This window comes from Chiloscyllium plagiosum, unplaced genomic scaffold (genome assembly GCF_037043375.1).
Source record: "Chiloscyllium plagiosum isolate Xiang-an unplaced genomic scaffold, Cpla_swu_hap1 HiC_scaffold_12, whole genome shotgun sequence".
Lineage (NCBI taxonomy): Eukaryota > Metazoa > Chordata > Chondrichthyes > Orectolobiformes > Hemiscylliidae > Chiloscyllium > Chiloscyllium plagiosum.
In genome coordinates this window covers 48444037-48516125 of record NW_028270150.1, presented here as the reverse complement: position 1 = coordinate 48516125, position 72089 = coordinate 48444037, and the positions used below count along the sequence as shown (strand labels likewise).

Genomic DNA, 72089 nt, shown 5'->3' with positions numbered 1-72089 from the left:
TTTGATATATTCCTTCACTTAACTTGAGCTCAGCTATTATAAAGTATTATCAGTTAAATGAATCAGTTGTGAACATGCTGCATTAGGAACACAAAGATAGCGTAAGGTTTAGGATTCACTTCATTTGTAAGGTGTAAATCAATTGCAATCATATGTGTACGCTAAGTAACCTGTTCAAATATTTTATTACACACCTCGGAAGCAAGTGGGACTCAAACTCATACCTCCTGATTCAGAGGGAGAGACACCACCACTGCACCGTTAGAGTCCTTAATCACAATTAAAGGCTGAGTCAACAGAGTAATTTAAAAGGTTAACTAATCTTGCTTACTTACAAGATCAATTCAGACACATTTTTCTTAAGTTTCACAGAATTTGTTAAGCTTATCAAGACATAGATAAAAGTAACGTTACTCAACAAAAGCAGCATTGTCAATCAATTGCTTACTGCCTGTGATCTGTCTCCTTTGGTTCAAGCTCTTACCTCAAAGCATTTTCACATTTGTTATGCTGCATTTAAATAAGCTTGGACCCTTAAACAACAACAAAAACCAGAAAGCATTGATCTTACCTTGACTGGGACATAGGAATATTCTTATGTTTTGCAAAAGTATTTTTACAGATAGCCATATCAAATAGAATATAATTTCATTCCTGACTTAGAGTCATAGAATCATAGAGATGTACAGCATGGAAACAGATCCTTTGGTTCAAATCGTCCATGCCGACCAGATATCTGAACTTAATCCAGTCCCATTTGCTAGCACTTGGTACATATCTGTCTAAACCCTTGCTATTTATATTCCCACACAGATACCTTTTAAATGTTGCAATTGCACCAGCCTCCTCTGGCAGTTTGTTCCATACATACAATACCCTTTGCCCCTTCAGTCCCTTTTAAATCTATGCCCTCTAGTTCTGGACTCCCGCACCCCACGGAGAAGACGTTGTCTCTTTAGCCTGTCCATGCTCCTCATGAGTTTATAAACCTCTATAAGATCAGCCCTCAGTCTCCAGCGCTCCAGGGAAAACAGCACAAAACCATGTTGACTATCCCTAATCAGTCCTTGCCTTTCCAAATACATGTACTTCCTGTCCCTCAGGATTCCCTCCAACAACTTGTCCACCACTGATGTCATGCTCACTGGTCTATAACTCCCTGGGGTTTCTTAACACCTTTCTTAAAAAATGGCACCATGTTAGCCCATCTCCAGTCTTCCGGCACCTCACCTGTGACTATTGATGATATAAATATATCAGCAATGGGTCCAGTAATCACCTCCCTAGCTTTCCACAGAGTTCGAGGGTACACCTGATCTGGTCCTAGGGATTTATCCACCTTTATGCCATCCAGCACCTCCTCTTCTGTAATATAGACACTTTTCAAGATGTCACCATCTATTTCCCCACATTCTATATCTTCCACGTCCTTCTCCACAGTGAACACTGATGCAAACTACTTGTTTATTATCTCTCCCATCTCCTGTGGTTCCACAAATAGGCCACCTTGCTGGTCTTTGAAGGGTCTTATTCTCTCCCTAGATTCCTTCTTATCCTTAATGTATTTATAAAACCCCTTTGGATTCTCTTAACCAATGTGGGCGGCACGGTGGCACAGTGGTTAGCACTGCTGCCTCACAGCGCCTGAGACCCGGGTTCAATTCCCGCCTCAGGCGACTGACTGTGTGGAGTTTGCACGTTCTCCCCGTGTCTGCGTGGGTTTCCTCCGGGTGCTCCGGTTTCCTCCCACAGTCCAAAGATGTGCAGGGTCAGGTGAATTGGCCATGCTAAATTGCCCGTAGTGTTAGGTAAGGGGTAAATGTAGGGGCATGGGTGGGTTTCGCTTCGGCGGGTCGGTGTGGACTTGTTGGGCCGAAGGGCCTGTTTCCACACTGTAATGTAATCTAATAATCTAATCTAACCCTATTTGCCAAAGTTATCTCCACTTTTTGCCCTCCTGATTTCCCTCTTAAGTATACTCCTGCTGCCTTTATATTCTTCTAAGGATTCACACGATCTCTCCTGCCTATACCTAATATATGCTTCCTTCTTTTTCTGAACCAAAACATCTATTTTTCTAGTCATCCAGCATTCCCTACACCTACCAGCCTTTCCTTTCACCCTAACAGGAATATATTTTCTCTGGACTCTCGTTATCTCATTTTCGAAGGCTTCCCATTTTCCAGCCGTCCCTTTACCTGCGAACATCTGCCCCCAATCAACTTTTAAAAGTTCTTGCCTAATGCTGTCAAAATTAGCCTTCCTCCAATTTAGAACTTTAACTTTTAGATCTGGTCTATCCTTTTCCATCACTATTTTAAAACTAATAGAATTATGGGTCGCTGGCCCCAAAGTGCTCCCCCACTGTCACCTCAGTCACCTGCCCTGCCTTATTTCCCAAAAGTAGGTCAAGTTTTGCACCTTCTCTAGCTGATATATCCACATACTGAATCAGAAATTTTCTTGTACATACCTAACAAATTCCTCTCCATCTAAACCTTTAACACTGTGGCAGTCCCAGTCTATGTATGGAAAGTTAAAATCCCTGCCATAACCACCCTAATATTCTTATAGATAACTGAGATTTACAAATTTGTTTTTCAATTTTCTGTTGATTATTGGGGGGGGGGTCTATAATACAATCCAAATAGGGTGATCATCCCATTCTTATTTCTCAGTTCCACCCAAATAATCTTCCTGGACGTTTGCTAGGAATATCCTCCCTAAGTACAGCCACAACCCTCATCAAAAATGCCATTCACTCATATCTCTCGCCACACCTTCTATTCTTCCTATAGCATTTGTCTTCTGGAACATTAAGCTACCAGTCCTGTTCATCCCGGAGCCACGTCTCTGTAATTGCTATGGTATTCCAGTCCCATTTTCCTAACCATGCCCCGAGTTCATCTGCTTTCCTCTGTTAGGCTTCTTGCATTGAAATAAATGCAGATTAATTTATCAGTCCTACCTTGTTAGATTAGATTTTTAGATTAGATTACCGACTTTTAGATTACCGACAGTGTGGAAACAGGCCCTTCGGCCCAACAAGTCCACACTGACCCTCCGAAGAGCAACCCACCCAGACCCATTTCCCTAAATGATGCACCTAACACTATGGGCAATTTAGTATGGCCAATTCACCTAACCTGCACATCTTTGGACTGTGGGAGGAAACCGCAGCACCCGGAGAATATGCAAACTCCACACAGACAGTTACCCAAGGCAGGAATTGAACCCAGGTCCCTGGCGATGTGAGGCAGCAGTGCTAACCATTGAGCCACTGTGCTGCCTCATGTTCTCTGCTTTGTCTCTGCCTACCGACTGTTTGACTCGCTCCTTTTCCCAACTGTACCTGTCTCAGACTGATCTCTTTCCTCACTATTTCTCTGGGTCCCACACCCCCCACCTTACTAGTTTAATTCCTTCCAAGCAGCTCTTGCAAATCTCCCTGTCAGTATGTTAGTCCACTTCCAATTCAGGTGCAATCTGTCCTTCTTATACAAGTCACTTCTACCCTAGAAGAGATTCCAATGATTCAAAAATGTGAACCTTTCTCCCCTGCACCAGCTCCTCAGGCACACATTGATCTGCTCTATCCTTCTATTCCTACCCACACTGGCTTGTACCACCATGAATAATTCAGATATTACTATCCTTGAGGACCTTTTTAAATTCCTGCCTAACTTCTTATATTCAGAATCTCACCCTTTGTCCTTCCTATGTCATTAGTTCCAATGTATACAACGACCTCCTGCTGGTCCCTCTCCCCTTTGAGTATATTCTGCACTCTGTCCAAGATAGCCTTGATCCTGGCACCAGGGAGACAACACACCGTTCTGATTTCTCGCTATCGGTTGCAGAAACATCTGTCTGTGCCTCTGACTAAAGAGTCCCCCATCACAGTTGATCTCGTGAAAGCTGACGTACCCCTAATTACATTAGAGCCAGTCTTGGTACCAGAAACATGGCTGTTCGTGCTACATTCCCCAAAGAGTCCATCACTCCACATGTTTTCCAAAACAGCGTATCTGTTTGAGAAGCTGATAACAGCAGGAGACTCCTGCATGACCTGCCTCCCTCTCCTACCTTTCCTGGAGGTAACCCATTTACCTGACTGTATCTGCAGTTTTTCTCCCTTCCTATAAGCCACATCCATCACACCCCCTAGCTCCTGTAAATTCCTCATTGCCTCTAACTGCCAGTCCAACTGATCCATGTAATCTGACAGGATTCACAAACAAAGATATAATAATCATACATACATAAGAATCAGTAATATGGAAATTTTCCCTAATCTCCCACATCCAACAGGAAGAGCACATCATTCTACTAAAGGCCATCTTTTTACCTTAACAATCGACAGACCCAGAAAATAGCACAGACTTACTGCTCTAAAAAACACTGCTCCAAGATAACTCAGTATAAATGTTTTATATTTTCAAATATTAATCAAGAGACAGAGCTCAATAAAATAAATAATCAAAAAGGAGCCACTTCACTCACTATTGCAGATTTACAAAAAAAAGACAGCTTGCTTACATTTACCATGCACTTAGCTGCTCCTATGCTGTGAGCTCTCCCACACAGATTCCTCTAAGGTTAGCTGTGATTTTGCTATTAGTTAATTTTACTTTGATTCACTCCGACGTCCAGAGATACTTGAACTCAAACAGCAAAGGCAGTAGCTGTGCAGTTCACTGCTGTGTCAGACAGCAGTGTAGGTTTCTTTCTTTCTCACATTTTCACTGACCTTGCGGTCTCTACCTTTGTCTGTCTTCCTCCTTTTTCAAGTGCTGTTGTGTTGATCTTTGTTTTCCCAAATTTCCAAAACAATGCAACAGCTTATAAAACAGTATCAAACCATAAATTGAAATGTCCTCATTTTTAATTCATCTTGTGCTCTTATTTCTGTTTCTTGTTCCTATGTTGCAGGATAATATTTCTCTGAGCAGTGAAACTCTTCATTATGCATCTGTTCATGTCAAAACTCTTCCAAAGAGGAAACAAAAACAGCAATTGAAAAGACCAGAGCAGGACCAGGCAACAGAATATGCCGTTCTAAAGGTCAAAGATAAAAATAATCAATTCTACAGAGATGACTCAGTTGCCAGCATTTGCCCCACATCAAACATAACGCAAACTGCTAACTACATAGGAACCACATATGCTTCTCTTAAGAAATGAACATTTCATATCATTTCAGATCATTCATTTTCTCAAGGGCAATTAAGGATGCCAACAAATTGCTTAGCTTGTCAGCAACTCTAATGTCTTCCAAAGTGTGATTTGGGTGGGGAATGGTTTTGCAATTGCAAATGCATAAACAAATGTATTTTTAAAGTGGTTCCTGTGCCTCAAGTTGGACGTTGACATTCATTCTTCCTTTAGACTGAAATTAAATCAACTATTAATCACTTAAATGGTTTGGGTATATCGTAAACAGTATGTCACAGAGTTCATAGAGATCAAACTTAAGATGACTGCTGTAATGCCTTTTGATGGTTAATTATTCCACAAACCTGTCAATTATGCTGCAATTCCCTGTATGGGTCCTTCCATTCTCCTGTTTGTATCATAAAAATTTTGGAACTTCAGACCCTTAAGGGCCCATTGTTTTATCAAAGGGTTAATTCAATGTTAAATTCCCCCCCTTGTAATTGGTGTTGAGGTAGCATACCAGCCTTTCTACTTGTTGGCTGCCAGTGAATTAAAAGGCAAGCCATCTGATGTCTGGGAGCTATTGTGTGAATTTCTGTGTCAATTTTAAATAAAAGGTCAGATTAGCCTTATTAAAGAAGTAAATAAATTTATAATTGCTTGGTCATGGTAACTTGTGAGAAAAAGATTAATGTTCCTCCATGGTTCATGGTTTCCTCTTTATCTTTGGATGATTCAGCCTTTCTGCAGAGGCTGCATACCTGTGCCAACTCCCAGTGATGGCCCCCGCAGCCCAGGCATTGCCTCAACTGGTCCCTCAGTTACAAGGAAAGTGGCCACAATCTTCACAGAAAGGAAGCCAGAGATACAAATCAGTTGTGACCCCTTCCTCTGGGGTAAGAAGATGCGCACAATGTAGGTCTGTCTGAAAACAGAGCTGACTGGATTGGGTCAATCAATAAGTGGGTCACTGTGGTCTGTTATATTGCATGTGGGTATTAGGTTTGACTCAAAATAAATGAATTCACTCTTTGTTTCAAAGGTATGCATGACTTCTAAAACATTATGCAAAACACTTTAAGTTTGTAAACCAACCAGTGGCTCTGACTGGTGACAGTGGAGGCTGCAGCCAGCAATCCAGCTATATGATGATACGATTACATAAGTTTGACTGCACAATTGTCTCTCCAATGCCAGTAACTGTGTGAGATATCAATTGCCTCAACACCCATCTCTCCACTTGATGACTTCTTTTTCAATGCAAGCAATGAGACTTTTCAGCCAGTTCAAGCAATTCAAATAAAATCCCAGCCTGTTGAATCTTATTTATTCATCATGCCACACTCATTAGAGATGATTACTGAAGGTTTCGGATACCCAGGCACATCCCACAAAATTACATTGTGTCTAAAGTTGGGCCTTTTAACAGGGAAAAAAAACAGAAGTTTTTGGAAAGCTAAGCAGTCTGACAGCATCTGTCGAGAGAAATCAGAGTTAACATTTCTTTTGCAGCTCTTTGGGTTTTTATTTCGCCTTTTACTAGGATATCAATGAGCAGGATTGCTGAATGAGTAGATGTGTGTCTGGTTTACCAGCTGTGTCCTTTGCTGTGTTTTACGATATAGCAGAGGGCAAAAATGGAAGAAGGCTTTTCAGCTGTGCCATTCGGCAGTTATTTTGTTTGCTCACCCACCTTAGTTACATCCTGTTTCAGGATGGGAAAATGCCAGCCTTGTTCTCTACTTTACCCTTTATATCTTAACCATCCAATATCAGCTCTGGTCTCCTTCCCAACCTTCAATCCATCATCATCCAGAACCAACTTGACTCTGGTATGGATCTGCCTAAATTTATAGGCCACAGATCATATATTATTGTGTTAAAAAATAAAAGCTTGCATGACTTGGAGGAAATGAGAGGCCAAATTAATTTAGAACTATCTGTGGTCAGATTTTGATCATGCATTTCAGCAGAGCCATACTAACCGCGCAAGATAAACTTTCCATTCAGACTATGACTAAGGTCATATCATGGTAAAAGCTCATGTCAAGGAATGAATTAATCATGAGCAAGATTGATTACAGCAAAAACATATCCTCTGAGTAATGCTGACCCTTCACAGAGCAAACTAAAAAAAAAGTGACAAACTGCTCAATACACACAACAATTCTTTTTAGCTTTTGGTATGTTTAACAGCCAGTTATCTTGATGGTGAAAGATAGACTAGGAGAAAGTGAGGACTGCAGATGCTGGACATCAGAAAAATGTGTTGCTGGAAAAGTGCAGCAGGTCAGGCAGCATCCAAGGAGCAAGAGAATCGACATTTTGGGCATGAGCCCTTCTTCAGGAAGGTGTGCCAAGCAGGCTAAGATAAAAGGTAGGGAGGAGGGACTTGGGAGAGGGATGTTGGGAATGCGATAGGTGGAAGGAGGTTAAGGTGAGGGTGATAGGCCGGAGAAGGGGTGGGGGCAGAGAGGTCAGGAAGAAGATTGCAGGTCAAGAAGATGGTGCTGAGTCCGAGGGTTGGGACTGAGATAAGGTGGGGGGAGGGGAAATGAGGAAGGTGGAGAAATCTGCATTCATCCCTTGTGGTCGGAGGGGTCCTAGGCGGAAGATGAGGCGCTCCTCCTTCAGTCGTTATGTTGCCATGGTCCTTGGCTGAGTGGGAGTGGGAGTTAAAATGTTCAGCCATGGCACCCGCATGTGCCCCAGCTATGCCTGCCTCTTCGTCAGATATGTGGAACAGTCCACCTTCCGCAGCTACACTGGCACCACCTCCCACCTTTTCCTCTGCTACATCGATGACTATATCGGCACTACCTCGTGCTCCCACGAGGAGGTTGAACAGTTCATGCACTTTACTAACACCTTCCACCCCGACCTCAAATTTACCTGGACTGTCTCAGACTGCTTCCTCCTCTTCCTAGAACTCGCCATTTCTATCACGGGCGACCGACTCAACACAGACATTTACTATAAACCGACCGACGCGCACAGCTACCTAGATTACACCTCCTCCCACCCTGCCCCCTGTAAAAACGCCATCTCATATTCCCAATTCCTTCGGCTCCGCCGCATCTGCTCCCAGGAGGACCAATTCCAATACCGAACAACCCAGATGGCCTCCTTCTTCAAAGACTGCAATTTCCCCCCAGACGTGGTTCACAATGCTCTCCACTGCATCTCCTCCATTTCCCGCTCCTCTGCCCTTGAATCCCACCCCTCCAATCGCCACCAGGACAGAACTCCACTGGTCCTCACCTACCACCCCACCAACCTCCAGATACATCATATCATCCTTTGTCATTTCCGCCACCTCCAAACAGACCCCACCACCAAGGATATATTTCCCTCCCCTCCCCATCAGTGTTCCGGAAAGACCATTCCCTCCGTGACTCCCTCATCAGGTCCACACCGCCCACCAATCCAACCTCCATTCCCGGCACCTTCCCCTGCAACCGCAAGAAATGCAAAACTTGCGCCCACTCACTTCCCTCCAAGGCCCCAAGGGATCCTTCCATATCTGTCACAAATTCACCTGCACCTCCATACACATCATTTACTGCATCCGCTGCACCCGCTGTGGCCTCCTCTATATTGGGAAGACAGGCCCCCTACTTTTGGAACATTTCAGGGAACACCTCTGGAACACCCGCACCAACCAACCCAACCACCCCGTGGCTGAACACTTTAACTTCCCCCTCCCACTCCGCCAAGGACATGCATGTCCTTGGCCTCCTCCATCGCCAGACCATGGCAACACGACGCCTGGAGGAAGAGCGCCTCAGCTTCCGCCTAGGAACCCTCCAACCACAAGGGATGAATGCAGATTTCTCCAGCTTCCTCATTTCCCCATCCCCCACCTTTTCTCAGTCCCAACCCTCAGAGTCAGCACCACCCTCTTGACCTGCAATCTTCTTCCCGACCTCTCCGCCCCCCCACCCTCTCTCCGGCCTATCACCCTCACCTTAAACTCCTTCCACCTTTCGCATTCCCAACGCCCCTCCCCCAAGTCCCTCCTCCCTACCTTTTATCTTAGCCTGCTTAGCGCACCTTTCTCATTCCTGAAGAAGGGCTTATGCCCGAAACGTCGATTTTCCTGCTCCTTGGATGCTGCCTGACCTGCTGCGCTTTTCCAGCAACACACTTTTCAGTGAAAGAGAGACTACAAACATCTTAAATGTTTAAACTTATACAATTTATTCTGTAGAATCTATATAAGAGGTCTATAGTTAGATACAAATTTCAATTTATTGCTAAACAATGAGTGCAGTTTTCTTTTCTTTTTGAATCTAAGTGTGGAAGTGGCTGAAACAGGAGGGACTTCTGCTAGGGGATGGGTTGGGATTTTGCACTTGGTTACTTAGTTGTCAAATGATTACATCAGGCGTTGGTGCTACACCACATTTTATGGGCTAAAATGTTCTAAAGCCCATTGCGACCTTACAGGCTCCAACATCCAGATGCCATGTTTAACAGGGACCCAGAAAACATTTCACTCTCTGCAACCCAAGAGCATTGATCAATCTCTGCTCATCATTCCCCACTCACCCCTGGTGATGTCAGAGACCAGGCCAAAAGGAGTACCTGGTTTAAACAATGCATCCCTAGAAGTTCTCCTGAAGGCCGATCATAGATGTTATTTTCCGTACAGGTGACAACAAGAGGCTGCTGCAGACGCCCGCATGTGGGAGGGTTAAGTGAAACTGGCCCCAGTGCCACAGGAGGGCAGGTACCTCTGGCCACTCAACTCTTCATGCTCCCATGAGTGTGAATTAACATTGTAAGGTTGTCACTGAAGCATAATGTTACACAGAAGCTTGGGCGCCAGGTCTCTATCAAATGTGCAATCAGTGTTTGCCATGTGTCATTGCAGCTACCCAGTGTCACAGTACTGAAATGACAGGGGCATCGCCTCTCACGTATCTGCTAGAGTTCACACTTAAAACATGAAAGGAACTGTAACACCCAGCAACTCATAGCAATGACCTTACACCACTTTGAGGAGAATTTGCACATCTCATAACTTTTCACCAAAGGCTCGCATGGGACAGTGACACAACCACAAAAGATTTTTTTTTCCCAAAAATATACTTTATTCATAAATAATTTGATGGTCTGTACAATTGGTCATGCCATACGTATGTAAACATTTACATACAGAGATCAAAACTTATCATTTTTTCACAGGTCTGTACATTCTTTGATCATATGCCCATATAATTAGCTGAGGCGTCAGCAGAGCCCAAATGACTGCATGGGCCCCCTGTTCTTCATTAGGCAGGCAGACTTTACACAGTGGTCTTTCCCCACTGCGCCTTGGCGGCAGCTGCCCCAGGCTTCAGCACGTCCCACAACACGTAGTCCTGGACCATGGAATGCGCCAGTCTGCAACACTCAGTCGGGGTCAACTCCTTCAGCTGGAAGATCAGCAGCTTTCGGACCACCCAGAGAGCGTCCTTCACTGCGTTGATGATCCTCCAGGCACAGTTGATGTTCATCTCGGTGTGCGTCCCGGGGAACAGACCGTAGAGCACGGAGTCCTGCGTCACGGCGCTGATCGGGACGAACCTCGACAAACACCACTGCATTCCTCTCCAGATTTCCTCTGCATAGGCACATTCCAGAAGGCGGTGTGTGACAGTCTCGTCCCCCCTGCAGCCGCTTTGAGGGCAGCGTGCAGTGCGGCTGAGAGTCCGGGCCTGCATAAAGGATCTCACAGGCAGAGTCCTTCTCACCACCAGCCAAGCCATGTCTTGGTGCTTGTTGGAAAGTTCTGGCGATGAGGCATTCTGCCAAATGGCTTTGACAGTCTGCTCAGGGAACCGCTCGATAGGATCCGCCCTCTCCTTTTCCCGAAGGGTCTCAAGGACACTACGTGCTGACCACTTCCTGATGGACTTGTGGTCAAAGGTGTTTTTCTTTATAACTTTCTCCACGAAGGACAGGTGATATGGAACGGTCCAACTACTCGGAGCGTTCCGCGGCAGCGAGGCCAGGCCCATCCTTCGCAACACCGGGGACAGGTAGAACCTCAGTACGTGGTGACACTTGGTGTTTGCGTACCGGGGATCCACGCACATCTTGATGCAGCCACACACAAAGGTGGCCATCAGGGTGAGGGTGGCATTGGGTGTGTTTTTTCCTCCGTTGCCCAGATCTTTATACAGTGAGTCCCTTCGGACCCGGTCCATCTTTGACCTCCATATAAACTGGAAGATGGCCCGGGTGACTGCAGCAGCACAGGTTCTGGGAATAGGCCAGACCTGTGCCACGTATAATAGCAATGACAGTGCCTCACACCTGATGACCAGGTTTTTTCCCGCGATGGAGAGCGATCGTAGCTTCCATCTGCCCAGTTTCTGCCTCACTTTGCTGATACGCTCCTCCCAACACTTGGCGCACGCCCCAGCCCCTCTGAACCAAATACCCAGCACCTTCAGGTGGTCGGTCCTGACAGTGAAGGGGATCGAGGACTGGTCGGCCCAGTTCCCGAAGAGCATGGCCTCGCTCTTGCCTCGGTTTACCTTGGCCCCCGAGGCCCGTTCGAACTGGTCACAAATGCACATGAGTCTGCGCACGGACAGCGGATCCGAGCAGAAAACGGCGACGTCATCCATGTACAGGGAGGCCTTAACCTGCATGCCCCCGCTGCCAGGAATAGTCACCCCTCTCAGGCTCGCATCCTTCCTGATGGACTCGGCAAATGGCTCTATGCAGCACACAAACAAGGCAGGAGAGAGGGGGCAGCCCTGCCTGACTCCAGATCTGACTGGGAAGCTATCTGATTCCCACCCATTGATTGAGACTGCACTGACAATGTTGGTGTAGAGCAGTCTGATCCAATTGCAGATTCCCTCCCCAAAGCCCATTTTGGAGAGAACATCTCTCATATACCTGTGTGATATCCTGTCAAAGGCTTTCTCCTGGTCCAGGCTGATCAGGCAGGTGTCCAACCCTCTGTCCTCCATGTAGACGATCGTATCCCTGAGGAGTGCGAGACTCTCAGCGATCTTCCTGCCCGGCACAGCACAGGTTTGGTCAGGGTGAATCACCGACCCCAAAGCAGACCTGACCCGGTTGGCGATTACCTTTGACAGAATTTTGTAATCTGCATTCAACAGTGAGATTGGCCTCTAATTTTTGAGTTCCTCCCTCTCCCCCTTCCGCTTGTAGACGAGGGTGATGATGCCTTTCTATATGGATTCACTCATGGTACCTGCCCGAAGCATACTGACATACACCTCCAGCAGGTCCTGGCCAATCAAGTCCCACAGAGCGGAATAGAGCTCGACCGGTAAGCCGTCGCTTCCGGGAGTTTTATTCTTTTCGAAGGATTCGAGGGCCTTGGTCAGCTCGTCCAGAGATAGCGGCTGGTCCAGCCTCTCCCGTGTTCTGACGTCTAAGAGCTCCGTGATAGAGGACAGGAACAACTGGGAGGCCGCGCTGTAGGTCGGCTTCGCGTCATACAGACTGGCGTAGAAGGATTTACTGATCCTCATGACGTCAGCCTGAGATGACGTTAGCGAGCCATCTTCTTCCTTCAGGCTGCTGAGCACAGAGCTCTCTTTGTGCACCTTCTGGAAGAAGAAACGTGAGCATGTCTCGTCCTGCTCCACCGAGCGGACCCTGGACCGGAAGATTATCTTGGAAGCCTCCGAAGCAAAAAGCGAGGCTTGCTGACCCTTCACCTCCTTGAGGTCCTCCGTGACATCCACCCCCATCGTCTGCAGCAGGAGCAGGTTCTGCATACTTTCCTGGAGCTGGGACAGTTTTCCCTGCCTCTCTCTCGCCTCCTGAACACCTTTGAGGATGAAGAATCTCTTGATGTTCACTTTTACTGTTTCCCACCAGTCCGCTGGGGACTCAAAGAGGGGCTTCACGGTTCTCCAACTTGCGTAGTCTCTCTTGAGCTCCTCAATGTTTCCCGGGGTCAACAGCTTGGTGTTCAGCTTCCACGTTCCCTTACCAGCCCGCTGCTCGTCCTATAGGTGACAGTCGGCCAGCAGGAGGCAGTGGTCGGAGAAGAACACCGGCTTGACGTCGGTGGATCTGACTGAGAGCGTTCGGGACACAAACAGGTAATCTATCCTTGAGCGGATAGACCCGTCTGCCCGTGACCAGGTGTATCTACGCTGCGCTCCGTCTGCAGGGGCGCTGAAGACGTCGTGCAGCTTGGCATCTTTTACCGTGTCCATCAGGGCTCTGGACATGGTGTCCAGTTTACTGTCCCCCCCGCAGGATCGTCCATCTGCATCAATGATACAGTTGAAGTCTCCGGCCAGAATGACCAGCCTGGACGTAGCCAGCAACAGTGGAAGCTGCTGCAGGACGGCCAACCGTTCACTCTTAACCAAAATTTTTTTTTATTTCAAAAATATACTTTATTGATAAAATAATTTGATGGTCTGTACAGTTGGTCATGCCATACATATGTAAACATGTACATACAGAGATCAAAACTTATCATTTCTATACAGGTCTGTACATTCTTTGATCATATGCCCATATAATTAGCTGAGGCGTCAGCAGAGCCCAAATGACTGCATGGGCCCCCTGTTCTTCATTAGGCAGGCAGACTTTACACAGTGGTCTTTCCCCACCGCGCCTTGGCGGCAGCTGCCCCAGGCTTCAGCGCGTCCCTCAACACGTAGTCCTGGACCATGGAATGTGCCAGTCTGCAACACTCAGTCGGGGTCAACTCCTTCAGCTGGAAGATCAGCAGGTTTCGGAGCACCCAGAGAGCGTCCTTCACTGAGTTGATGATCCTCCAGGCACAGTTGATGTCCGTCTTGGTGGGCGTCTCGGGGAACAGACCGTAGAGCACGGAGTCCCGCGTCACGGCGCTGCTCGGGACGAACCTCGACAAACACTACTGCATTCCTCTCCAGACTTCCTCTGCATAGGCACATTCCAGAAGGAGGTGTGTGACAGTCACGTCCCCCCCGCAGCCGCTTCGAGGGCAGCGTGCGGTGCGGCAGAGAGTCCGGGCCTGCATAAAGGATCTCACAGGCAGAGTCCTTCTCACCACCAGCCAAGGCATGTCTTGGTGCTTGTTGGAAAGTTCTGGCGATGAGGCATTCTGCCAAATGGCTTTGACAGTCTGCTCAGGGAACCGCTCGATAGGATCCGCCTTCTCCTTTTCCCGAAGGGTCTCAAGGACACTACGTGCTGACCACTTCCTGATGGACTTGTGGTCAAAGGTGTTTTTCTTTATAACTTTCTCCACGAAGGACAGGTGATACGGAACGGTTCAACTACTCGGAGTGTTCCGCAGCAGTGAGGCCAGGCCCATCCTTCGCAACACCGGGGACAGGTAGAACCTCAGTACGTAGTGACACTTGGTGTTTGCCTACCGGGGATCCACGCACAGCTTGATGCAGCCACACACAAAGGTGGCCATCAGGGTGAGGGTGGCATTGGGTGTGTTTTTTCCTCCGTTGCCCAGATCTTTATACAGTGAGTCCCTTCGGACCCGGTCCATCTTTGACTCCATATAAACTGGAAGATGGCCCGGGTGACTGCAGCGGCACAGGTTCTGGGAATAGGCCAGACCTATGCCACGTATAATAGCAATGACAGTGCCTCACACCTGATGACCAGGTTTTTTCCCGCGATGGAGAGCGACCGTAGCTTCCATCTGCCCAGTTTCTGCCTCACTTTGCTGATACGCTCCTCCCAACACTTGGCGCACGCCCCAGCCCCTCCGAACCAAATAACCAGCACCTTCAGGTGGTCGGTCCTGACGGTGAAGGGGATCGAGGATTGGTCGGCCCAGTTCCCGAAGAGCATGGCCTCGCTCTTGCCTCGGTTTACCTTGGCCCCCGAGGCCCGTTCGAACTGGTCACAAATGCACATGAGTCTGCGCACGGACAGCGGATCCGAGCAGAAAACGGCGACGTCATCCATGTACAGGGAGGCCTTAACCTGCAGGCCCCCGCTGCCAGGAATAGTCACCCCTCTCAGGCTCGCATCCTTCCTGATGGACTTGGCAAATGGCTCTATGCAGCACACAAACAAGGCAGGAGAGAAGGGGCAGCCCTGCCTGACTCCAGATCTGACTGGGAAGCTATCTGATTCCCACCCGTTGATTGAGACTGCACTCACAATGTTGGTGTAGAGCAGTCTGATCCAATTGCAGATTCCCTCCCCAAAGCCCATTTTGGAGAGAACATCTCTCATATACCTGTGTGATATCCTGTCAAAGGCTTTCTCCTGGTCCAGGCTGATCAGGCAGATGTCCAACCCTCTGTCCTGCACGTAGGCGATCGTATCCCTGAGGAGTGCGAGACTCTCAGTGATCTTCCTGCCCGGCACAGCACAGGTTTGGTCAGGGTGAATCACCGACCCTAGAGCAGACCTGACCCGGTTGGCGATTACCTTTGACAGAATTTTGTAATCTGCATTCAACAGTGAGATTGGTCTCCAATTTCTGAGTTCCTCCCTCTCCCCCTTCCGCTTGTAGATGAGGGTGATGATGCCTTTCCTCATGGATTCACTCATGGTACCTGCCCGAAGCATACTGACATACACCTCCAGCAGGTCCTGGCCAATCAAGTCCCACAGAGCGGAATAGAGCTCGACCGGTAAGCCGTCGCTTCCGGGAGTTTTATTCTTTTCGAAGGACTCGAGGGCCTTGGTCAGCTCGTCCAGAGATAGCGGCTGGTCCAGCCTCTCCCGTGTTCTGACGTCTAAGAGCTCCGTGATAGAGGACAGGAACGACTGGGAGGCCGCGCTGTCGGTCGGCTTCGCGTCATACAGACTGGCGTAGAAGGATTTACTGATCCTCATGACGTAGGCCTGAGATGACGTTACCGAGCCATCTTCTTCCTTCAGGCTGCTGAGCACACTCTTAACCAAAAGATGAACTTTTGAGTTGATCACCTTTAATATTCAACTCTGTTTGCCTTGGTCAGGTTTGCTGGAGTCAGCCATTGTGCATCCCTCATTAGGTCAGGCTTATTGATGCAGTCAGGCTTCACTCCCAACTCTGGAGGCGTTTCATAACGACAAACCTGACTGGGACTTCTCAGCAACATGGAGAGGCTCATCACTAAAGCTCTGAATTTTTGCTTTAAGAAACATTTTAGTTCCAAATGAGTCAAGTAACTGAAAAGGTGTTAGTTTATTGGTGCTTAGGGAAAGCAGTACATCCTACTTGGTGCACACCTGATAGATAGTCAAATTTGTGACAACATGTAATTTCCATTTGGGCTCAGAGTGTTGTGACATGCTAATTAATGCAAAACATATACCGAACATTGATGTTCAGGAAAGCTTACCTCCCTGAAAAGAGCTGAGAATTTACTAGCAAGAATTCAACTTACTGTCAGGAATCTGAATCTTCACCTCCTGCCCAATTCGATTTCCCTGCCCTGCCCTTTTGAGAGCTCTGGGCTCTGGATATTCTGTTATTAGCAAGTGAACAAAGAACTTTCTCAATTAATCTAATTAGTATTTTTCTCATGTCCAGATGTATTGTCAGGAGAGGTGAGGGCTGAAACTTCAAAACAATTATAATTTAAGGGGCCAGGAATTTTAGTTCGAACTTGATGATGTATATGTATCTTGGGACTCAATGGACATATTGGGGAAAAAAAAATTGAAATAATTGAGGGTCCTGGCTGACAATTCACATTTTCGCTTTGTAAACCTCAGGTCAACCAAAACTCTGTTGTAAGTATCTTAGCTTGCACCAAGCACCATGTACCTGTCATTTCCAAATCCATTGATCTCGGTTAGCCCCTAATCAACTTTAAAAATTCTCATCCTCGCTTGTAAATCCTTTCATGACCTCAACTCTATCCATCTCTATAATCGTCCCCATTGCTAAAATATTCAGAGATTACTTTTTTTTTACAATCAGAATCCATATAGTGTGACGACAGGCCCTTCGGCCCAAATAGTCCACATCGAACCCCTGAAGAGTAACCCACCCAGACCCAGACCCATTCCCCTCCCCTATATTTACCCATGACTAATGAACCTATACATCCCTGACCACTATGGGCAATTTAGCATGGCTAATTCATCTAACCTGCCCATCTTTGGATTGTGGGAGGAAATCCACACAGACACTGGGAGAATGTACAAACTCCACACAGACAGTTACTCGAGGCTGGAATTGAACGCAGGTCCCTGGTGCTGTGAGACAGCAGTATTAACCACTGAGACACAGTACTACCCTTGCTGCTTTAATTCTGGCATCTTGAGTATCCATTATTTTTATTGACCTATCATTGGTGGCTCTTCCTCCATCAGCCATGCATTTATATTCTGGAAATTCCTTCCTAAACCTCCCCACCTCACTTTTATTAATTTATATATATAAGAGTTAGACAAATTATTGACTGACAAGGGAGTCAATGGTTATTGGGGCCAAACAGGGAAATTAGATAAAGTCACATTAGGTTAGACATGCTCTTGTTTATTGGTAGAGAAGGCTTGAATGGCTTACCCCTAATTCCATTGCTTTTATGTTTTAAAATCTTCTTATGTGGCTCAGTGTCAATTTGGGTCCTTAACACTCCTGTGAAACATCTTAGGACAATTTATTGAGTTAGAAGCGGCTTTATGAATACAAGTTATTATTTTTTGAATTTGGGTTTGATTCTCTTGTGTGAAAGTGTGGAACAGGTACTATCATTATATTGAGTGTTACGATTAGTCTGGAATAGCTAACTGTAAACTTTAAAGTTTTTACTCAAGGACAGAGGAATTGGTGATGGGAAGTAGATTTTGAAGTCAACTGAATTTGCTCTATCCATTCATGACTAATGTTTCTGCCTCCTTGCTGTCTAGCAGCATTAATCTCTGGAACTACTTACAATGCCTCATATATCTGGGCCCAGAATTAGAATTGTCATTATTGTTAAGCTCGGTTTATATTCTTTACCTTACAGTGCTCTGGAATCTAGAACTTAATTTAGTTCAAGACAGGGATTGATACATTTCCAGTCACTAATGGCATCAAGGAAAAATGGATGGTGTGACAATGTATCATTAAGGTAGATGATCAGTAGCTTGGTAGAGCAAGCTCAAGAGCTTGAATAGCCTACCTCTGGTCCTTTGTTGCTCCCTCTGTTGTTCTGCTTTGCAACACCTGAGACATCTACCAATAGCTCTTCCCTGACTGCAAAATTTGGAATGTGTACTGTAACATGTCACTAGTGTAAGAACTGTGTTTTTTTTATTTTTGTGTCTTTTAAAACTTCAAACTACAATGAGAGTGAACTTTAAAAGCAGGGAGTTACCAAGATGGCTGCATAATTTCACAGCAAAAAATTTGAATCTATTGTGATCTCTGTTTTTGTTTTGTGGCTGTGGGTTCCCGCAATGGACAGTCAAATAAGAGCTGATCAGCTCCTCATTTTGTTTAAAAGTGAACCTGATTGGTTGTTAGCTAACTGATCAGGTTGGAACTGGAAACAAGTTACAGTGACATCGACAGGGAGAGCAAGAAAGACACAGAAAGCTGTACAGTTGCTCTCCTCCAGCAGAAGCTGCCTGTTCTCTGTAATAACACGCAGTTTAAACTTGAAAAAGCAAGTTATCTTTCCTACAACTGTGGATACAACGTAATAGCAGAAGATGGTTTACTGAAAATGAAGTTTGGAAAACAAAAAGGAAAAAGAAAATTAAACAGAAAATTACAATCTTCGTGATGTCATGAAAAATGACAGAATATAAGTGCAAATTATCTGGATATGATCATCTTCCTTTTTTTCAGGTCATACAAAGAATGAAGTGGATATTGTGCTGCAAGGTGTATTACATATGTCATATTTGATATTTGGATTTTAAAATAGAGGTGGGTAGATATGGGTCAGTTCAGTGAAGGTTTTTATATATCAGTTCAGAAAGTCATTTGGAGGAGAGACGTAGATACATCAATTCCAAGAAAGTATGTGACTATAGTCATGTGACTGGGATAACCCTCTGGGATAATCCATTAAATTATCCATTTAATGGATAAAATGTTTATGCTGTTGAGTTATTGAGTAAACATGTCAAGGTAAGTAGTTTGGTTGGGACGTCAGAACAAAATGCTCATGGGATAGAGTTTTCCAGGTATAAGAATGATATAGAGTATGGCTAGAAGGTTAGTTGGGAAAATCACATGAGATAATCCATCATGGAACTTCTCAATGGAGAGTATTCTGAGGGGACTTGACCAGGTGAATGTTGAAAGGATGTTTCCCCTTGTGGGAGAATCTCAAACCAGGCATCACAGTTTAATAAGCGACACCCATTTAAGACAGAGATGAAGAATATCGTTTTCTCTCAGAGTGTTGTGAGTCTTTAGAATTCCTTTCCTCAAAAGACAGTGGATGCAGAATGATTAAAGATTTTTAAGGCAGATAGATTCTTGATTACTAAGGGGATGAAAGATTATTGTGGATATGCAGATATGTAGAGTTGAGCTTAAAATCAGATCAACTGTGATCTTATTGAATGGCAGAGCAGGCTTGCATGGCCAACTGTTCTATTCCTGTTCTGTGTTGGTTTGCTTGTTTGAGAACAGAAAGTCTAATTTTCTAGTGAATGCTGAATGGTGAGATGAAATTCTCACGAGGGAGTGGCAATAAGCCCATTGTATGCATTGATGTGCACTAACATCTCATTATTGCCTAAGCTCACCCTCTTATTGTGGGTGGTTTCCCATCTTGATGGTGCCAATTCATGACATGAAAGTTAGAACAGTTACATGGACACTCCAGCTCTTGCATAACTGCTCCATGAGTCCTTATAAGATGATTGTCAATGCCGTGAATTATGCCGGCATGCCATCAAGTGCTGGAAATCACAGCCACACACAGATTTTGGAATTCATGCAGAAGTAAACAAATTTGCAGGAGTGCTAGGCGCAAGCAGAAATCAGTCAAGGGGTTGCTAGATGTCATCATGCTACATTTATCTCACACCTGGACCATGTGCCAGCAACATTCACTACAAACACACACAATGTACATGAACCATTTGATAGTCTCTGGTGGATGTAGATTGCTATTGAAGATGTGCCATATAACTGCTGTCATTTCTTACTTTGTATATGATTTCAAGGTGGCCCACATAAACCAGAATGGCACAGTGTCTCAGTGGTTAGCACTGCTGTATCACAGTGCCAGGAACTTGGGTTTGACTCCACCCTTGGGTGACTGTCAATGTAAAATTTCCTCCAGGTGCTCTGGTTTCCTCCCAAAGTCCAAAGATATGCAGGTTAGGTGAATTAGCCATGGGAATTGTAGGGATAGGGTGAGTGGACTGCTCTTCAGAGGGTCGGTCTGGACTCAATGGGCCAAATTGCCTGCTTCTGCAGAGTAGGGATTTTATAATTCGATGATTCACTTAAAACAATTAGAAGTTCTGTTTTTAAAATTACGAACAATTGATTTGGTGATAAAACTTGCTCAAGATAAATTTGGAAAAGTGTGGTTACCTCCCCAGGACATATAATAGGACGAAGGCAAGTGCTGTCAAGAACAGCAGAAGTATTGACTTTGAAAGGGTTGATTAGATTAGATTACTTACAGTGGAAACAGGCCCTTCGGCCCAACAAGTCCACACAGACCCACCGAAGTGCAACCCACCCAGACCCATTCCCTTACATTTACCCCTTCACCTAACACTACGGGCAATTTAGGATGGCCAATTTACCTAACCTGCACATTTTTGGATTGTGGGAGGAAACCGGAGCACCCAGAGGAAATCCATAAAACTAAATGAGAAATGGTAAGATTTGTGGGAATGTGTGGTTTCTATTGCAGGTTTGTAGCAGACCTCAGCAAAATAGCAGCTCTTCGGAATGATTTGCTACAAAAGAATACAAGGTAGTGTGGTCAAAGGAGTGTCAAATAGCTCTTGAGAGTCTAAAGGTAATTATGATCAATGAATCCATGTAGGCAACCCCTAATTTCATGACACGTCAAGGTAGCAATTGATGCTATGACTTAAAGTAGGTGCAGTTCTGTTACAATAAATTGAGTCAAACATAGAGAAGCTAGTGGGATGCTTTTCTAAAAAGCTAAATCAACACTAAAAAAGATACCTGCCAGTGTGTAATGACCAGATATAAAGGGACGATCAACTTCTCTCTTTATAAGCTCCCTCTTGGTCATTTGCACCAAATATTTTGTATTATAACATTTCCAAGCATGTTGATTAAAATAACTGATGAAAATTAGTGTCTTGTCTTTTCTAAACCGCATCCCCTGACACACACACGCACACACGTACTCAAACAATAGTCAAGATTCAGAACTCTGGTGGATATAGATTTCTATTAGAGATGCACCTCTGTTATTTCTTAATGGATTTCAAGGTGGTCCACAAAAACTAGATAGAAACAGCTTCTCACAACTGGCTCCATTCCTGATGAAGGGCTTTTGCCCGAAACGTCGATTTTCCTGCTCCTCAGATACTGCTTGAGCAGCTGTGCTTTTCCAGCACCTCTATAATCTTGACTCTCCATTCAAAATCTATTGAAGTCGTGAAACCGACATCCAGAACCTCAACCTGAGTGTGAAAATCCTGTACTCTGTAGCCTGATAAGGGTCACATATTGCCAAACAACCTTTCTGGCACTGAAAATGAATTTGTGTAGACTCTCAATCTCACAGATATTAATTGTTACTAGAGATTTTTTAAACTAAGTTTTACTCTCTTTCTCTCGACGACTTTATTTCTCCAGCTTTTAAAAGATCCTTTTTTTCTCTTTATTTCATTTTTTTAATCTAATATGACATTAGCTTTACCATTCTAACTTTGCTAATTTACATTTCTTTGTGAAAGATATTGTGCTGTTCATTGACAATAATTCAATCTGATGATTTAAAAAGACACACAAGGCTGAATCTTATGGGCTTTGTTTGATTAAATATCGGCTAGGTCAAGATTTTTGGAAGGCTTTTTTTGCTGTGAGGCCCAACGAGATCTCTCACCAAACCCAAACACTCCCTTGCACATATAACCCCATTTTCTCACCTTATTCTCCATTTAATCACAAGCTCACACTGTTCACCTCGCCTCACTCATATCCCAGCTAAACACTGACTCAACATCATCATTATTCTGTCACCATTGCCCATTGGATACCTGAAGTTTGTCTTTGTCCAATGGAGGAACATCACTCGCAGGCAACCAATCAGACAATTCCAAATATAATTTTTGATTTACAGCTCATAAAAGAAAACACAAACAACAAAAAGAAAATAAAGGTTGCCCATTATACCCACAATACAAACTGGTTGCTGGCATTATGACCAATAACCACAGTTAACATTCTGTGTTGGTCTACTGCACCCAGCTCTCATCTACTGGAAGCTGGTGGTAATCAGTCCTGACACAGCTGAACTCTCATGCACAGGAAAGCTTCCTCCTCTCCATTATCTGTTTCCACTCCTCGGGGAAGGCTGTTCCAGTTCTCCCAAGTCCTCAGTATTTGGCAAATCACCTCATTGTCTGCTCCAATTGTGCAATGCAGAGCAGAACATGATGATGTGTCACCCTGTGTTTGGGCCGTACCACTCAACACTCTCAGATCAGTTCAAGCAATGGAACTGGATCTTCAGAATCCCTCTTGTCTGCTCCACATGGTTCTTGTCGCAGAAAATGCATCAACTTGATGGAGGTAAGTGGTCAACATATTACATCAAAAAAGGAAGGCCTGCTGTACTTTGATTCCTTTCCCATCCCAGAATCACATTAATCATTCAACTTACCATTAAATTCAGTAGAACCCTTACATGACATAGGATCAAGCAATGTTCCCAACCTCCCACAGCACCCTTGGAAGGTTCACAAGTGACGAGATGCTTTTAGCCTGCATGTATTTAAGTCATTGCCACTAATCGCTGCATTACTACGATGTCAGTGTTAGGTTTGTGATCACCAGCAGTGTGTACAAAATTAAAAATCACACAACACCAGGTTATAGTCCAACAGGTTTATTTTGAAGCACTAGCTTTTGGAGTACTGCTCCTTAACCACCTGATGAAGGAGCAGCGCTCTGAAAGCTAGTGCTTCCAATTAAACCTGTTGGTCTATAACCTGATGTTGTGTGATTTTTAACTTTGTACACCCTAGTCCAACAGCAGCACTTCCAAATCGTGACCAACAGTATGGTTCTTATTGCCTTTAGTCAGCACTTGTGCCTCCCCCACCCCAAAGCATGTTTAGTCCTGTGCATTGTAAATGAGCAAACAAATGATTGGAAATTAAATGGATCTGAAGTTTGAAAAATACATGTATTTGATCCTTCAAGAAGATGTGGATCTCATACTTTTTCCCTTCAAAGTGACACTGGCTCCACTCACCATGGCTGCTGTACTGAGTATTTTTCCGTTATATTAGCACCTAACGAATGTCAAATGATGGCAAGAGTGTAGCTCACCATGGACACCGTCAGCACTGAGCTCAACCTGTTTTCCAGGTACCTCCCCACAATCAAACTCTCCCAGGCCTCTCAGACCCTTCATGCTCCCTTTTACACTGCACTACCCTAGCAGCCCATTTCCACCCACTCTACCCACATCCCCGACCAAGTCTCCAGTATGTGGAGATCCATTATAATGAACTTTGTTTCAACTATCCTCGCTGCTCCATGAGCTCTGTCACTACCACCACCCCCAGTCCACTCCTCCATCCTGAGGAGTGTACAGTGATCACAACAAAAAACACCACCTCTCACAGCCCACCATGCTCTCTGATGCTGCTCCATATAATTCTCATAACACTTTGAGATTCTTACCTCCCCCTCCTGCATGCCTCTCATTTCATTCACCTTTCCAACCTTCACTGCCCTGTTTTTAGCACTGATACCTCCCTTTGCCCTACAGCACTCAGCAATTAATACACTGACCCCCAGGATCGTACTCAATTCAGACCTCTGACTGATTTCAAGGAGCAGCCCCTAGACATTACTGCTCAGGCCCCTGAATGGTGTCTTTGCAATTCGCCTGTTAATGGTACACAATTCTCCTCACTGCTTGTGACAGTCCTACAGTAGGATTGTTGCCCAGTCCCCTGGACTGCAGTTCATCTTATCTGACAGGGACTGGCTCAAGTGGACAACTAACCATGGCTAAATACTGGACGATGCGCTGACTGTGCCAGCGACTGATGGTACGGGGACCATTTGACTAATGGTGCCATACTAATTGACTGGACTGAGGACAAGCCTGTGACCAATTTCTGGTGTGGCTATTTGGTTGAATAAATAGGCAGTTCTTTGCTGAGCAAGAAGCTGGCACATGCTCTAGGTTTCCCTGACAATCCCCCCTACCCCACCACCTCCCCCAGACAGGTCCTGACTGACGAGCATGGCAAGCAGCCTGTTGATGTGACTGTTCACATCTGCATATCAATATGGCAGTACTGATATCATGCAGGGTCTGGCTGAAGCATCGACAAACTAACAGGCCAGTCAAGGCAAGATAAGGCTCCTGTGAATATGCAGGCAGGCAATAAGTGGGTGAGCACTAAATAAGCAAGTGAGCAGCTCTGAGAAGCAGCCTGGTCTGGTCTGTCAGCTGGGTGCCTGTCCCTGCACAGAAAATGTCCACGCAGCAAGTTTGCAAAACAAGTTGCTGGTGCACCCTTCGGTGCAAGTCTGTGCTTTCTAAGCAGAATGAGAGTGGATCAGAGAGCTGCCATGACAATTCTGAGGCATTGGCAAATATCAGATGCCAATGTACATGTCAGTGGTGCCCAGGATCATGCCCTGAGACAATATTTCTTGCTGAGCAGTCAGTGGCAGGCTGAAGTTACCGAGTAGCTATGCCGACTTCCATTTTGAAAATTCAAGATGTCTAGTTTGTTCAGCCTTTTTGATAAGATAGGTAGCTGCAAATTAATCAGAGAGTCATACAGTCATACAGCACAGAGTCAGACCCTTTGCTCCAATCTGTCCACGTTGATCATAATCCCAAACTAAACTAGTCCCACCAGTCTGTGCTTGGCCCATTTCCCATCAACATTTATTAATCATGTACTTATCCAAATGTCTTTTAAATGTTGTAACTATACCTGCATCCACTGCTTCCTCTGGAAGTTCATTCCACACATGAACTCCTCTCTGTGAAAAAATATTGCCCCTCATGTCTTTTTAAAATCTATCTCCTCTTACGCTCTGGTCTTGAAATCCCCATTCTGACAGAAAATACATTTGCCATTCACTTTATCTATATCCCTGATGATTTTATAAATCTCCATAAGGTCACACCTCAATCTCCTACATTCTAGTGAAAAATGTCCCAGCCTATCCAATCCCTCCTTCTAAGTTAAACCCTCCATTCCTGGCAACATCCTGGTAAACCTCTTCTGAATCCTCACCAACTTAGTAGTTTCCTTTCTATAGCATGATGACCAGACTGGACACAGTAGTCCAGAAGAGGGTTCAGAAATGTCTTGTACAATTTTAAAATAGCATCCCAACTCCTATACTCAAAGGTCTGAGCGATGAAGGCAAGCATACTAAATGCCTTCTTAACCACCCTGTCTATATGTGATACATACTTCATTGGGTTATGATCTGAAATTGTAGGTCTCTCTGTTCTACAACACTACCAAAGGCCCGACTTTTAATAGTATATGTACCGCCCTTGTTTCTTTCATCAAAATGCAATACCTCTCATCTATCCAAATTAAACTTCATCTGTCACTCTTTAGCCCACTGACGCCATTGATCAAAATCTCTTTGTAATCTTAGATAATCTTCTTCTGTACCCGTTACACCATCAATTTTGGTATCACCTGCAAATTTACTAATCATGCCTTCTGAATTCTCATCCAAATTATTTATATAAATGGCAAACAAAAGTGGACCCAGCATATATCCCCATTGAACACTGCTGGTCACAGGCCTCCAGTCTGAAAAACAACTCTCCATCAATACACTCTGTCTCCTGCCTTTAAGGCATTTTTTTTAATGAAGCGGGTTGTGTGATTAATAAATTATTTAACATGTGATAATCTCCCCAATAGACATCTCACTGCTGCAGAGCAATAAACTTGTCTCAATACCTAACATCATAGATGCAGTGAGTTATTCCCAATGTCAAGATCGGCCTCAATGTGTTTCTCATGTGATCCTGCCACAAATCTCGCCACAGGCCACATTGTTCAAGACCCTAAAAGATTCCAGCACAGTTGCTTTCCTTGTTCATAAAGGTTACAAATGACCTGTAGAGAGCATGTTTTAGATCTCTAACTTACATCAACATCTCATGCGAAAGACCAGTGCAGTTTTATCAAGTTGCTAAGTTCATGAGCTTACCATCTATAGTTAATATAAAAATGAGTTGTTGTATATCAATAAAAATAAATGCATGAATGGAAATGGGGTAAAGGTTGGTGATTAGAAAAATTGAGGGGTTGAAAGGTTTAGGTTGACAAAACATTAAAAGCAACCTTGAGTGTATAAGTGCAAAGCTAATGGATTCTTGCCAGAAAACAGTAAGCATAGATTATAAAATATAATGCTGAAGCTCTCTATGAAATTATAGAAAGGCCACAACTGGCATGCTCTGTTGTTCTATACGTACAAACATAAAAGACAAGCAAGGATGGATAAAAACTCTTGGCCTGACCATACGTAACAAACAAATAATTTTGGAATTTGTTTTCAAAAAATATGCAATTGCAATCAACTAAAAGAACACAGAATAATACAGTTTACTGTATTATATCAAAATATTAGGAAACTGTACTCATTAATGGAAAAAACAAATCTAGCAATCATCACAATATACCTAAACCACTTAAATGATTAAAATTTCAGTTTAAAAAAACAATTAGTGTTAACGTCCAACTTGAGACACTGGAACCACTCTAAAGTTATATTTATTTAAGCATTTGCAGTTGCAAAACCATTCTTTGCCCAAATCACATATTTGAAAGTTGCTGGCAAGGTCAGCACTTTGTTGGCATCCTTAACTGCCTTTGAGAAAGCGAATGATATGAAATGATATGAAACGTTTATTTCTTAAAGACGCACATGTGGTTCCTTTGTAGTTAGCAGTTTGCCTTATGTTTGATGTGGGGCAAATGCTGGCAGTTGAGTAATCCCTGTAGAATCGATTATTTTTATCTTTGACCTTTACAACAGTAGATTCTGTTGTCTGGTCCTGCTCTGGTCTTTTCAATTCCTGTTTTTTTTTCCTCTTTGGAAGAGTTTTGACATGAACAGATGCATAATGAAGAGTTTCACTGCTGAGAGAAATATTATTCTGCAACATATGTCTGAGAAAGAGAAATAAGAACACAAGATTAATTAAAAATAAGTTAATTGGAATTTTAGGTTTGATATTAATTTAGCATGAATCTTGTTTTCCTGTTGTACAATGCAAAGCAACATAGAAATATTAATATTCCAACACATACAGCAAGCATCTAAAAACAAGCAAATCAACTGTACATTTCTGACTTTCATGTTTTGACAATAGCCTCTTAAAAATTCTGTCTGTTCTACACTTCACTGAAACTATTGGTTGGCATTCAATCAGCCCTCTCCACCATCTCTGGTTCAATTCCCAGGACCCAGCACTGGTAACAAATACAATCCTGCTGGTCCTTAATTGCACCTTCATGTTTGTATTGGACAATCAATATCATGTCGCTTAATGACTCATTAAGAACTGTCCACACCTTTGAAAAGGAAAGCTTGTGTTTAAGGAATTGTGGGATGCTCTTATGTGGTGCCCAGCTCACTGGATTTCCTACTGTTGCAAGCAGCTTCCTCCTTCTTCTGACTTGAAATGTTAACTCTGTTTCTGTCTCCACAGACGCTGCCAGACCTACTCAGTTCCTCTCGCGCTGCATTATAATCAATCAGACTTCCAACTAATAAGCAGAACACCAGCTTGCCAAACATAAACTGGAGACAAAATTTACCTCATTTATAATCTCTTGCAACTAATTTAGTGTTGGATACTGGATAAAGCATCATCCCATGGTATCATAGAGGTGTACAGCACAGAAACAAACCCTTCAGTCAAACTCGACCATGCCAACCAGATATCAGAAATTAATCTAGTCCCATTTGCCAGCACTTGGCCCATATCCCTGCAAACCCTTCTTATTTATATACTCATTCAGATGTCTTGTAAATGTTGTAACTGTACCAGCCTCCACCACTTCCTCTGGCAGTTGATTCCACACACGCACCATGCTCTGCATGAAAATGTTGCCCCTTGGGTCCCTTTGAAATCTTTCCTTTCTTACCTTAAACCTAACACCCTCTAGTTTTAGAATCCCCTACCCTGGGAAAGAAAGACCTGGACTATTCACCTTATCCATGCCCCTAATGATTTTGTAAACTTCTCTAATGTCACCCCTCAGCCTCTGATGCCCCAACATATTCAATCTCTCCCTACAGCTCAAACCCTCTAATCCTGGCAACATCTTTGTAAATCTTTTCTAAACCCTTTCAAACTCTTTCCTACAGCAGGGAGAACAGATTTGAATGCAGTATTCCAAAAGTGGCTTAACCAATGTCCTGTACAGCCACAACATATCCTCCTCAATTCCTACACTCAATGCACTGACCAATAAAGGTAAGTGTACCCAAATGCCTTCTTCACTACCCTGTCTACTTGCAACTCCACTTTCACTTCCAAGGTCTCTTTATTTGGCAACAGTCTCCAGGACTTTACTATTAATAATGTAAATTTGCCCTAATGAAATGCAGAACCTCAAATTTATCTACCTTAAACTCCATCTGCCAGACCTCAGCCCATGTTCAATCATCCACACTGGGAAGAAGATTTTAGTTTAAATACCCTCATTTTCAGCTGGATGCAATTGAAGCAGTGCGGTTTTACTGAGTATTACTGTCATAAGGGCAGAAAACTGCTTATACTCATGCATATTTAATCAGTTTTGCCTTAAAGTACATGTGTATATATGTATGTGTACACTTGCCTGATTAAACATTGTCATGATGCCCCCTTTAGTCAACAATATCTTACTTAATTCTAATGTCTAAACTAATACCTCAAGAAAACTCACATGACATTTACTGTGATTTTTTTTACTATATTTAGATGCAAGTAAATGTCTCCAGGAGTAGTAGAACAAAAGCTGACTTTTGAAAATTACAGAACTACAAAATGTTGGTTTGTTTATGGTCAAATGTCAGCAGTCTTCTTATGGAAATTGAGCCATTAAATAGGCAGGGCATCAATCTCAGGTATCACTGTGGAAGTACCAATGTGAAACAACATTGTCATTTACCTCAATCATGTGGGGAGCCAAATAAAACAGACTTTTTGAAATCTAGGATTCATCATTTTACATCCAGAGATAATTATTTGAGAGACTGAGATTCAATCCAAAATGCTAATGCCATTGTTTTCACAGCTGAACACAATTATTTCAGCTGTTGGTGGATTTCTATCTTTACAATGCTAATGTTTGCTGATTGAAGGTCAGGAATGAATAAGTGACTGTTCTGGAAAAATACGCACCTTTCTCTATTTACTCCATCCTATCTCACATTTGTATTTCCTCAAATTGTTGAAAATTGAATTAAAAGTCAATAGGCTGGGTCTTGTTTCAACTTTCAATATGAACTTCATAATATAATAAAAAGCATATTAATTTTCCCAATCAGATTTGGTGGTTAATACCAATAGTTCCTGGACAACCTCATCCTGGAAAGTTTGCAATTTATGCGTGTTTCTTGTCGATGCTAATTAAAACCTAGATTAGACATTGAACTTAATTCACTTGCAGCTAAATCACCAAAATAGCAGTCATCTCAAAAAAATTGTTCACACTCATCAATAATATGACTTAATTGGCTTTAGAGAATGTAGGGACTGCAGATGTTGGAGATCAGAGCCAAGATTGTGGTGCTGGAAAAGAACAGCAGGTCAGGCAGCAGAAACGTATGTCCGAAATGTCGACTCTCTTGCTCCTCAGATGCTGCCTGATCTGCTGTGCTTTTCCAGGACCACACTCTCGACTCTGACTTCATTGGCGAAAGAGCATGAAAAGTAGTTGCATAACCAAGGACTTTCTCTCTGGTGAGAGATGTTCTCTCATTCCTGATGAAGGGCTTTTGCCCGAAACGTCGATTTTCCTGCTCCTCGGATGCTGCCTGAGCTGCTGTGCTTTTCCAGCACCACTCTAATCTAGACTCTGATCTCCAGCATCTGCAGTCCTCACTTGCGCCCGAGAGTTATTCTGCCAGTCAACCAGCAGGATGTTCAAAGCTCCATATCAAGGATGCTTATCAATATGACCTGAAGCTTCTAGAATATTGAACCTAGGAATCACTAGCTGACAATAGTGGAAAATGGCAATAGCTTCTGTAAGGTGTTGTGATGACCAATGGTTATTACAGCAGTTTGACATCAGACACTAATATTGCAAAACAACTTCCGATAATATTCAGTTGTGTAATGTGAGACAGGATTCTTAAGAATTGACTTCTTCAGCAATCAGCAAAGGTGTGAGCACCCTGAAAAATGAATTTGCTTCCTGTACGTTCATCATCTTCCATAGATGGAAGGCTGTCAATGAGAATTTATTCATGGATTATTGTGCTAATGATGGAAGTGGTACACTTAGCAGAGCAATAGTTCAACAAATGTTTCCTTCAGTGTTATCTAAAGGCATGCCATAGAATTAGGGATTTTACTCTTGGCAGTCAAATCTCATTGAAATCAAATCAAAGATTGCATGATTTTGAAGAAACTTAGCCTAAAAAAAATCTAGATTTTGTTGATTCAAAGTTGTAGACGCTGTCTCGAAGATATGCAGCAAAAAATAGTTTCTGGTTGGGGAAAAGACAGAACAAAAGATAGCCTGTATCTCCTTGGGATAAAGTTACAATAGAGTAGTGGCACCTTCTCATGTACAGTTTCCATATGGAAAAAATAAACCTTCCTGAAGAAAGTTAGCCAAGGCAAAACATTGTTGTATTGACTTAATGAAGTGTCTGGGTGGAGTATATGAGGAACAAATACCTTTGTCTTAACCTTTTACTCATGGAATATGGGCATATTTCAATGTTCATCTCCATCATATATCCGCAACCAATGAGGAAAGGGAAAATAGACAGACTGTGTAGCTAGGATATTATCCTCTATATCCATTTTTTCTTGCTGCATTCCCTACATACCCAGGCAGAAACAAGATCGAATCAAACTGTATGTCAATTTTCATTAAGTTTGATCTAATTAAACAAGTGAGGACTTAAATTATATTCTATTTGATTATGGGTATATGTAAAAATACTTTCTCAAAAAGGAAGAATGTCTATATGGTCCAGTCAAGGCAAGGTCAATGATTTATGGTTTTATTTCTGTTTATATGGCCCAGGCTAATGTACACACAGGGTAACAAATGTGAAAATACTTTGCGATAAGGGCCTTTTACTGAAGGATACCAATCACAGAGTACAAATTTGACTGAATGCATTGCTTTTATTGAGTACCATTTCTTTTGTGCATATCTTGATAAACTTAAATTCTGTGAAGCCTGAGAAACTGTCTTGTAACTAACAAATATAAGTTAACCTTTTAAATTGGCCCTGTCAATTCGGACTATAATCGCAATTAAGGACTCTTATAGCCCCTACTTCTGAGCCAGGAGGCTTTGGTTCAAGTCCCACCTGCTTCAGAGGTGTGCAATAAAATTTCTGAACAGGTTAATTAGGATACACATATGATTGCAATTGACACACTTTACAATTAAAGTAAATCTTAAATCTTAGATAAAGACAAAAGATATTCTGCTTCCTTTGTGTTCCCAGTGCATCATATTCACAAATAATTTAGTTAAAGCTGACAATATTTTATAACAGCTTCAGTTTAGTGCAGCACAGATCACGTAAAGTCAAGGAATATATCAAAACATCTACACATTTTGATTTTTCCATAATTTGGTCATCAACATCTTTGCCATGAACTGATGAATCTATAAATATATCAATATGAAAACAGTCTTATAGTAAAATATAGTTGTATGTATAAATGAGATCCAACTATAAAAATAGTCTATTACAATGAAATCATGCTCCATTTGGACAATCACTAAGGGTAAGAAATGTATATGTCATATGCACTTGCATGAAAAGAAAGAATATCCACATGACCCAGGTCAGTGTAAGGAGGAGAATTTATAGTTTTATAACTATAACACAGGCTAACAAATGTGAAAAGGCAACAAAATGAAGAGCATTTACCAAGGACACTGATAACAGGCAGCAAAAAAACACATAAATCCTATCTCTGTTTCCATCCAAGGAGCCTGGCTTTGGTTTCCTCCAACCGTTTGGAATGTACACATTCTGTGCTTGACACATTGTCACTAGAAAGATGACCCATTGTTCTGATATAGATTCTCCATCAGCCTTAGCTTCATTCTTCTGGAAAGATCCCAATGCATTTCAATGGAGGTAGCCCTCTTTCACGTTAGACTTTTTCTTACTCTTTTAAATCTTCCAGTTTGAGGATCAAATATAGTCAAATTTTGATCTAGCATTATTCATTTGATATTTGGATGATTAAACTTCCCAAAATCACCACAATTAGTTCTTGCATATTGACTGAAAGTCGACAGAAAATTTCCAAGAATGTGAGTATATCTTTCCACTTCCTCAACTCAATGCAAATAGATTCTGTCCTGTTCCTTCAAGGAAACCCTCTGTCTCCAAGACTAAGATGTCTTCCTGAACCAGTGCCATTGCCTTGCCTCCCTTTCATATATTTTTGAACACTCTTTCTCCTTGAATATTTTGTAGCCAGTCCTCACAGTTTATAAGCCATGTTTGTTATTGCCAATACATCAAATTCTCACACAGCTTGTGCTTGTAGCTCGTCAATGTTATTGACTAGACTTTGGCTTTTTAAGTGTGTGCATTCAAAATGTCATTGTATTCCTTGTAGTCCTTCTTAGTCATCTCCTATTCAACACGGGAGCACTTCCTCTCTGGTTCTATGCATCATTCTCAGTGAATGTACCTTATGTTGTTTTGCCACTTCTGCATGCTGCTGCCCATTTCCCTGTGAGTTTAATTTAAATCTTCCGCAGCCACTGTCATGTGTTTCTCTGAGAACATTGATCCAGGTACTGGTGAGGTGTGAGCTGCAACTTATTGAAATGAATCTTGTATTTACTCTGTGGCAGATGTTAGACCAATGGGCCTGTACTCTCTTCTTTTCTTTCTCCTTCCTTTCTTGCCAGAGATGTTTTGTTGACTATTTTTCCAATCTGTTAAGACCTTTCCAGAATCCAGCAAACTTTACAAATTAGAATCAATACATCAATTATTTCATCAGCTACTCATTTACAGACCATACCATTCATCACTTCTCATCTTTCAGTTCTGATCGTTTTCTCAGTACCTTTTTCTTCGTGAACATAATTTCATTTCAACAATTGCATAATTGTTTTAAGTACCCCCCTCTCTTTCAGTTCCTGGTTTTTAAGATGCTATTTGTGTCTTCTACATTGATTACTTACATAAAATGTTATTTCACACTTCCAATCATTCTTTAGTTCCCACTAATTCCTCATTCTCAACCTCCCAGTGGAACAATGCTTGCTTTCCTCTTTTCCTTTTCAAATGCTGATAGAAATCTTATAATTTGTTTCTATTTTTCTACTTAGCTTTCTCTCATATTCTAATTTCTCCCATATATTTTAGTTGTTGTTTGTTTTAGAATTTTATCTCATCTTAGACCATAAAATCATATGCTGGCCTTCATAGTGAGAGGATTTGAGTATATGAGGAAGGATGTCTTGCTGCAGTTATACAGGGCCTCAGTGAGGCCATGCGTTGAACATTGTGTGCAGTTTTGGTCCCCTGGTCTTAGGAGGGACATGCTTGCTGTTGAGAGTCCAACAAATGGTTCTCAAGACCGATTCCTGGGATGGCAGGACTGACATATGAAGAAGGATTGGATCGACTGGACTTATGCTCGCTGGAATTTAGAAGAATCAGAGGGCATCTCATAGAAACATATAAAATACTGATGGGACTGGACAGTCTAGATGTGGGAAGAATGTTCCTGATGTTGGGGAAGTCCAGAAGTAGGAGTCACAGTCTAAGAATAAGGGGTAAGCCATTCAGGATTGAGATGTGGAAGAATATCTTCACTCAGAGTTGTGATCCTGTGGAATTTCCTACCATAGAAGGCTGTTGGGACCAGTGTATTAGATATTTTCAAGAGGCCCTTGTGGATAAAGGGATCATAGGGTATGGAGAGAAAGCAGAAATGGGAAACTGAGATTGCATGATCAGCCATGATCATATTGAATGGTGCTGCAGGGTCGAAGGGCCGAATGGTTGACCCCTGCTCATGTTTTCAATGTTTCTGTGTTTCTATAAGACATAGGTGCAGAAGTAGGCCATTCGGCCCATTCTATCATTCAACGAGATCACAACTAGTCTGATAATCAAATCCACTATCCTATCTTTCCCCTACAACCCTCAATTCCCTTACTAATTAAAAATCTGCCTGTCTCAGTCTTGAATATATTTAGCAACATAGCCTCAACATCCTTCTGTAGCAAATAATTCTATAGTTACACTATTCTCTGAAGGAAGAAATTGCTCCTCATCTCTGCTTAACTGTATGGTCCTTTATTCTGAGGTTATGCTTTCTGGTCCTACACTCTCCCACAAGGCAAAACAACCTTTTTTGCATCTACCCTGTTAAGTCTTCTAAGAATCTTGAATGTTTCAATAATGTCAATCTGATTCTTCTATATTCCAGTGGGTACTGGTCCAAACTACTCAGCCTTGCTTCATAAGACAATCCCTCCATACTTGATATCAGCCTAGTGAAACTTCTCTGAACTGCCCCTAATACCAGTATGTCTTAGATAAGGGACCCAAAACTGTTCACAGTATTTCATCTGTGGACTGATGAGTGCGTTGTATCCTTTTAGCAAATCCTCCCTACTTTTATTCCCCATCCCCTTTTACTGGCTGACTGTGAATGCTTTCTTTGTTTTGTAGACGATGACCCTCAAAACCATCTGTTCCATGGCTTTCTACAGTTTTTGTCCATTTAAATATTATTCAGCTCCTCTATTCTTCCCACCAAAAGGGGATAACCTCACATTTTCCATATTACATTTCATTAATCAACTTTTTCGCCCACTCGCCTATCCGGTCTATGTCCCTCTGAAGACTCTGTGTCATCCTCACCACTTGCCTTCCCAACTATATTTGTGTCTCAAGCAAACTTGGCTTTAGTCCAATCACTTTCTTCATCCAAAGCACTAACATGTATTGTAAATAATTCTGGACCTAACACTAATCTTTGTAGAATAGTGCACTTTTTCCTTCAAGTTAACACTATCTTGAACTTCCTTAGCTATCCACAGATTGTGCATTCCTCTCCTAGATTCTCTCTTACTAGAATGTATCTTTGCTAATAATGATGAAATTATCTCATTAAATGTCTGCCACTGCATGTCTATTGTCCTATTCCATAACATTATTTCTCAACTCACTTTGGCTAGTACTGCGTTCATACCCTTATCAATGACCTTTATTTAAGTTTCAAACATTAATCTTCAACCCACTCTTCTCCTCCTCAAAATGAAGGCAAAATATGATCATGTTTTGACTTTGTTTTCCTGGAGCCTTCTTCACGATGAGAACAGTCTTGTCATTCCACCTTATGAGTTCTGGAATGACATCTCTCTCTAGTTGACTGTAGAAGATTTAAGAATCTGTCCTGAAAACATTACATGAACAGATTCCATGCTACCTTTGTAATTTAAATCATCTTTGATTTATCTCCATATCCTTTGCAAAATTCCCCATTATTTATTCCTGTATATTCGAACAGTTTAGTTACCATGTGCAGACCTACAAATACTCCCACAAGGCACATCTTACATTTACTGTCTATTATTTCTGCCAAAACTGCACCTTGATCTTTAGTACAAATGTTATCTTTTACTGTGTACTAAATTCGTTTTTAATTAACACAGCTACCTCAACACCTTTTCCAAGCTTCCTATCCTTTTGAAGTATCATGAAGCTTTTAATATATAGGTCCTAGTCTTGCTCATGCTGTGGTCGTATCTCTGTAATAGCTATCAAGTCATACATATTTATTCCTATATGACATAACAATTCATCCATTTTGTTACGAATGCATTCAGATACCATTGTTTTTACTATTATTTGTTGATGCAATCTGAAATTTTAAGCTCTATCCCTTCCTGCCTCACTGATTATCATTACCCATGTTGGTACCTCGTACTATTGCCTTAGAACATAGACGTGTACAACACAGGAACGGACCCTTCAGCCCATGATGTTGTGCCAAATATGACTCCAAATCAAACCAATTCCTTTTGCCTATCTTTGGTCCATGTCCCTTGCATAATCATGTATTTATCTAAAAGACCCTTAAATGTCCATAACGTGTCTGTGTCCACCACCCTTGGCAGGGCGTTCCACACTCCTACCACTCTCTGTGCAAAATCTTGACCCTCATATCTCCTTTGAACCTACCCCCCCTCACCTTAAATGCATGCCCCCTTGTATTAGATATTTAAACTCTGAAAAAAAGTTTCTGACAATGAACCCTATCTATGCATTCCATAATTTTATAGACTTCTATCAAGTCTCCACTCAGCCTCCACCCCTCCAGAGAAAACAACCTGCGTTTTTCTAGCCTCTCCTTATAACTCATACCCTCTAATCCAGGCAGTATCCTAGTAAACCTCTTCTGCACCCTCTACACAATCTCCACATCCTTCTTGTAATGTGGCAACCAGAATTGAACAACTGAATTACTCCAAGTGTGACCTAACCAACATCTTATAAAGCTGCAACATGACATCCTGACTCTTGTATCAATTCCCCAACCAATAAAGGCAAGCATGCCATACACCTTCTTTACCATCCTATCTACTCACGTGGCCACTTTCAGGGCTTGAACCCCAAGACTGTTCTGTACATCAATACTGTTCGGAGTCCTGACATTAACTGTATACTTTTCCTTAACATTTGACCTCCCAAAGTGTAGCCTATTACACTTACCCAAGTTAAATTCCACCTGCTATTTCTCTGCCCATTTTTACAACTGATCTATATCCTGCCTTATCCTTTGACAACCTTCTACATTATTCATAACTACACTGATCTTTGTCTCATTTGCAAACTTACTAACCCACCCATCTACATTTTCATCCAAGTAATTTAAACCCATCACAAACAGCAGAGGTGCCAGTATGGATCCCTGCGAAACACCCCTGTTATGGACTAGGTCATTCTTAAGCAGGCAGCCCAGACCGCAACTTTGCTATTTGTTTTGGTAAGTGTACAGTGAAAATTATCCAGAGTAAGTTAGCTAGGTTGACTACCAGATTTTAAAAACAGACAAAAATTTATTCACAAAATTACATAATGAAACACAAAGAAATGAAACGGAAAGAACAACATAGAATACTCACAGAACTCAGTCTGTCCAAAATAGACTTAATTATACTGTTCTGAAAATATACAACAGTCCCAAGAAACAAACCCCTTAATCACAGAGTAAAAATGAAACAGAGGCTTACAGGTCAAAGTTAGAAGGGCAGAGGAGGGAGAAAGAGGTTTCTGGCCTTCTTCCATACAGCTTCTGCTGCAACTGACTAAAACAAGAATTCAGCTTTCAGGACTGACCACTCTCCTTTCATTATACAGGTTACTTCTAAAACATAAAAGCCTTAGCCTAAAGTCTCATCTGTTTGCATACAAACAGAAAGCCTCTCAGTAAACACTTTGATCTCTGTACCACTTCAGCCTATTCTGAGCCTGGGCTGTTTTATGACCCGTCTGATAAAAATCAAGGACACAATATCCTTGAGAAAAAGGACCAGCTTTGTGACACAACTAGGCACGGACCTTCAGCAAGAAAAACACCCTTCCATCACTACCTTCTGCCTTCTATGGCCAATTCCCCATTCTGAATTCATGTGGCCAAGTCAGCGTGCATCCCAGTCATCCTAATCTTCTGGATGAGCTTACCATGAGAGACCTTGTCGAAAGCCTCGCTAAAGCCTTGTCCTTTCCCTTATATTTACCACATCTCCCACCATTTGATCTGTCTTCCCCCCCCCCCCCCCCCACTATTTGGCTCCACTGCTCCAGTTATACAACTCATCACTTGTAATAGTCTTAATGCTGACCTGCATTTTCAATTTTTCCCTACTCTTTCAGATGGCTAACTATCTGTAATCCTGAACTCTTACTGTCTGTGGAATATGAATTTTTCTAATAGTTATTTTTATTAGAATTATGTCATGCAGCATTTATACATTGTTTTCAATGCAATGCATTTAGTTCAGCCAAAAAAGAAGATTGCATTCTATTCCAAATACTTTTTCCATTCTTCAGTTTATGGCATTCACTCCTAATGATCCAAAGACAAAATGGTACAATAAGGAGAAGACTCATTAGACCAAAGTATTAATAACTGGAAAAATCTTCAAATTGCAACTGGAACATCAATCAAACCATTAGTAATAATTCATTATATGTGATCAAGAATTGATACATTACGTTCAATAATTTAAAATTCAGATCTTCAGATATATTCTTTAAACTGCATATTAAATCTGAAATATATTTACTCACTGTCACTGGAATTTTTTAATTGACTTGTTGTGTGAAATGTATGAGTAGAACACCATTAAAGACTAATATTAAAAATACTTCAATTTGTGTAATTGAACTTTATATGCATTATCCTATTTCTACTAAAATTTTCCAAACAAGTGCAGTAGCTATTTAATGGTTGAAGGACTAATTCCACGCCATCATTGAGGCTTTATCATAATGGTTATATTATTCATGAGTGGTTTTGTCACTGCCTGAAGGGAAGTCACACCTCACTGTATCGGCGTATTGAATCGCGTTACTGAGATATATAGTATTACCACTTTCAATCGAATATCATCCTTTAACTATATTGCAAAAATAGCTGGGCACAACACCCTAAGAGATAACCTTAAAATATTTTCAGTTTGCACCAAATAACTACAGATATTTAAAAATAACTTCAAAACCTAAGCCATCCTGCTGTGTTTCTATTCTCTGAATCCTTTATGTTCAGTAACAAGTTCACTACAGCCAGATAGTGATAAGCAAATTATCCATGTACATTTAAATGCAGAAAACCAATGTACTGCCAGTCTCTTACTGAACTCACACCTCCATTTTTGCTGCAGTTACAAAGGCTTGAAATGGGCAATGTAACTTGAACTCCTTACTCAAATTACTGGCGATTGGAAAGTTAATTTATAATGTGCCTTCATGATTGTCCTTCCCTCATCCAACACGTTTGTCTAAATTCAGGTGTCCTGTCATTAATGGTACCTTTCAAAAATGATGTGTGTTATTTCTGGTTTACAATGCATACATGATGGCTATCAATGTTGCAAGCTGACGGTTATTATTATAAATTGCCAGTTCTGGTTCAAAAAGAAAACAAACCAGTTCACCTACATTGGAGATTGCCAGGGTAATTGTCATCTAATTTGAAAGTTAGAACTGGAGACTGCCAGGACCAATATTGTTGAAAATAAATCTCATGCCTTCAGCATTCACACCTATCTTCTGCAATTTCCAAATCACCCCTGTTGCTGTATATTTGCAACTGATGGACAGAGCTACAGATTGTTATGACAAGCCACTTCCTATCCAACACAGTCTAGCACCTTAAATTCATAAATAGGTGACACAAAAGTCCGACTATCATTTACCTGCTTTTCTGTTGGTCAGCCTTTTCTTTGGTCTGGCAGCATAAAATAACATTTTTTAACAAGATTGGTTTCAAACTGCATACTATGGAGACAGAAACCATTCAGGCAGCATCCGAGAGGAAATAGTTTGCCACAGCCCATATTAATACATTTTATAATTCCTCCCTTCCAAACTCCTACTCCCAATAGGGTGTTGTGCACAGCTATTTTTGCAATATAGTTAAAGGAGCTATAGTCCTGCTCTCTCATTAAAGAGATATGGCTGGTGGTAGATTAGCCTTAGGAGTCACCATGCATCATATGAGGGCAGAAGTTGTGAAAGTGGGAATTCCCGGTAACCACAGCTGGTGTGTGAATTGAACCTGTGCTGTTGGTGTTCCTCTCCATCAGAGGCTGGCCAACTTAACTAACCAGCCCCCAATTGCTGACTGCAGTGACTCACTATTAGGTGAGGACACCTCACTACTACCTTCTCAAGGGCAATTCGGGATGAACAATAAATGCTGATCAAACCAGCAAAGTCCACATCCCAAGCAATAAAACCCCAGAGAAGGCTGGAAATAATTGGCAGCATCTGCGGAGAGGGACCTCTCACTTTCCAGATAACTCTCCTTAGTGTTCTGATGAAAGGTCACCACCTGCACTGTTGGACTCCCTTTCCACAGAAGTTACCTGATCTTCATTGCCAGCATTTTCTACATTCATATCAGATTTCCAGCATTTTGGTTCTGGAGTGGTGCATTCTGTAGTCTGCTGAGCGAGGATGACACTGCTGCCTTGGTGTACACCAAAAGCACATTGTGCCACAACCAACTAGTGCCAGTCTATGGCTAGGTCTTATTACTTGTAACTTTGGTTAGATGCTCAACCGGGGGAGGGGGGGGGGGGGGTGGGGAGTGAGGACTGCAGATGCTCAGGATGTGGCTATTCAGCTGATGATATTTTAGCCTCAGGGCTTTTGCCCGAAATGTTGATTTTCCTGCTCCTTGGATGCTACCTGACCTGCTATGCTTTTCCAGCACCATACTAATCTTGACTCTGATCTCCAGCATCTGCAGTACCCACTTTCACCTACTGTAGTCTCACAGTCTGACACTTCTGATCATCACAGAGACTTATTATTCAGTCTGTGGATATGCCACTCACACCATTTGTTTAATCTTTTGATCTCTCCGTGCTGTGCGCTTCTCTTCACCTGAGCAAGGGACAGCGCTCTGAAAGCTTGTGACTTCAAATAAACTGGTTGGACTATAACCTGTGTGACTTCTAACCTGTGGCTAGGCCCGGCACACTCATTCTCCAACAGTTTTAAGTTGGTCATGAATTCCCTGTTCCAAGCTTCTGCCTGACATGCAAATCCAATGCGCCGACCCTCACTGGAATTTGGCTCATAACGGTTTTCAAAGATGCTGGCAGATCAACACAACATTTGTACATTTTCAATCTGTCCCCGTGCTGTTTCTTTAGCAACCATTCCCTTAAATATCAAGATCATGGCCAGAGACATTTCTTTCTCTCAGTCTTTTTCAAAAAGGTGAAGTTTGGGAATCCGGGTGATAAGCTTACTGCCTGAGCTTTAATGAGCAGGAATAGGAGCGACACTGTGGGTATGGACTGAACGGGTTTCCTTTTCTTGTGGCTACGATCCTGCATCTAAAATCCCAACCAGTCTGTGATAATGAACCAAAGAAACCCATGTGAGTGGGGATTTATAGATGGTCTATTCTCCACCCATCCAGTGACAGTGGTGAAAGCTAAAGACCACACCACACCAGGTTATAGTCCAACAGGTTTATTTGGAAGCAGTAGCTTTCAGAGCGCCGCTCCTTCATCAGGTGGTTGTGGAGGTTAAGATCATGCTCACAGAATTTAGAGTCCAGTGTCATGGAGACTTGGTACAGTCAACCGGCACCTCCAAGTGACAGTGGTGTAATAGGAGCCGTGAACACTACGTGTACAAAACTATAACAGAGTGAAGCAGTGGAATGATGTCAATAGGATATCGCCCACAGAATATAACAGGTTCACCCTCTTGCGGAGGAGGTTGTCGGGGCTGGTTCTGCGCGGTGCGGCACAGGGGTGGTTCTCTCGGCCTACGCCAACGATGTGCTCCTCACTTTCACCGACCCGGCTGACCTGGTGAGGATGCGTGAGTGCCAGGCGGTGTACTTGGCAGCATCTTCTGCCAGGATCAACTGGGCTAAATGTTCCAGACTACTGGTGGGTCCATGGTGGGTGGACTCTCTGCCGGAGTTATGGGGATTCAGCTGGAGTACCACCCATCTCCTCTACCTGGAGGTCTACCTCAGCCCGGCTGAGGAATCCTGACCGGCCAATTGGCAGGAGCTGGAGGCCAAGGCCTCGGCTTGCCTAGGCCGCTGGTCAGGACTGCTCCAAGTGCTATCTTACAGGAGTCAGGTACTGGTTATAAACCAGCTGGTGGCTGTCATACTGTGGTACCGGCTGGTCACTTTAGTCCCTCCTCCTGGTTTTGTCGCTGACATCCAGAGAATGTTGGTTCACTTCTTCTGGGACGAAAAGATGCATTGGGTCACTGTGCAGATCCTCAGTCTCCCTATTGAGGAGGGCAGTCAATTGCTGGTGCGCTTCCCAGGCGGTGACTTTCCGCTTTCAGACGTTGCAGCGATACATTTACGTCGAGCCTCCTCCTAGGTGGTGTGCCCTGGCAACGTATTTTTTCCGCCAGCTGCGTAACCTCAACTATGGCACACAGCTCCTGTTCATTGACCGTGATGGTTTAGAGGTCGCCCTCAGGACACTGCCTGTCTTTTACCAGGATGTGATCACTGTCTGGAACATGGTTGAATTGCATCGTGCCTACCCTCCGGCTGGAGTAGTGGCTGTCGTCAGGGAGCCGTTGCTCAGGAATCCGCACCTCTGTACTCACGTGTTCGAGTGGCTGTCGGAGGGGAGGGCCATGGTGGCGAAGGTGACCAGGATCAGGGACGTGCTGGGTAGCGGGGGCCTGGGCTGGACGCTGCCGCAGGACATAGTGAGCAGGGCACTGGGAGACGTCCGGTCGGTGGCCACTGCCATTCGATGCCTTAAAATGGCGGTGCTCGGACCCGACGTAGTGCATCAGTTGGAGGATGCTCAGGTGTGCGTTGGGATCCCGTCCGCGCTCACCCCTGCCCGGATGGAATTTCACATTGGCCCCAAGGACTCATTCTTCCCCCGGAAACCTGTGCCGCACAATCTGAGCCACTTACCGAATTTTAGTTTTGCCCCTTTTAGGGACATAAAACACCGGGGCCTGTATCGATTGTTGCTGCACACCGTCCACTTTTTCTCCCTCATCCACCACCTGGACATGCTTTGGTGTGTCCATTTATCACCGGGTGGTGGGGATCTCCAGTGGAGGGCTCTCTACACAGGGGTCTTCCCCTTTCACTCGGGGAGCTGGGGTGGAGGGTGTTGCACGTGGCGTTCCCCTGCAACCGCAGATTGCATTGGTTCATGGTCTCCCAGCCCAACCGCTTATTCTGTGATGCTGTGGAGTCCGTGGACCATGTTTATGTTGGGTGTGGGTGCTTGCACTCCCTTTTTGATTTTCTAAAAAACCTCCTTCTCTGTTTTAGTTGCACTTCAGTCCCACGCTCCTGATCTTTGGGCACCCGGTACGGAGGGGGGAAGGCAGGTCTGAAGACCTCCTTGAGGGTCTCCTCCTGGGCCTGGCCAAACTGGCCATAAACAGGTCCAGGCAGCGGGCCGTGGAGGGGGTCGTTAGGGCCGACTGCCTGCCCCTCTTCCGCGGTTATGTTAGAGCCCGGGTGTCTCTGGAGAAGGAGCACGCGGTGTCCACCAACACCCTGGAGTTGTTCAGGGAGAGGTGGGCGCCGCAGGGAGTGGAGTGCATCATTTCTCCCTCCAACTCTATTTTGATTTAATCCCAGCCCTCCCCTTCACTGTTTGATCACACAGCACTGCCCTTTGATGTGAAGGGCACAGCTTGTCACTGGCCATTTGGATGTTTCTTTTCTTCCAGGTGGTGGAAATTGAATAAAGATTTGTAAACCTTGTGTCTTTCACTGTGTCTCACACCTGCACACACACAACATGGATGCTGGGGAAAAAAATAAGCACTGCCGCAGTTAGGCGGTAGTGTGGGGGTAATAAAGGAAAAAAGAAAAAAAAAGCAGGAGTGTCAGAGGTTCTGTTCACTCTGAGAGCTGGCTCTGAGGGAGCTGGATCAGTGTCAATGATTCTAAATGTGTAAATAAAGGGTGACCTGATGACAGGGCGGAAAAAAGCATAAAATATAACAGGTTCATTCTATTCACACGCTCTGGGAACCTGCCAACCGGCTAAATGGCATGTAGCTGTAGAAGGGAATCATAAATGGGAGCACAGGAGGAGGCCATTCGGCCCACTGCTTGTGTCGCCGTGATAGTTTGATGGAACTTTCTCCCATTTCCCTGTATTCCCACCTTTCCTTCTGTATTCCTGTCTGGCCTGAAGTCATGGTCACTCTGTCAGCAAGGTTATTGTGTGCTCTAACAGAGCAACTGAAGCGAACCCACCTGTTCGACAGAATTAAAGTCCATAAAAAGCAATGTTGGAAGTTACTATGTGCAACGTGAAAGGTTATGATCATTATATGCAATAATTACCAATAAATACAACATTAAAAATCACACAACACCAGGTTATAGTCCAACAGGTTTAATTGGAAGCACACTAGCTTTCGGAGCATCGGTCCTTCATCAGGTGGTAGTGGAGGGCTCAATCCTATCACCAGATGAAGGAGCGACGCTCTGAAAGCTATTGTGCTTCCAATTAAACCTGTTGGACTACAACCTGGTGGTGTGTGATTTTTAACTTTGTACACCCCAGTCCAACACTGGCATCTCAAATCATGACTACTATCGACACCAATAAATACAGCTTTAGCAATGTGTCGGTTTTCATTGAATTGAGGGTACTTGTTAGAAAAATGTGCACATCACTCTCCTGTTATTCCATCTCCAATACTGCGTGTTTTACAATGGAATTGTTAATTTTCCAGTCCCTTGGCTGTAACTGGGAGTACAGTGGTGTGGTCAGTATTAGTGAGGCACCTACCTGGACTGTCTCTGAGCCTTGTCCTCACTGACCCAGTGAAGGTCCTGTGCTGAATGTGACAGGAGACGGTGGCTCCCTGCTCCCGCTGGGGCCTTGCAATCCGCAGCCGGGAGCTCAGGTTGTAACTGCTGTCCGTGTTTACTGTCAGCGAGCCCGGCTCCTCCTGATAGGAGACATCCCCCTCAACAATCCAGGAAATGGTCAGATCCCTCGGGAAAAATCCCGCAGCCAAACAAGTCAGTGTCTGAATCCCAACACCTTCATTCTGAGGATCCGCAGTCAGATAGATTTCAGGTTTCGCTAAATAAACACATCAAAACAACACACATTGTGTCAATCTTCATTGTAGCAAATAGAAATCGACAGGTAGCAAGGAGAGGGATGATTAAAACAGCGTGAAACTTGGATACTCAATGGGACAGTGCAGAATGGGTTTAATAAATTGTACCCCGATTACCAAATCACCGACCCAAGGAGAACAGACCCCTCCTAACAATGTGGGTTAGAATGAGAGCCCGGGAGCCTCAATCAGTTTCGTCCCGACACGTGCTCGGGTTGTGGTTTTTTGGAGCAGGATGTTCAAGAAAATGAGAAAAGTAAACCTTTTCACAAGATCACTTTCGGTATTGGCAATTGGCTTGTTGGAAATCGGATCTTTCGCTGTTATGGTTCGGATTAGAGAGATGATCAGAGGGTGAGATAGGGTAGACAGTGAAAGGCTTTTTCCTAGGATGATGACGTCAGCGTGAACGAGGGGGCATAACTACAAATGGAGAGGTGACAGATTTAGGACAGATGTCAGAGGCAGGTTCTTTAAGCAGAGAGTGGTAAGGGTGTGGACTGCCCTACCTGCTAATGTAGTCAACTCAGCCACATTAGGAAGATTTAAACAATCCTTAGATAAGCACATGGATGATTTTGGGATATTGTAGGGGGACGTGCTGAAAATAGTTCACAGGTCGGTGCAACACCGAGGGCCGAAGGGCCTGTTCCGCGCTGCATTGTTCTATGTTCTATGGAGTCACAGGTAGATAGAATAGTGAAGAAGGCGTTTGGTATGCTTTCCTTTATTGGTCAGAGCATTGAGTATACCAGTTGGGAGGTCATGTTGCGGCTGTAAGGACATTGGTTAGTTCACTTTTGGAAAATTGCGTGCAATGCTGACCTCTTTCCTATCGGAAGGATGTTGTGAAACTTGAAAGGGTTCAGAAAAGATTTACAATTATGCTACCAGGGTTGGAGGGTTTGAGTGATAGGGAGAGGTTGAATAGGCTGGAGCTATTTTCCCTGGAGCGTCAGAGGCTGAGGGGTGACCTTATAGAGGTTTATAAAATCATGAGCGGCCTGGATAGGATAACTAGACAACGTTTTTTTCCTTGGGTGGGGGAGTCCAGAACTAGAGAGCATAGGTTTAGGGTGAGAGGGTAAAGACATAAAAGAGACCTAAGGGGCAACTTTTTCATGCAGAGGGTGGTGCATATGTGGAATGGGCTGCCAGAGGAAGTGGTGGGGTCTGGTACAATTCAACACTTAAAAGGCATCTGGATGGGTATATGAATAGGAAGGGTTTGGAGGGATATGGGCTAAGTGCTGTGGTTCTGTTCGCCGAGCTGGAAGTTTTTGTTGCAAACGTTTCGTCCCCTGTCTAGGTGACATCCTCAGTGCTTGGGAGCCTCCTGTGAAGCGCTTCTGTGGTGTTTCCTCCGGCATTTATAGTGGCCTGTCCCTGCCGCTTCCGGTTGTCAGTTTCAGCTGTCCGCTGTAGTGGCCGGTATATTGGGTCCAGGTCTATGTGTTTGTTGATGGAGTTTGTGGATGAGTGCCATGCTTCTAGGAATTCCCAGCATGAGCAAAACTAATGTAGTGTACAAAATCCCATGCAAGGACTGCACAAAACACTATATATAACAAACAGGAAGACAGCTAACAATCCGCATCCACGAACATCAACTAGCCACGAAACGACACGATCAGCTATCCCTAGTAGCCACACACGCAGACGACAAGCAACATGAATTTGACTGGGACAACACAACCATTATAGGGCAAGCGAAACAAAGAACAGCCAGGGGATTCCTAGAAGCATGGCACTGAAGCTGAAACTGACAACCGGAAGCGGCAGGGACTGGCCACTATAAATGCCGGAGGAAACACCACAGAAGCGCTTCACAGGAGGCTCCCAAGCACTGAGGATGTCACCTAGACAGAGGACGAAACATTTGCAACAAAAACTTCCAGCTCGGCGAACAGAACCACAGCAACGAGCACCCGAGCTACAAATCTTCTCACAAACTTTGAACACCTATGGGCGAGAGACGCTACGACAAGCCAGGAAATGGGAATCCTGCGCTAACCGCCTAAGCGCCACATTAGAACAACTCCGGTTCCTGCATGAATGCCGAAAGAATCGAATCCTTCCACCAAGTGTCAGATACAGACCACCAGTCAACAACCCACAAGCCAGAGACACAGCCAGACAGAACGGACTCAGGATGATCCAGGTAATGATTACAGACGCTCACAACAGACTTCACAGATATAGACAAGAAATTGCGCGCCAAAAGTCGTTAATTTCAAAAACCACGAATCAGGAATGGACCCAGACCATAGAACAGGGCATCACCATAGGACAGAACAGGACCACACACCGCAAAAAAACGGCACGAAAAGAAAAAATGGCCATACTAACACACATCAAAGAGGACACCACAACACACACCTGGGTTAAAAACCTCTCCCACAGACAGCTCACAGACACGGAAAGAACAATACTGGCCAAGGGACTCAACTACAACCACAGGGACGCCAAGACAGCAGACTTCCTAGCAGCACTAGAATGCACACTCAGGAACAATGGACTGACAGAAGAGACACAACAAACAGTGAGACAAAGTATCGTACCCCTGATAACAAAGAAAAGACAAACACATAACCTCAACACCAAGGAGAGGGAAGCACTAAAATCACTAAGAAACGATAAGAACATAATCATACTACCAGCAGACAAAGGCAGAATGACGGTCATCCTGGATAAAGCAGACTACATCCAAAAAGTGCAACAACTACTTGCAGATACCAACACCTACCAAAAGAGGGAGTTTGACCCCACCCCACAGCTCACCAATAGGATAAACAACACACTGAGGAACCTACAAAAAAACGGACAGATAACCAGGTCGGACCTACAAAGAATGAAACCTGAAAGCAACAACACCCCCAGATTCTATGGACTACCTAAAGTGCACAAACCAGACATCCCACTCAGACCCATAGTATCACTACCATCACACAAACTGGCGAAAGAACTACAGCAGAAACTGAAACACTTGATCAGCGGATCCAGACACTCTATACAATCAACACAGGAATTCTTGGACATCATCAGAAATATACACATAGACAAGGAAGAAACCATGGTCTCATTCAACGTAACGACACTGTTCACGTCTATTGACAAAGCCCTAGCCAGAGAAACAATAGCCAACCTGCTGAACAGACATAACAGACAACAGGACGTTGAACCCATCAACAAAGACGGCGTACTTAAACTACTGGACTTGTGCCTCACAACACACTTCACATTCAACAACCAGATATACGAACAAATCAACGGAACACCCATGGGCTCACCGATCTCGGGACTCATGGCAGAAGCAGTAATGCAAAGGTTAGAACAAACAGTCTTACCACATATTGAACCCAAACTCTGGGTCAGATACGTTGATGACACCTTTGTAATCATTAAAAACACGAAATAGAGAATACACACCGGATCATCAACTCCACACTCACAGGAATCTGATTCACGAGAGAGGAAGAAAAGGACAACCAACTCCCATTCCTAGACGTGAGGGTACAGAGAACACCAAACGGAGAATTCACCACTAAGGTACACAGGAAAGCCACACACACACAGACCAAGTCCTGAACTATGAAAGCAACCACCCCAATACACACAAACGAAGTTGCATCAAGATACTATTCAAAAGGGCCACAACACACTGCAGCACACCAGAACCGCAAAAAGAGGAAGAGGAACACCTATACAAGGTATTCGCAAAAAACGGATATCCTCGCAACTTCATCAACAGATGCCTAAGGGAAAGACAACAGAACGAGGACATGCCGCAAGCCAAAGGACTAGCCACACTACCATACATCAAGAACATCTCTGAAATGACAGCCAGACTACTGCGACCACTAGGACTTATAACAGCACACAAACCAACAGCCACTCTCAGACAACAACTCACCAAAACGAAGGACCCGATACCCAGCATGAGCAAAACTAATGTAGTGTACAAAATCCCATGCAAGGACTGCACAAAACACTATATAGGACAAACAGGAAGACAGCTAACGATCCGCATCCACGAACATCAACTAGCCACGAAACGACACGACCAGCTATCCCTAGTAGCCACACACGCAGACGACAAGCAACATGAATTTGACTGGGACAACCCTACCATTATAGGGCAAGCGAAACAAAGAACAGCCAGGGAATTCCTAGAAGCATGGCACTCATCCACAAACTCCATCAACAAACACATAGACCTGGACCCAATATACCGGCCACTACAGCGGACAGCTGAAACTGACAACCGGAAGCGGCAGGGACAGGCCACTATAAATGCCGGAGGAAACACCACAGAAGCGCTTCACAGGAGGCTCCCAAGCACTGAGGATGTCACCTAGACAGGGGACGAAACGTTTGCAACAAAAACTTCCAGCTCGGCGAACAGAACCACAGCAACGAGCACCCGAGCTACAAATCTTCTCACAAATTTTGAATATGGGCTAAGTGCTGGCAAATGGGACTAGATTAGGTCAGGATATCTGGTCATCATTAGTGAGTTGGATCGAAGGGTCTGTTTCTATGATGTACATCTCAATGGCTCTGTGACTCATCATAGAGATGTACAGCATGGAAATAAACCCTTCCATCCAACTTGTCCATGCTGACCAGATATCCTACATTTAGTCTAGTCCCATTTACAAGTACCTGGCCCCTATCCCTTTAAACCATTCCTATTCATATACCCATCCAGATACCTTTTAAATGTTGTAATCATACCAGCATCCACCAAATCCTCTGTGTGACAACATTGCCCCTTAGGGTTCTTTTAAATCCTTGTCCTCTCACCCTAATTCTATGTCCTCTAGTTCTGGACCCCCCCACTCCCACCCCAGGGAAAATACCTTGTCTATTTACCCTATCCATGCCCCTCATAATTTTAGAAACCTCTATAAGGTCACCCCTCAGCCTCCAACATTCCAGGGAACATAGCCTCAGCCTACTCAGCCTCTCCCTATAGCTCAATTCCTCCAACCCTGGCAAGATCCTTGTAAATCTTTTCTGAATTCTTTCAAGTTTCACAACATCCTTCTGATAGGAAGGAGACCAGAATTGCCCACAATATTCCATCAGTGGCCTAACCAATGTCCTGTATAGTCGCAATATGACCTCCCAACTCATATACTCAATGTTCTGACCAATAAAGGAAATCATACCAAACACCTTCTTCAATATCCTATCTACCTGCGCTCTACGCTCAAGGAAAAATTAATCTGTACTCCAATGTCTTTTTGTTTAGCAACACTCCCCAGGACCATATATTGTGTTTAAGTCCTGCCCTGATTTGCATTTCCAAAATGCAGCACCTCACATTTACCTAAATTAAACTCCATCTGCCACTTCTCAGCCCATTGGCCCATCTGATAAAGATCCTGTTATAATCTGAGGTAACCTCCTTCGCTGTCCACTGCACCACCAATTTTGGAGTCATCTACAAACTTGCTAACCATGCCTCCTTTGTTCACATCCAAATTGTTTATATAAATGCTGAAAAGAAGTGGACCCAGCACAGATCCTTGTGGCACTCCACTGGTCACAGGCCTCCAGTCTGAAAAACAACCCTCCACTGTTTCCTATCTTCGAGCCAGATCTGTATCATAATGGCTAGTTCTCCCTGTATTCCATGAGATCTAACCTTGCTAAGCAGTCTCCCATGAGGAACTTTGTCAAGCGCCTTACTGAAGTCCATATATATCATGTCCACTGCTCTATCCTCATCAATCCTCTTTGTTACTTCTTCAAAAAAACTCAATTAAGTTTGTGAGATATGATTTCACACATACAAAGCCATGTTAACTATCCCTAATCAGTCCTTGCCTTTCCAAATACATGTAAATTCTGTCCCTCAGGATTCCCTTCAACAATTTGCCCATGACCAATGTCATCCTCACTGGCCTATAGTTTCCTGGCTTTTCCTTAGCACCTTTCTTAAACAATGGCACCAGGTTAGCTAATGTCCAGTCTTCCTGCACCTCACCTGTGACTATCAATAATACAAATATATCAAAAAGGTGCCCAGCAATCACTTCCCTAGCTCCCCACGTTGTTCAATGGTACACCTGATCATGTCCTGGGGATTTATCCACTTTTATGCATTTTAAGACATCCAGCACCTCATCCTCTGTGATATGGACATTTTTCAAGATGTCACCATCTATTTCCCTGCATTCTATATCTTCCATGTCCTTTTCCATAGTAAACACTGATGCTAAATACTCATTTAGTATCTACCCCATCTCCACACATAGGCTGTCTTGCTGATCTTTGAGGGGTGAAAATGTGTTGCTGGAAAAGCGCAGCAGGTCAGGCAACATCCAAGGAGCAAGAGAATCGATGTTTCGGGCATGAGCCTGCCCGAAACGTGGATTCACCTGCTCCTTGGATGCTGCCTGACCTGCTGCACTTTTCCAGCAACACATTTTTCTGATCTCCAGCATCTGCAGTCCTCACTTTCTCCTCGATGATCTTTGAGGGGCCCTATTCTCTTCCTAGTTACCCTTTTGTCCTTAACGTATTTATAAAATCCCTTTGCATTCTCCTTAACCCTATTTGCCAAAGCTATCTCATGTCCTCTTTTTGCCTTCCTGATTTCCCTCTTAAGTATATTTCTCCTGCCTCTGTACTTTTCTGAGAATTCACTTGATTGCTGTTGTCTACACCTGACATATGCTTTCTTCTTCTTGACCAAAACCTCCATTTCTTTAGTCATCTAGCATTCCCTATACCTACCAGCCTTGCCTTTTACCCGAGCAGGAACAATTTGTCTCTGGACTCTCCTTATCTCATTTTTGAAGGCTTCCCATTTTCCAGCCATCACTTTACCTGAGACCATCCGCACTCTATCAACTTTTAAAAGTTTTGGCTGAATACCATCAAAAATGGCCTCCCCCCAAATTAGACCATCAACTTTTACATCTTGTCTATGCTTTTCTATCACTATTTTTAGACTAATAGAACTATGAGCGGTTTTCTTCAAGCTAAGTGTTGAAAAGGATGGGACTGAAAGGATCCGATAGAAAAGCAGGTGCTGCTGGTGGGTGGTTAATGTGAGATTAAAGGTAAACCCCGGGCAGACCCTGTGCTCCCACACAACATCCCAGTCTGGGCTCTATCTCTGTGATTCTAAGCACTGTTTCTGTTTCCTTCTCTCACACATTGAGTTATTTCACTCTCCCTTCATCTTCTCAGAGAAAGCTCACTGCACAGAACCAGGCCATTTGGCCCATCGTGGCGAAAGTGAGGACTGCAGATGCTGGAGGTCAGAGTCAAGATTAGAGTGGTGCTGGAAAAACACATCAGGTCAGGCTGGAGCTTCAGTGAAGGGCTGCTGAAGGGCTTTTGCCCGAAACGTCGATTCTCCTGCTCCTCGGATGCTGCCAGACTTGCTGTGCTTTTCCAGCACCACTCTCACCTTGACATTTGGCCCATCATGTCCTTATTTGGAAACTCTGAGAAATGTTTCTCTTCAGAATGTTGTCCCATTCTCTTTTGAAATTCATGATGAAATCTATCTCTGTCCCAGTCCGAGGCAGGGCGGGTAAAACCGAGCCCATATGTGGCCTCTATTTCTGAGGATATTCAGTGTAACTCTGTACCGCTTGGTTTGGGAGATGGGGATAGACTCTCCCTGTCTATTCTGTCCAGACACTGCATCAGCAGCAAAACATCGCGGATTCTGGGAACACTCAGCAGGTCAGGCTGTCTCTGGGCACGGCTCAGATAAACGACTTTGATAAACTGTTCAACCATTTAACCTCCAACTTCTTCCAGTTCTGACCAACCTGAGCCATGACCTGTTTCTCTCTCTCTCTCTCTCTCTCTCTCTCTAGATGCAGCCCTTCCTGCTGAATATTTCGGATCTTCCACAATTACCTTGGATGTTCAATGTTGTTCCATTTCCCTGGAAGTATATTAGATTACTTACAGTAGTGGAAACAGGCCCTTCGGCCCAACAAGTCCACACTGCCCCGCCGAAGCGCAACCCACCCATACCCCTGCATTTACCCCTTACCTAACACTACAGGCAATTTAGCATGGCCAATTCACCTGACCTGCACATCTTTGGACTGTGGGAGGAAACCGGAGCACCCGGAGGAAACCCACGCAGACACGGGGAGAACGTGCAAACTCCACACAGTCAGTCGCCTGAGGTGGGAATTGAACCCAGGTCTCTGGCACTGTGAGGCAGCAGTGCTAACCACTGTGCCACCGTGCCACAAGTCCACTGTGCCAGGGCCGAAGTCTCTCTCTGAGAACCACACAGCAGTAAGTGTCAGAATCATTTACCATCAGCTCCCGGATAATGAGGAAACTCTCTGACACTGACACACGGGAGCTGTTTTCCAGGAAATTCCAGGATCTGTTTCCGCTGAAGTCAGGATTGTCTCTTGCCCGACACCAATAATATCTCACCAGCTCTGCCCGCTCCTCTCCTGGTATCAGGCTGCAGTTGATCCGAGCTGTCTGCCCTCTCAGGAGGGAGAGAACTGGAGGAGACTCAATCACTTTCAGAGGGACAACAGGCCCTGGAACATAATGTGACAACAAATGGGAACATCAACTCCACAGAGCCCGAGTCTAACTGCAATGACTGCTCCCTGGAACCAAAGGCAAGCCTTACCTAAGAGGAAGAGCCAGAGCCTGAGACCTGAGCCCATGTTCCTGAGGATGACGCTGTCTCACTGGTTACTTGGAGCTGTTGGTCATTGTGCAGGAAATTCAGGTCGCAGCGAGCTTGGTGCGGGTGGACCGCGCACTGACTCACATCACACTCACTGCTGCTCACAGACAGAAAGGAATAGCAACACTAAACCGGTCAGTGCCAGGATATTCACTGCTTCTGTGCAATAGCAATTCAAGTTCCCCTTCATGTGCAAACCAACAAATCCTACACCACGGTTTACAGGAGATTAATGCATACTGCCGAGAGATCAAATTTCCCGCATGTCTCCTCCCTCACCTCCTCTGTCATCCTCCTCCCTCAGAAAGACATTGATTTCAAAATTAATTTGTTTTATTTCTTAAGGGGAGCTTGAGATTAGAATGAGGAACAAGGCAGTAAAGTGAGATTTTGATCTGAATTTCTGTCAAAGATTGTCCTTTCAATTTTTTCCGCTTGGTTCTCCACTAAGTTTGTGGTGAGGGATGTTTAAACACCACCGCCCTCATGTTTTGTGCAAAATACCTTTCCAAGGGACCTGCTTTGAGTTGATTTTGCTTTAATAATTCTTCAGGCTTACTTCCTATAATATCAATATTCACTAACTTCATTTTAAATATTTATACTTATGGCTACTTATACTTTCTCTTGTACTCCAAATTTTTCCTTCCTTATTAATTTTTAACTGTTCTATGCTGCTTGTTGTATTCTGTCCAAGCTTCTGACTTGCTGTCCATCTTTGCACAATTATGTCATTTTTGGAGTTTAATACCATCTTTTAGTTTTCTGGTAAATCTTAGGTGGTGGGTCTATTCCCTGGAATTGTTCTTACTCATTGGACTGCATCTGTTCTGTTTATCTGGGAATATCCCATAGAAACATAGAAATGTGAAGCAGGAGTAGACCAGTTAATTCTCCAAACCTGCTCCACCATTCAACAGGATCATAGCTAGTCATTCAACATAATACACTTTTCCTAATTTGTCCCCATACCCCTTGATCCTTTTAGCACAAAGACCTATATCTAACTTCTTCTTGATATCATTCAATGTTTTGGTCTCAACTGCTTTCTGTGACATAGAATTCCACAATTATTAGTAAGGTGAATGGTTTGAGCTTTTGAGAAGGAAATTCCAGAGGTAAATGAGGGCAAAGGGAATAAGTGTGGGAAACTGTTTCCTGTAAAAGGTCATAATGTTGGTCAACTGCAAAGAAATTAAAGAGCTAGAGGAAGGTGTGTGTGGGGGGAGTGTTAATCCTCAGGTTTCCTGCCTCCATATACAATGTCTGTGGGTAGAGGTAGATGCCAATGGCAAGGGGACACCAGACCTCCAGTACAGTGTTGCAATTGTGATCGATTGTGTCACTTTGCCTGGGATTGTAGAGCACCTTGACGGTACTGACAAGGACAGACACAAGAACAGGAATCAGGCCAGGGGTACAGAGCTCTGTCACTAGAAGGGAAGCAGAGGACACTGCTTCACTTTATCCACCAGTACCGAATGCAAATCCAAGAACATGACTGTGCCAGGCCTCTCCAGTGTGGGTGTGTAATGCCACACTGTAGGCAGTGTAGGCAGCTTCAGGGCTCCTGTGCCCAGGGGTTGTCCACTATGTCAGTTTTTTTCTCAGTTTTTAAAATCTTGTTTTAAAGTTTTTTTCCTCTTTTTATCGATTTTTGGCAGAGGCAATATGAAAGCAGCTTTGTTGAGATCCAGAGCATGGCTGTGGCTGGTGAGTCTGGAGCAGGATCTGGAAGATGGCAATGAGGTAGTTGGTGAGTATGGTGCGGGATCTGGAAGATGGCAGCGAGGTGGTTGGTGAGTCTGGTGTGGGATTTGGGAGATGGCAGCGATGTGGTAGGTGAATCTGGTGCGGGATCTGGAAGATGGCAGCTAGGTGGTTGGTGAGTCTGGAGCAGGATCTGGAAGATGGCAGCGAGGTGGTTGGTGAGTATGATGTGGGATCTGGAAGATGGCAGCGAGGTGGTTGATGAGTCTGGAGCAGGATCTGGAAGATGGCAGTGAGGTGGTAGGTGAGTCTGGTGCGGGATCTGGAAGATGGCAGCGAGGTGGTTGGTGAATCTGGTGTGGGATCTGGAAGATGGCAGTGAGGTGGTTGGTGAATCTGGTGTGGGATCTGGAAGATGGCAGCGAGGTGGTAGGTGAATCAGGTGCGGGATCTGGAAGATGGCAGCGAGGTGGTTGGTGAATCTGGTGTGGGATCTGGAAGATGGCAGCGAGGTGGTTGTGAATCAGGTGCGGGATCTGGAAGATGGCAGCGAGGTGGTTGGTGAATCTGGTGTGGGATCTGGAAGATGGCAGTGAGGTGGTTGGTGAATCTGGTGTGGGATCTGGAAGATGGCACCGAGGTGGTTGGTGAGTCTGACGCGGGATCGGGAAGATGGCAAAACAGATTCGAATTAAGCCAATCAGTTTTCTTAGACACTGTGGTAACCCATGGGAAATGCAAAATTGAAAAGAAATGCATTCAACCAATATGCAGTTGTCCCCTCCCTAAAGATGTGAAATTGCTTTGATCTTTTTTGTTGACTTTTGTAGAAATCATATTGATAGTTTTGATATCAAAGCATTTTCATTATCACATCTTTGGAAGGAGAATATTCCCTGGTAGTAGACTGAACAACACAAGCTGTTTCAGATTAAAACAGGCTTTAGCTACAGCTCCACAACTGCAAGAATGGGAAAATGGGACGATTGTCTTATGCTTCTAGGCTTTTAACACAAATACAGTAAGGATTCATGCTGTATGAAAGGATTCACACTGCTTTGGGCAGTGCAGCATTTTTCTTACATAATTAGGCTTCATTCCTTGATTATCCTTACAGAACATACTCCTATTCAATTGTTGTTAAGATAGATGCATTAAAAATGGTACTGTTGGTCAAATCAGACAGTGGGTTGGACCTTAATGATTCAAGATCCAGATATCACAGTCAAATGACCAAATTGCTAACTTTCTAGCTGATAATGTAAGTTACAGTGGTAAATTGCATGAGTGTCAAATTTGGACAATAGGTGATCCTAAGGGATCATTTGTTACAAAACAAAAGAGGACTCATAAATTCAATAAGATTGGAATATATGTCTGACATACCTGAACAGAGAGATGCCACCAAACAGCTTTTGAATATTTTTGTTGATGGATCCTGTATGGTGGAGAATGCCATTAGAAAGTGTTACGACACGGGTAAACCTTTCTGCTTAATTTAAAACCAGCAACACAGAAAAGATTTATCCCATGCAGTAATCTGTAAAAATTCAAGTGGCCAAGAACTATTTAGAGTAAAAATTAATAAATTTATTTCTTAAAGTATAACAGAGAATAATTAACTGACAACTATATGCAAGTCCTTACTCTAAGCTATCTTTTACCTTCCCTTCTCTAATTATAGTTCGATAAAACCCTCGATTATGATTTACAGAACAAAATGTCTTATCTCAAAACCCCTGCAGCTTTCATTCTTATCGGTATTTTGGTCCTCTTTTCTTCTTCTTGGTGATCCTGCTTCCCAGGTTACTGATTGATAAAGGTACCTTTTAAGAGAGCTATTTTCTGGGCAGTGTGCAGATGTTGTTGACTTTGCAGTTCTCCTCTCAACTGTTCAATTTTCCTGGGTCTTTCCCCTCTCCCCAAAGCATTGGATTGTGTCATTGGCTTTTAAGATTGTCAATATACTCAATTCAAAGTGGATTGGAGTTTGGTATTTTTTCGGGATGTAATCTAAACTGATGGGCCTAATTCGAATCTGTTTTGTCATTTCCAGGCAACCAGCTAATCAAGTTGTTCCACCAAATGTGACTTTTTTTTTTCAGAACACTTGGTTCTGTCAGGTAGTTCTGTTGCTTTTAACTCTCTTAAAAGTACAGTACACCCATATCTTCATAACAAAAGTCAGAATGGGGAATATATGTAGAGGATCACCAAGGGTACACCTCACGCCGTGTTAGCTGTTAAATGACCAAATGGAATGAATTCTCAGCAGCCGAATTGGCACCTATAGCTTATGTAGTTAGTCACCCAGATAAGTTCTCAACACCAGCAGATATATCTTCTGCCAGTATGTATGTAGTTTAACTGACTTCCTGCCATTGTGGGAAGTGAGAGAGTTTTGTTTCAGTTGATTCTATTGTCTATGTTCTTGTTGAAGTATAGTTTTCAAATTGCCCAACATGGATGTTGTTACCATTAGTCAGGCTAAAGTAGAAGATCTCAAACAGGCTCAGTGTAATGATGATAATTTAAAACAGTTACAGGATGGAACATATCCTGCTTTCTATCACAGATGGAAAGCTAAGTTACAACTCCAGGATGGACTTGTTCTAAATAATGGATGGTATGTGGTGCCAACTGAAGATAGTAATCAAATTGTTTATCAATTTCATGACATTCAAGGTCATCAGGGAGCAAAAACAACTGTTAATTAAATTACAGGGCTATGTTGGTGGCCTAATTTGCATACGGTTGTGAAGCTTTACGTGGCCAATTGTTTAATATGTGCTCAGAATATTCCTGATAGGTACGTGAGTGAGAAGGAATTGAGGCACGCAAGACTGGTTGAAAGCCCAAGGACGAATGTACAGATAGATTATATCAATCCTTTACCACCATGTCAGGGAGGATTCTGATATTTCCTCGTGGTAAATGATGCTTTCAGGAAGTGGGTTGAGGCATTCCTTACCAAAGCAACACAGCTAACGTGACAGCAAATGTCCCAGTGCAACAAGTGTTTTCTAGGTGGGACTCCTACGTAGTATCGAATCAAGGCACTCATTTTACTGCTCAAGTAACGCAAGATGTTATGATCTTATTTGGGATCAATCATATGTTCTGTATTGCCTGTCATACTCAATTAAGTAGGATAGCAGAGAGGATGAATTGTACTTTAAAAAACATGAATGGGAAGACCCTACAGCAAAACAATTTTACATGGAACATAGAACTACAATTTGTTCCAATGACAGTGTGAAAGACAGTTTCTAGTTCAACTGGATTTACTTCACCATGTTTTGATAATAGAACATTCCATGAGGGGAATTGAATCTCTGTTGGGGGTTAAATTTTCTGAACCTGACATTGTTGCTCTTAGTCATGAGAGAACTGTACAACAATTGCTTGGCAAGGTTCAAACAGCTCAGGTGTCAGCAGTTATTAAAATTGTACACAAAAAGAAACAGAGGAAGGCTTACATTGATGGTAAAGTGAATTCGACAGAGTATGAGGTGGGACAACAGATGATGCTTCAAGTTCATCAACCAGGTACTTTTTTGTCATTTGGATAGCATGGACCCTATTCTATTGTAGATAAAGTAGGTCCTTAATGTATAAAGTGTTACAGGATTCTGGAAAAAACTAGATGGTTTCATATAGACCAAGTGAAGGCATATAGTGTTCCATGTAATAATCGGTTTCATATTCTGTCAGAAGCATGTGATCTCTATGCATACACTTCTAATTCTTACATTTGTTCTTATTTATCTGGTTGTTTGACATTGATTTTACAGGGAGATAGTCAGATAGATAGTGAGTCAAAAGATTCCACAGATTGCCAGTCAGATAGTTCATCTGATTCTTTGCCTTCTGTCAGTCAGCCAATTCTTTAACCATGTCAGTACCTTGCCTCTAACACCATGGGCTCCTACCTTATTTGCCAGCTCCTGTGCAACACATTGTCCAAGGCCTTCTAGAAATCCAAATAGATCGCGTCCACTAGCTCTCCTTTGTCCAACTTTCTTGTTACCTCTTCAAGGGATTCTAAAAAATTTGTCAGGCATGACCTCTTCTTGATGAAATTATGCTGACGCATGTGTTTCCAAGTAATCAGCAAACTCATCTTTAATTTTTTTTTCTTTTTTTCTTTTTTTTTTCTTCCTTTAACCCCCACACTACCACCTAAGTGCGGTAGTGTTTATTTTTTTTCCCCAGCACCCATGGTGTGTGTGTGCAGGTGTGAGACACAGTGAGAGACACAAGGTGCACGAATCTTTATTCAATTTCCACCACCAGGAAGATAGGAAAACACCCGGGTGGCCAGTGACAAACACTGCCCTTCACATCAAAGGGCAGTGCTGTGTGATCAAAACAGTGAAGGGGAGGGTAGGGACTAAATCAAAATAGAGTTGGAGGGAGAAATGATGCACTCCACTCCCTGCGGCGCCCACCTCTCCCTGAACAACTCCAGGGTGTTGGTGGACACCGCGTGCTCCTTCTCCAAGGACACCCGGGCTCTAACATAACCGCGGAAGAGGGGCAGGCAGTCGGCCCTAACGACCCCCTCCACGGCCTGCTGCCTGGACCTGTTGATGGCCAGTTTGGCCAGGCCCAGGAGCAGACCCACGAGGAGGTCTTCAGACCTGCCCTCCTTCCTCCGTACCGGGTGCCCAAAGATCAGGAGCGTGGGACTGAAGTGCAGCCAAAAACAGAGGAGAAGGTTTTTAAGGAAATCAAAAAGGGAGTGCAAACGCCCACACCCAATATAGACGTGGTCCACGGACTCCACAGCACCACAGAACAAGCAGTTGGGCTGGGAGTCCGTGAACCACCGCAACCTGCAGTTGCAGGGGACTGCTGCGTGCAGCACCCTCCACCCCAGATCCCCGAGAGAAAGGGGGAGGACTCCCGCGTAGAGAGCCCTCCACTGGGGATCCCCACCGCCCGGTGGCAAATGGGCACGCCAACAAACTCATCTTTAATAATGTACTCTAAAGTCTTACCAATGGTCAGCCTAAAATGTCCCATCTTCTGTCTCCATCCCTTCTTAAACAGGGATGTAACATGTCATAAAGCTGGTCCTTTTTTCTAAAATCTGTTCCTTTTCTCAATGATACTGTGTCCTTGGCTTTTTTCAGAGGGGTCATAAACAGGCCAGGCTCCGAGATGGCTGGGTTTGGTACAGAGATCAAAGGCCTTTTTGCTTATACATAAACAGATGAGTTTTTAGGCCAAAGCTTTTATGTTTTTAGAAGTGGCCTGTATAAATCAAGCGGTGAGACCAACTCTCGATCTGAGCAGTTCAGTCCAGAACTAGTTAAGGAGTTCAGCAGTGGACTGTGTGAAGAAGTGCTGCTAGAGTCTCTCTCCATCTGCCCTTCTAACTGCGATCTGTAAAGCTTTGTTTCACTTTTACTGTGTTTAAGGGGTTTGCTTATTGGGACTGTTGTGTATATTTGGAACAGCATAATTAAGTCTGGTTTAGATAGATTGAGTTCTGTAGGGGTTCTTTATTCTATCCTTTGTGCTTCATTATATAATTTGGTGAATAAATTTTTGTCTGTTTTGAAACCTAGTAGTCAACCTAGCTAAATTACTCTGGGTAATTTTCACTGTACACTTACCAAAACAAATTGCAAAGTTATGGTCTGGGCTGCCTGCTAAAGAATGTTTTGAGCGGTCTAGCCTAGTCCATAACAAACGTTAGCCATTTTCCAGTCCTCTGGGACCTTCCCTGATAACTATTGCTTTCAGAGTCCAGTGTACTGAAGTTGAAGCGGTGGTCAGGTGCCTATAGCAGAAATGCTTACAAGCACACCTTTAGATAAGTTAGCAGAACATAGGAGAAGCCTTTAAGATCACATTTGAAAAACACATGCCCTGAAATCACCTTCAGAAAGAACAAAGAATTACGAGGTGGAATCTACATGGAAAATAAAGTTGGTGACTTCACTCGAATTAGGATAGGGTTTGATTCAACCCAAATTTAAAGATCCTGCCAGACCTGCTGAGCTTTTCCGGCAACTTCTTTTTTGTTTCTGAAAGAGTTAAAGTTCCTGTTAAATGTGAATTAAGTAATGTAAATGAAGTGAGTTTAAGTTAAGTTTAAGTTAGATGAAGTAAGAAGTAAATGCTGCAATAAATGTATGTTTTATATTGAGTTTTGGTACTTTAAGAATTAAACAGAGTTTGTTTAATTAAATTCTGAATTGGTTCCCTGCCTTTTATCTGCCAAACAAGATAAGAACACCTGGGTAAAAGGTTTGAGTACTCCTTTTCGGGCAACAAATCTGGCAACTGCCATGCTCCAAGTTCAATTTCATATTCCTAATAGAAGCTGACTCTGTTTTCTTCCTTCACCAGCATCCCCTCAGGAATGTAACTCTGTGTTCATTTAATAGTTCCTACAACCCCATGGAATCCTCCAGTTCTGAAAAAAATAGCCTTTTCAATCAATGAATACTGTTGAATTGTCTAAATTAAGTTAGCAAAGTTGGCATTGCTGACAACTTCTCAAGGAGTGGACAGCAAAATGGCTGTCTTGTCAAGATTGCCAGAGGTTCATGTCTAAATGATACTCAGTGTCAGCCTCAGTACAAATATCTGAGAAGAACCTAACACAATGCTCCGCTAACATTTACATCCAATTCCAGACACCTTCACACAAGTCAGTAGATCCAATGGTTTGACCGAGACCCTGAGGATAGAAATGTGAAAAGTGATTTCTCACAATTCTGGGCAACATCTTTCAGGATCTACATGTTTTAGTTAGCACTTTCTACCTTCCCAACAGGCTTAACTTAGCAATAGAACATAAAGCCATAGAAAGCTTACAGAACAGAAAGAGGTCATTTTGTCCATCATGTCTATGCTAGCTGAATAAACTAACTACTCATTCTAATCCCACTTTCCAGCACTTGGAAAGTCTTCACATTATAAAGTTTCATGTTCAAATCTAGGTTCCTTTTAGTTGGTTGATGGTTTCTTCCTCAACTCCCAAAATGGACAGCAAATCACAGATACCCACTACTTTCTGGGTGAAAACATTTTTCCTCATATCCATTCTAACCTTTGTAGTAATCACCATATGTCTGTGCTCCATGGTAATTGGCCTCTCCACTGGGGAAAGTAGGTCTTCCCTGTCCAATCTTTCTAAACTCCTCAGCCTCCCTTGTTCTATGAGAATCTTATCCAGCTTCCCTCATAGGATTCACTCCAAGGTCTCTCTCTTCCTCTGTCCCTCTCAACACCTTCCCAATTATTGTGTATTTCCTTTGCTTTGTTTGCCCTCCACAAATGCAAAGCCTTGTGCTTCTCTGGATTGAATTCCACTTATCCCTTTTCTACCTACACAACCAAACCATTGATATCATTCTGTGGTCAACAGCCTCTCTCTTCATTATCAAATATATGGCCAATTTTATATGTCAGCAGCAAATTTCCCAATCATGCTTCCCACAGTTAAGTCTATATCAATAATACATATCGTAAACAGCAAGGTATCGAACACAGCCTTGTGGAACACCACTGGAAACCACTTTCCATTAGCAAAAATATCCTCAACCATTACACTTTGTTTCCTGTCAGTGAGCGAACTTTGGATCCAGATTGGCCCATTTCCATCCGTCTCTCTGGCTTTAACTTCCCTGACTGGCCTGTCCTGTGAAACCTTGTCAAATGCATTTATAACATCTGCCTCCACGATTGTCCTCACAACTTTTCCCTCACCAGTACCTGACCTCCAATTTTCTGTTTCTGTGTCTGACATATGTGCTAATTTTCAGTCATACTAGTTATAGACTCCAAAATAAAATGCAAGCATTGATTTCTGATAATTTCTGTTGAATAGAGTTGTTGCAGCAGTAATGAATGTAGTGATCATTACAATGTTAAACTATCTTTTACTGGGATCATTTTAACTTTTAGTGATGTTTAAAAACAGGCAATATTGGATCAACAGCCTGTTACACACCCAATTTCTCATTCCATGTATGCCAAGTGAAAGGGAACCTATATGAGATGACATTCTGACACTATCTGTTCTATACCATTACTGAAAATTTCAACTACTTTTATTGCCTTTAGCAAATCCTAAACCACATTTCACAATCCTGCTGCTCTGATAATTGAACCCCTCGGGGGTTAGGTTTAGCTTAGTAATAGCTTTTAATTTCTTATTGTCAGTTCATAAAATGTAGATACCATTGGCTATGCTAGCATTTATTGTCTTCCTTTAATTGTGTATCATCCCAAAGTTCCCCTTTACAAAAAATTTCAAAATGTCACCCTCAGGTATTATCATTAATTACATCTCAAAGATTGTCTTGAGTTTTCAAAGGTTAGTTAGGTTTCTGTTGAAGTTTAGGGGAATTTGTGATTTGCTTAAGATATTTATTCAAATTATTTGCAGATCCCTGAAACCAGATTATTGTATAATAAATTAATGCAGTGGAACTTGCTCAATGAATGAATGGAATTTTTAAAACTTTATGGAAAGTCATAAAGAAATCAACATTTTTATAATATGGGTAGAACAATGTTTCTATGTCCTATATGAAGGAGAAAGCATTTAAAACTAATAAAATGCTGGACTAAATATAAAATATTATTGGATTTTTCTACACGTAATTTTTGAAATTGCTCGATAGTGTTTTGCCCTTGGGGCTGAAAAAAAGAGAAATGTTGATTCGTGTTTTTGGCCAGTACATGGCACTGTTGTACTCTGCAATTGTTGTTTTGTGGCCTGTTAGGAGAAAGGTTTTAAAAGACAAAGCATATAACTATTCCGTGTAAATGAGTACCAGATTCATCCCTATAAAGCTAGGAATGTTAGAGCAAAATCCACAGATCCTGGTGCACACTCCAAAAAATCGTTAAAATAAAATAACTAACCAACTGGCAGACATTAAGACACATCGTATGATTTTACACCACCCAATGCTGAATTTTCCTGATCACATTCATAATTAATCTAATGGATGACTTTGCATTATGCAGTCATTTAGAATTAGAAGCATGATAAAGAACACTTTATGTTTTTGTGCCCATATAGGCTAAAAGTAACATTCTGACACATTCATACACGGTTCTTAAAGTTGAAGAGCAGCACAACAGCTCAGTAGTTAGGACTGCTGCCTCACAGCATCAGGGATCTGGATTTAATTCCAGCCTTGGGTGACTGTGTGGAGTTTGCACATTCTCCCCGTGATTGTGTGGGTTTCCTCTGGGTGATCCAATTTCCACCCACGATCTAAAGATGTGCAGGTAAGGTGGACTTGCCATGCTAGGTGGCCCATAGTGTACAGGCTAGGTGGATTAGCCATAGGAAATGCAGGGTTACAGGGGTAGGTTACTGGTGTGGTTCTGGGAGGGATGCTGTTTGCAGGGTTAGTGTGGACTTGGTGGGCTGAATGGCCAGCTTCCACACTGTAGGGATTCTATGATGCTTGAAACACAGTCAAATAATACTTCCTAAGAATTCTTGATTACCAACTGAATATTAAATCTGGTTGTAAATGGCACTACCTCCCAGACTGTGTTAATGTCATTAACCAGGAGAAGTAATCTTACAAATTTTCAGAAAATTGCTCTCTTCAAAGAAAAATTGTCACATTTTTTCATTGGTTGTTAGCCTTATCTGACTGAATGCAAAGTGCCCTTATTCATCGTGCAGCATATATCCTACTCTACCAATTTTAGTGAAAAGCTTTGAGCTTTATTAGTAAAATCGTAAACATATTTGGGAAAAAAAAGGGTTTATGATTTCTGGAGCCAATAAACCGAAGAAATCCTCACGAAAGCATGTATGATGTCAGTAATGTAACAACCAGCTGATTTCTGACAACGTTATCTTTCCATGTTTGGCCCTTCTAAAGATGAAGAAAACTCCTTTGCTGAACATGTAGTGGCTTTCCAATGAATGATTATATAACAATAGTGCTGCAACAGAATTAAAGGTATACAGTCACTTAAATACAAGTTGTTGCATGTCGTATGATTTCTTACTTCTTTCAAAGATTGCGAGGATTTAAAAATATTTTTCAATCTTTCCAAAGCTAGTTATGGAAACAAAGTGTGCAACCAAGTTATAAAACTCAGTGCCCAAGTTCCCTTTTTCAGGGCTTGAAAAGGACATTGGATGATTGTTTGGATAAAAGAATAATGCACAAGGATATGGAGATAGAGCAGGAGATGGCTCATTTAACAAGTTGGTATAAGTACAAAAGGCCAAATGACCTCCTTCTGTGCATAACACTTCAGTGATTAATGGAGTGAGCTGTTACATGAGTTGACTGCTAGGGGAGAACCTTTCCCAAAGGATAATAGTGTGGTATATTTGGAGTCAAAACTAAATATACAATTCCAAGTCCTTGCAGATGCTAGACCTTAAAACAACTGACAAGATAATGTTATCCAATCATACCATTAAACTGCCAGGTAGTCCCTCAAATATACATGGCAAAATTGTTCAATATCAATTTATTTTGCATTTGCTGTTGACCGATGTCAAATCTTTATACAGCCCAACAGCACTGTTTTAAAATGCTCAAAATCCATTCTGCACCTTATAAATCAAAGACCTGCCATATTCATCTTCAAAGGGTTTCTCATTTTAAATGATTATAGCATAACCCGGTGAAAAAGAACACAGTCATTAAATGCCACAAAGGATGGGCTATGGTGTAGCCTCAGCAAGATGTCACTTACTCCAGGAGTACAGTTCTGAGCTAAAGGAAAGTGCAGAATTTACACCCCTTGATGTGTATTGAGCAGGTCACTTTGGGCATGCCAGCATGAATATTTGTTCTTAAATTCCCACTTATTCTTGGTTCTGAGATAGACATCTGCACAAAGATCATGCTAGTATTTCATACACAGGTATATGTTACTTTATGAATGCTGTAGTAAATGTTGTAATTGTAATTGTGTCTTATTATACATCAAAGATTACTCTGCCTGGAAACCAGGCGTGTGGTTGGCTGGATTGGGATAAAATGGAAAAAGTAATGAAAACATTCTTCTCATTCTAATCTCATCGACGGCAGCTTTTAAGTCTTTCAATATGGCCTGATCTGCCTTTTTAAACCAAGACTTGATCAGAAGAACAGTGAGGCTTGCCAATCTGGCCAAACTTGTTCTTCTGGACATCACAAAGAAACAGAATCCCTCTGATGTCTAGTTATGTTTTATCATGTGGCTACATTCTATTGTGTGTGCATGGCATTCTTTGTTCTGTGTAGCTATGCTTTGTTGGCTATTGATATGCTGTATTGTCTGTGGTTATGCTTTGTTTTATGGGCATATTGCATTTTTGTGTCTTTTCACTGCTACATGCTAAAATAGCATAGACTTTAAAATTGGCAATGAATACTTTAAAGAAAGATTTGTGTATCACATCCAAGTTTTTCCCCTCTGATTGAAACAATGAAGACTTGTAAACCTGCAAACTTGAAAGATTATGGTCATTTAGCCATTCAGTACTTGGTCTGGATAAACCACATAAAGTACATTCAGACCCTACTCTCTTCTACTTAAACTGCTCATTATTCCTCATCATCCTGGAATGCAATAATTGCATCAACTGGTTTTCTCCCCTGTGAATTATCTTCTTAAACCATTCTTCCAAATCTGTTCCATCAGCTAAAAGAAATTGAAAGGAACTCATGGATTCCTTTATCACTGAGATCTATACCATCCCACCAGTGGCACCTTCTTCTTCCCTCCCTTCCTGCTCGGAAGGTCTCCCCTGCTCTAACACTGAAATTGTATCCTTCTTCACATTTTCTGCTATCTCTACATGACATCACAGAGCTGATTCAGACCCTTGACAGCTTCGTCTTTCCTATTGCCACTAAGCTATGAGACATAAGACATCGGAGTGGAAGCAAGGCCATTTGGCCCATCAAGTCCAGTCCTCCATTTAATCATGGCTGATAGGCGATTCAATTCCACTGACCAACACTCTCCTCATAGCCCTTAATTCCTTGCGAGATCAAGAATTTATCAATCTCTGCCTTGAAGACGCCCAGTGTGCTGGCCTCCACTGCGCTCCATGGCAACAAATCCCACAGGCCCACCACTCTCTGGCTGAAGAAATGTCTCCTCATTTTCGTTCTACATTGACCCCCTCTAATATTAAGGCTGTGCCCACAGGTCCTGGTCTCCCACCTAACGGAAACAACTTCAAAGCGTCCACCCTTTCTAAGCCATGCATTATCTTGTAAGTTTCTATTAGATCTCCCCTCAACCTTCTAAACTGTAATGAATACAATCCCAGGATCCTCAGCCATATGTTAGGCCTACCATTCCAGGGATCATCCGTGTGAATCTCTGCTGGACACACTCCAGTGCCACTATGTCCTTCCTGAGGTGTGAGGCCCAAAAATGGACACTATATTCTAAATGGGGCCTAACTAGAAGTTTATAAAATCTCAGAAGCACGTTGCTGCTTTTATATTCCAACCCTCTTGAGATAAGTGACAACATTGCATTTCTTTCTTAATCATGGACTCAACCTACAAATCAAACTTTAGAGAATCCTGGACTAGTACTCCCAGATCCCTTTGTACTTTGGCTTTATGAATTTTCTCACTGCTTAGAAAATAGTCCATGCCTGTGTTCTTCTTTCCAAAGTGCAAGACCTTGCATTTGCTCATCAGCCATTTGAATTTCATCAGCCATTTTCTGGACCACTCTCCTGAACTGTCTAAATTTTTCTGCAACCTCCTCACCTCCTCAGTACTACCTGTCTGTCTGCCTAACTTTGTATCATCGGCGAACTTCGCCAGAATGCCACCAGTCCCTTCATCCAGATCATTAATATATAAAGTGAACAGCTGCAGCCCCAACATTAAACCATGCAGGACACCACTTGTCATCAGCTGAAATTGTTTTATCTCCACTCCCTGCCTTCTGTCAGACAGCCAATCCTCAATCCATGCTAGTAGCTCACCTCGAAAACCATGGGCCCTCACCTTACTCAGCAGCCTCCCGTGAGGCATCTTATCAAAGGCCTTTTGGAAGTCTAGGTAGATAACATCCACTGAGTTTCCCTGGTCTAACCTACTTGTTACCTCTTCAAATAATTCTAACAGACTTGTCAGGCAAGTCCTCCCCTTACAAAATCCATGCTGACTTCTTCTAATCTGACACTGCACTTTCAAGAACTTAGAAATCTCATTCTTAATGATGGATTCTAGAATTTTACCTACAACCGAGGTTAGGCTAATCAGCCTATAACTTTCCATCTTTTGTCTTGATGCTTTCATGAACACAAAGGGGTTACAACAGCAATTTTCCAATCATCTGAGACTTTCCCTGACTCCAGTGATTTTTGAAAGGTCACAGTCAGCACCTCCGCTATTTCCTTAGCCCTCAGAACTCTAGGATGTAGCTCATCGGGGCCAGGAGATTTATCAATTTTCAGACCTTTTAGCTTTTCGAGCACTTTCTCTTTTGTAATGGCTTTGATCCCTGGTTGTCTTGTTCTCTCTCTACACATACTGTACCTCTCTTCTGTGAAACTGTTCAAATCATCCCTCGTCTTAAAAAACAACCATTGACATTTGACAACCTTTTATATTAGGACCCTATCTTAAACCTTTCTTTCCTCTCCAAAGCCCTTGAATATGTGCCACCATCCAAAATCCATGTCAGTTCTCCCAGAACGCCATATTTGAATCCCTCCTTTCGGAAAGTAGTTTTTATCAAAGTCACAACTGATATTTACTATGACCGTGATGAAGGTGACAATTTCCATTCTTATCCTTCACAATTTGTCTGCCGCCTTTAGCACGGTTGATAATAACACTCTCCAGTGCTGCCTACTTTCTCCAGCTGGTCAGCCCTACTATTACCTGTCTATTCCTATCTTCTAATCATAGTGACAGCATCATTTTCAATAGTTTCTTATCCCTCTCCCACATAATTAGGTCAGCCGTTCTCAAGAATCTATACTTAAACACATTTTTTCTAAGTAACGTATTGTCCCAATGCAACATAATCTACAAACAATGCATCAGTTTTCGTAGGTTCACTACTGGCACCCAGCTAGCTCATCATTCTCTCAATTCCTTCATTGCTGCTAAATTATTGGATTGCTAATTTGGTGTCCAATATTGGGTGAACATTTTTTTTTCCCAGTTAGCATCAGGAAGTGTTATGATCCCAGACCACACTGCCACTTTTTTATTACAATCTGGTTAGGGACCAATAACAATTTTTTAAAGCAGGCAAAATGAGAGATTCAAAGGTCTCATTCAGAGAATAAAACACAAGTTTCCATTCTTTTGAACAAATGGTAATAAACTCTATATTATGTTATAGTATTTTAAACAGATATTAATAAAGTATTACATTTTAACAATCTGTTTGAATTAACCTGAGATAAAAATGCGTAATAAATGCACTGTGGATGAATACATGACAAAACATACCAAATAACTGATGTAATCAAGACAGATCCCACAAATTTCTCAGCATTCTCCCAAAAGTCAATTGCACAGCAGCTCACCGAATCTCATTAAAACCATAAGGGATTCCAATTATTCACTGTTCATGACCTTGCTATAGAACTCCCTCAAAATCACTCTGTCAGGGATTGTCTCAAAGGCTACCTACAGTCTGGTAATTCACTCTCACAATTAGCACAGCCCTGTCTTGGCTTCTAGAAATAGTACTCCAGCATTTATTAGGAACAATTCCTTCAACCTCACTTCCGCCGCACTATTAGGGCAACACAGCTAATAGTGTTGCCACCTTTATATTAGGTTCCCACAGCTCCCAAGTTTTTCTTGAGCCTTAACCACAACACTGAGTTGATTTTCTGGCTGTCCATACTCCAGAGTTCTAATGGATCAGAGGCTGTAGCAGGAGATTTATGAGGTGGAGTCTTTATTTCCTGTTCCTAACTCTGGACTGACTGAGATAGGAACCTTCTCCTCTGACTGTCTATGTCCAACTGACTGTTCAATTATTCTTGAACTGTTCTAAGTGACCTATTGAAAACATTGCAATTATTATTATTATTATTGCTTGAAAGTTTTTAATGTAACTAGTAGTTTGGAACAAAGGTAACAATGCCTTGCAATTGTTTGTTTTATGAATGTTATAACATTCATAGATTGCTAACTTGCAAAGTAAAAAGTAAAACTAAAACATGATTCCATCACAGAAGACTGAAACCAATGACTTGTGTCCCTTTTAAAATTTTTGTCCCCTGACTATTAACACCACCGCTCTCCACGGAAACTATTTCAGGTGGAAATTGGCTGTTCATAACCTTGGTGTTATACTTGATCCTGCGATGCATATCCAATCACACATCTGTTCCATCACCAAGTCTGGTTGTATTCATACGCATAAAATACTTGACTTTAACCCTCCTCAGTTCACCTGCTTCCAAACTCTCATTCATGCATTTATTATTTTGAAACATTTCTATATCACTGTATTGATTATTGTAACACGTCGGCTTGTGTCCCAAATTTGTTTCTCCATAAACTCTGTTGTTCTTGTCTTTTCAGCAATGCACTGATGCTCGCTGTCTGTCTCAAATTCCCCTAAAGCCACAATTTGATTCATAAATTTCACCTGGTTTTCAAATGTTTCCATGGCCTTATCATTACCTCTGTAGTCTTCCCCAGACTAACAAATCTCTCAGATATCTCCAATCATTTAATTCTGATCCCTTTAGCAGCCCTTATTTTAGCAACTCAACCATTCGTGACTGGGTCTTCGAGAGTCTAAGTTCTGAAATTTCCTTGTCAAACCCCACCAATTCTCCACAACCTTTTTCATGTGGCCACAAAAACAGCAGAAGTAGACCATTTCTTTCTTAAATTTACTTCAAAACATTGACCTCTGATGAAGCTATTGGTCACCTGCTCTAATTTGTTTGGCTCTGTGCCTAATTTGTGTTTTATGATGATCTTATAAACAGCCGAGTGACATTCTATTGCATGAAAGTCACTACATAAATGTAAGTTGACGTTGATTGTTACAACTTGCCTTCAGTTCCTCCACCATAATAACTCATGATGGATACCATGGGACTTCAGCAAGGTAGTCCCAATACTGAGTACTAATACAATTCAAAGATTTGGTTTAAATTTGACTGCAATTCTGAAAAAGTGTCATGATAAAATACATTATTTCAGATACTTTGTTTCTTCCCATCAGTTCCTTAATTATTTCTCATCAAAAGACTGAATCCAGGGGAATTAAACTGTTCGTAGAGCTCTAACTGTCTTCCTTTATTTTCACAACCCATCATTCCTGGACTTCTCAAGCAAATTGGGCTTAAAGCCAATAACAATCTGACTTTTAAAAGTATTAAATTTTGCTTTATCTTCCTGCCTAATTGCTACATTGAACAGG

The 72089-nt window shown here is 42.8% G+C and overlaps 1 protein-coding gene and 1 pseudogene across 4 annotated transcripts in view; one reads left to right on the top strand and one right to left on the bottom strand.

Moving 5' to 3' along the window:
- The window catches only part of LOC122555193 (tyrosine-protein phosphatase non-receptor type substrate 1-like), a 19673-nt gene extending 13197 nt beyond the window's left edge, over window positions 1-6476 (top strand). For 2 of the 3 annotated variants that reach the window (XM_087992789.1, XM_087992791.1), the window contains 2 exons: window positions 4933-5064; window positions 5897-6476. In XM_087992789.1, coding sequence (XP_087848915.1) covers window positions 4933-5064; window positions 5897-6076 — 312 coding nt within the window. In that variant the 3' untranslated portion in view covers window positions 6077-6476. Of the gene's footprint in view, window positions 1-4932; window positions 5786-5896 lie in introns of those variants that run through there. The other variant, XM_087992790.1, reaches the window with a different exon arrangement.
- A 20509-nt stretch (window positions 6477-26985) lies between these two features.
- LOC148148533 (tyrosine-protein phosphatase non-receptor type substrate 1-like) lies at window positions 26986-54131 on the bottom strand (annotated as a pseudogene). The gene is made up of 7 exons (XR_015758755.1): window positions 53943-54131; window positions 53540-53847; window positions 53195-53222; window positions 44965-45264; window positions 38500-38604; window positions 32018-32079; window positions 26986-27383 (listed from the first exon to the last, which is right to left on the bottom strand). The product of XR_015758755.1 is annotated as a tyrosine-protein phosphatase non-receptor type substrate 1-like (transcript).
- Window positions 54132-72089: the final 17958 nt, after the last annotated feature.